Below are 72,089 nucleotides of genomic sequence, written 5' to 3' on the forward strand. Positions count from 1 at the left end.
CTTCAAGAGGCAATGTCCCAAGCTTGGTGGAGGACATCGCCAAGCGCCTTTCCAAGGAACAGGTTGCGGTCAAGGAACCGCTATCCGAGGAAGAGGAAGAACCGCCTGCATTGCCAATAGGCAAAGAGGTAAAGAAGAAGAAGAAGAAGATCCGACCATGGAAGCAAAATTCGAAAGAGCAACAGTCCATGCCGCTTTACACAAAAAAGGGCCGAATCACCAATTCTCGGTGATTCAGACACCGTCGAACTATCAAGGTAAAGGTTTCAAGACCTTGATTGATTTTGGTAGTACACATTTCTTTATCTCACCAACATGTGCAAAAAGACTAGGAATAGCCACCATAGAAGCACCTACCCTGCTTGTGGAATTGGCAAATGGTCGTGAGGTAACTTGAACCAGGCAAACTGCTAAGGTGGAATTCTTTCTGGGAGGAAAGAAGACTTCAGTGAAATTCAAAGTCATGAATTTAGGTATCCATGAGTGTCTACTCGGAATGGATTGGCTTAAGCCCAACGACGCCCACATTCACTGTGGAAAGGGTCAAGTTTCCTTTCAAAACTCTGAAAGGTAATTAGTCACAACTCAAGGTGAGGCAGGAGTGCCAAGAATCCAATTGGCCAAAGTATCTCGGATCATAAAGGGAGTCAGAAAAGGATATCCCATTTACTTGATCAAACTCAACAAGTTAGATCAAAAGCAAGAGTCTCATGAAGGACCTTCTTGGTTAAAGGAATACGCGGACGTATTCCCTGAAGAGTTGACCGGACTTCTGCCTCAAAGAGAAGTAGATCATGAGATTAGGTTAGTACCTGGAGCTACGCCAATTGCGAAGAGACATTATAGAATGTCCATACCAGAAGCAATTAGTTGAAGGAACAACTCAAGAAACTATTAGATCATGGCTACATACAGCCTAGCAATTCACCGTGGGGAGCTCCAGTACTATTCCAGATAAAGAAAGATGGGACACTTCAACTATGTATTGATTACCGAGGGCTGAATCAATCAACAGTCACAAGAACAAGTATCCTATTCCTAGAATAGATGAACTTCTTGATCGTCTTCAGGGTGCAAAGATCTTCTCCAAGATTGATCTCAGATCAGGTTACTATCAGATAAGGATCAAGGAAGAAAATATCCCAAAGACGGCCTTTAATACAAGATATGGGCACTTTGAGTTCTTGGTTATGTCATTCAGGCTTACGAATGCACCTGCCACCTTCAATAGGTTAATGCACAACATCTTTAGGCCATATCTTGATGATTTCGTGCTTGTCTTCTTCGATGAAACTTTAGTCTTTTCTAAACAGGAAGATGATCATGAACCTCAACTTCGGATTGTCCTGGAGACAATGAGGTTATATAAGTTGTATGCTAAAATGAAGAAGTGTGTATTCTTCAAGCGTCAGATTGAATATCTGGGATTCATAGTATCATTAGAAGGAATATCAGTGGACCCAACCAAGGTCAGAGATCTGCTTGAATGGCCAACACCAGTATCTGTCAAAGAAATACACAGCTTTCTTGGATTGACAGGATGGTATAGGGTTTTCATAAAAAACTATGCTTTGATTGCAACACCTTTGATGGATTTACTAAAGAAGCAGACTTCCATTACATGGTCAACCCCTGAAAAAAATAGCTTCGATAGATTGAAGCAAAGTTTGGTATCAAAACCTATTCTAAAACTTCCAGACCTCAATAAGGAGTTCGAGGTAGTAAACTGATGCTAGCATTCTTGCCTTGGGGTGTGTACTTATGCAGGAAGGTCATCCAGTAGCATACTCTTCAAGGAAATTGAAGAGTCATGAAAAGAATTATGCTATGCATGATCTAGAATTACTAGCTGTCATCCATGCTCTAAAGCTTTGGAGACACTACTTGTTGAGTAACAAGTTTACTCTAGTAACCGACCATAAGAGCCTCAAATGGATCTTTACCCAGAACGAGCTCAACATGAGGCAACATCGGTGGATTGAAGTGTTGGAGGAATATGACTTTGAAATCAAGTACCGACCAGGGAAAGAGAATGTAGTTGCCGATGCACTTAGTCGCAAGGCATTCCTAAATTCCCTAATCTTGCAGAATCCATCAACGGCCAGATCTCTAGCTACAAAAGTATCTATGCCAAACAATCCTATACTTGAGTTAGCTAGAGAGGAAGCATGCCATGATTTGGCCTACCAAAGAATGCTAAATGAGATCTCTACCAAGGAGCAGAATCAAAAGTTGCAAGCTAAGTATCAGGAATTTTCCATTGATAATGGACTTGTCTACTACAGAACAAGGCTGTGTATACTAGCAAGCCAGTCACTTAAGCAGAAGATAATGTGGGAAGCTCATGATTCCCCTTTCACAGGACATCCTGGCTATGCTAAGAGTCTTAATGCAGTTAGGAAGAGCTACCATTGGGAGAGGTTCAAAGGTGACGTTCTCAAATATGTCACTGAGTGTTTGTCGTGCCAACGTATCAAAGCCGAACATGTCATGATGCCAGGGAAACTAAAACCGCTTGACATCCCCCAAATGAGATGGGAATTCATCAGTATGGATTTTTTTGTAGGCTTACCCCAAGTCCAGGGAGGATACAACTCCATCATGGTTGTGGTTGACATGCTTACCAAGGTTGCACACCTTATTCCAGTAAAGACAAACTATAAAGCCTCCGACATTGCAAGGTTGTTTATCAAAGAGATATTCAAGCTACATGGTTTACCCAGAAGAATCATTAGTGATTGAGATTCTCTCTTCACATCACACTTCTGGAGAGCTATCTTTGAAGCTATTGGGACTCAAATCTATTTTAGCACCACCTACCATCCCCAAACGGATGGCCAAACAGAGCGAGTAAATCAAGTCATCGAGGATATGCTTAGGGCATACTGCTGTCGAGAGCCGAAGAGGTGGATTCAATACTTGCCATTGGTTGAATTTACCTACAATGCTTCGTACTAACAAAGCATTTAGATGACCCCTTTCCAAGCATTGTATGGTCATGATTGTCGAAGTCCCCTAAATTTTTCCGATCCAACCTTAAGGATTGAAGCTTCAAGACAGATGTTGGAAGAGATGAATGATCAAATAAAGACAATAGGACAAGACATACAAGTGGCCAAGGATAGACAAAAGGCATACGCGGATTTGAAGCGTCAAGAAAGAGTCTTCGAAGAAGGAGACATGGTCTTCATTCACGTACGCCCTAAAAAGAGTTCTCTATCCTTAGGAGATTGCAAGAAGCTAAGTCCAAGGTATTCTGGGCCGTACAAAATCCTCAAATGCCTAGGACCCAATGCTTATAGATTGCAACTCCCTAAGAACCTAAAGGTTCACAATGTATTCCATATCAGCCTATTGAAAAGGAAGACTGTGACGACGACCGTGGGAGAACCATTGTGTGGAGGAAGGGAGAGAGTGAACAGTGCTGCTGCGCCGTCTGGAGGGAAGGAGAAGAGAGCTGCATTGCAACAACTACTGCCGTGTGGAGGACAATTTGCCGTGCTTTGCTGACTGTAACGTGTGTGGAGGAAGGAGGGGGGAGTGATGGGACGCCGTGCTGCACCGTGGAGGGAAGGGAGACATTGGTTTAGAGTGCCGCCACCTACTGTCAGGGAGTTTTGAGACGCCATCACGCCTCCAAGTCACCGTCTCCATGCCGCCACGTGCTACCTAGAAGCTTCTAAGGGGGCTCTTTAGGCCCCTTTTCCCCCCTAGCATCCCCCAAAAGCCACCTTAGCCCACTCCCCTTGGCCTCAAAAACCATTAATCCCCCGTGCCTAAATCTATAAGTCCCTTCTTGTGTTTGAGACCCCGTGTTTCACCCCCCCTCATATTCTTTTTTTTAACACACCCCCCTAAGCCCCTTTTTAAACTCACATATCCCCTTTTTTCGTACACACCCTTTTCCTTCCCCGTGCTATAAGCCTTCACCCTTCACCCTTCACCTTTCCCCTTCACCCCGGGTTAAAATCCCTAAAGCCTTTACTACTCTGTGTCCCAAAACCTCTCCAAAAATCCCCCTTCCTATACCTTTTACCCCCAAGCCCAAAGATCTCCCAAGGCCCTTCATATGTTTTTTTAAACCACACTCACACACACCATTTTCACCGCATATGAATCCATATAGGGCCTTTTTCTTTTAGGCTTTATAAACATTTCCCTCTCCGAAGAAGCTAAGACCTTAAAGGTCTTATTACCCCTTTCTCGTGGTCAATTATTTAAATGGCTCCTTGCCTCGAAAGAGAGAAGAAGAGTATTGAAGCGACGGTGAATTCTGAAAAGGAGTGTAAAGCTACTTTCACTTTCGAAGGATTACAACTGTCATGCCGCCTAAGAAAGTCCAAGGAGTAGCTGCGGGAGGGTCATCTTCCGGTATCCATGTGGATATCTCACCCCAAAACCAGGTTTTCCTCCTTGGTTTTATATCGGTTTTAATTCAATCATGCAAGATGAATTGTTAGGGATAATATATATTTTGTCCTAGTTATTTACGATGAAGGAATTTAGTTTAGTTGAACATGCAAAATGGATAAACTATAAAACATAGTTTACCTTCAAATAGCATTACGCATTAAAAATGAATTACGAGCAAGATTATCTACCCACTATAGTAGTATATTTTCGTTAAATCGTGAAGGTATAAAAACTGCATCTTGCACCATTAACCCCTATCTTTTTGCAACGAATCATCATAGAAGGTGAAATTCATGAAAGGTTTCTTACGTTGCTTAAACTCTAGGAAGCTATCATTGCTAACTGCATATCTTAGCAAGGAAAAGATTGTTTATTTGACATGAGTTTTGTTCGCAAGGAAAAAGGAAGATTAATTGAATTTACCTAACCTCAAAGCAATAAAGTTTAGGACTGAAAAATCAATTGTCACATAGATAACAAATCGTGCCGAGGTGATCTCGATATTACCTTCTAAAAGTTAACCAAATTAATATAAACTTAGAAATACCTATACTGTGAAATATGCATTGGGAATGATTTAAAATCGAAGAAACGTTTATACCTTAAATACTTGCCCACCTTCCCTGAGTATAGGGTCAATAAATCGTAAATGTAAAAGAACTAGGGTTTGTCCCTGAAGTTCTTAAAGAAAATAATAAAAGGAGACCCTAGGTGTGACAAACGTTAGCTTAAAGAAACTGAAACGGATTGCTTCATCGTATAGTACGATGCAGGACTTGCGCAGCAAGTACGAAGTCATATGGTCTTGTGATTAATTCACAAGAAGAAAAGTGAAATACCCTCAACAAGGATGGCGGATCCTTACACAAGTTATCTTGCAAAAGGATGTATTCTTTGATATCCTTCTAAGTAAGAAAGGTTAAAAACCGGAAACTAAAGTATCCAATAAACTTTAGGGTTGACCAAGTTGGGTTAGTAGGCTACGCCCTAAGCCAGAATATAAGGGATCTTGCCAAGTTGCAAGACACCCTAGATCGAGTGCTAATGCATTCAAAAGGAAATATTCCTTCCTTAACAGTTTGCCAACAACAAGATCGATTAAATGTTTGTGCTTGCTAGAAATTTTAGAACACTATTTGATTTATGAATTACAAATTAAATGAATATCTATACTTCAGGTTGAAGGCCTGAAGGGAGAGGCAGCTTTAGTTACCCCCGACTGCCCGCCTGACCCTAACCAAGGGGGTTGTTGACCGCGCCGGGAACATGGCCGGAACCCGCCGCGAGAGGTCTCTCCATTGAGCTCTACTTGGAGCAAGAGGACGCTTGGGTGCCAGGGGGGGCTGTGGCCATAAATCCCTCGCCTTCCGAGTCCTGCACAAGAGGCTAACGTGACTCAGGATTGGATCTCCAGGCTTGCATACTAGTCTACGGGCGAAAGCTTGGAATAGTGATCCCTGTGGATTACTGGATAGCCTTCGGGCAGATTATGGACAAGCCTACGAGCGGAACTCCTTGTATTTCAAAGATAAATATGATGATATGTTAATAAAGAACTTGTTTGATATTTTTTTTCTATGTCACGTGATAAGATTACGTGAAGGAACCAGTGCTTAAAGGATTAATTAAAGAAGCTGATTGTTACATGTCCAATTAATGTGTTAGATAATTACCTAACTAAAACAAACTGAGGAAAGTGCGGAGGATGGGCCATGGGTTTGTCCTACGGTTGGTTGGTCCCGGTTGGCCGGGAACTTTTCTCAAATCTCGAAGAACAGCGGGATGATCGTCAAAGGACAGGAACAACGAAAGCGATGATCTAGAGTTATGTTTTACCCGATTTACGTTGTTTTAGGGGAACAGAATGGGACTATGCCTTAATGGTAGAGAGATTGAGCTTTGCATCCCTCTCGTTTCCCATTCTCCTTGAACCAAGTGCAGCTAAATCCGCTTCGGACCTGGCGTTTCTGCATAAAGTAGTTCGCTTGGGTCCGACGCTAGTTGCTGTTAGGAAATGACCAAACAGGAAAACCCAAATTCCGGTCAATCCTAAGTGGGGACGGCCAGAATAATTCCGCTAAGTGGTAGACGCGGAAAACCCTAGATCGCAAACCCGGTCACATTCCATGGGAGTGCCGGGCGGAGCTTTCTAGACATCCTTTCTGATGGACTGCTAAGACATGTCCTGGATGATACTAGTGGACACGTCACAAAAATTCATGTCCAAATGTTTGAAAATTGGCAATGAAAGGTTTCTTACCAATGAACACTTGCAAATTATTATTTTTATACAGACACATTCTCTCTCTCTCTCTCTCAGTTTTATCACAAATAGACTAGAAATCTAGGTTTCATGAGCATGTATGTGAAAAAAACAAACCTACATCGAAGCAATGGAGTTTTTCAATGAGATATACCATAAGGGATATTGGGAATATTAAAAGAAATTAAGACAAAAAGTGCATGTGACTTTTAAAATATATTAAGTTCCATTTAAACTCATGTTGGTATAAGCTTTTGTGTCAATATGTTGCTATGAGTACCAAAATAAGGCATGGGAAAAGCATTGAAAATGATTTTCCATCAACAAAAAAATATTTTATCTTAATATTTCGCTCCTACCGTGTTTTCTTTCTAAGTTTTGGTATGAGGAGTTATCTAACAAGTTCTTCTCTATCTCACATTAGGTAATGAATTCCAACCACATTGAAGATGACTTCCTTTCACCCAAAATTACTCCTCAGTCACACGTAGACCTACAAAAATGTAATTTAATGGAGAACACATGTGTTCTACAAGAACATGAGCAAAAATGGGCTCAAGTCTCCCAAGATGAAGATAATCACATCACAAGCATGCGTCATGGTGTTCTTGATGCATAGTAAGCACAAAAGAAGAAAACAATTAGCCATAAATCTATTTAATTTACAAAATTTGATTGTCACAAAGATGATAAAGCAAATTATCATTGTTTAGTTAGATTGATGATTATTTTGATGAGGAATCCTTCAATGAAAAAGATAAATTAAGTGTGTTTCAAATTACCTATCTAATAAATTCTTTCTTCTCGACAGCTTTGTAGTAGAAATACGCATTTCGCATGAATACCCTCTTAGTAGGGATAATATTTTTCTTTTAAATTAGGTATTTTTTAAAAATTATTCCCTCCTTCCCCGAGCCGATTGTCATGCTGGGGGAGAGGGAGGGAATGATGGATGACTAAGCATCCTTGTTGGATGCTTTGGAGGGAGGAGGACCATGCGCACTGACACGATGGAGAGGGAGGATCCCCCTCCCCTCCCCTATTTAAACAGAGGGGGATGCTGCTGTGAGGCAAGGGGGAAAAAAAAAAGACAAAGGAAGAAGAGATGCCCGCCATAGCGACACTGCTCGCTATGCTGTGCCTCCCTCTATTCTCTCTCTCACAAAGATAAGGCCGCCTCAATGCCGTACTGAGCAGTCGGGGTGAAGTTTTCGTGAGTTTCCATGCCAGTAGCCGCCACCGTACAGCCTCCAATCCGCCTGATTCTGCCGCCTGCACTTGTGCGAGCTGGCCACGAAGCTGCCACGAAGCCATCAACCTTGCCTATTTCACCCCCCCCTCCCCATGTAACCTTCTAGAAGCATAAAAGCTTCCAAAGGGGGGGGCCTTCTTAGCCCCCATTCCCTTGGCCTCTAAAACCACCATCTCCCCCCCCCCGCCCCGTGATTTAACCTTTAAGCCCTTTCTTATGGGCTTCAAAAAAACCTTATTATCACCTTCCCCCCCAGTTTTTAACCCCTATAAGCCCCATTTTTGTGCCTCTTGAATTCCCCTCCCCTGAGGTTTTAAAGTTCTCTTAGGCCCTTTGCCTTGTGCTAAAAAACCACCCTCATTCCCCCCCCCCCCCCCCCCCCGTGTGTGAACCCTCATAAGTCCCTTTCCTCCTAATTTGCCTAAGGGTCCTAGAGCCTTACCTATAACCTTTAAGGTTCTATTTCCCTTGGAGTTTCTCCCTTAGGGTTTCCCCCCTGTAAAAGGGTTTTGCCCTTTAAGGTCATATCTCCTTGGTTTTCCTTTAAATCCTCCTTAAGGCCCTTCCCTTGAGGCATCTTGAAACCCCCTATTAGAAAAACCCCCTTAAGCCCTTCCTTTGTGCTCTTGAAACCGAGGCAAAATACCCTTGGAGCTTTGTTCTTTTCCCCCACTTGAAAAAGAGAAGAGAGTATTGAGGGCTTTTTAACACCTTCCTTTCCCGCTCAAAAGCCTCGAGGGAGCCTTCTAAAAACTACTTTCGACGGACGGGGCAAAGGAGTGACGGTGGAATTCCAAGGAGGGGTTGTAAAGCTGCTTCCACGTCCGAACAACTACAATTGCGATGCCTCCTAAGAAAGTCCAAGGCGCAGCTGCGGGAGGGTCGTATCCCGGTATCCATGTGGATATCTCACCCCAAACCCAGGTTTTTTTCTTCTTAATTTTATATCGTTGTAATTCAATCATACAAGATGAATTGTTAGGGATAGGATATATTTTGTCCTAGTTGTTCACGACGAAGGAATTTAGTTTAATGGAACATGCAAAATAGATAAAGCATAAGCGTAATTTTTTTTCAAATATCTTTATGCATGGAAAATACAAATCATGAAAGGACTCTTACGATGCATAAACTCTATGAAATTATCATTGTTAACTGCATAACTTAGCAAGGAAAAGGTTGCTTATTTAGCATGAGTTTGTTCGCAAAGAAAAGGGAAGATTAGTTGATTTAACCTAACCTCAAATCGATGAAGTATAAGATTGAAAAGTCAATTGACATGTAGATAACAAATCATACAGAAGTAATCTCGAAATTACCTTTTAGAGTTAACCAAATTAAAATGCTGCGAAATATTTGTGGGAATGAGTTAAAATTCCAAGAAACGTCTATACCTTAAATACTTGTCCACATTCCTTGAAGTAGGGTCAGTAAATTGTAATCGAAAAAGGAACTAGGGTTTCTCCCTGAGATTCTTACAAGAATGAAGCTAGGAAACCCTAGGTCTAACAATGCCAGCTTAAAGAACCCGAAACAGATTGATTCGAATTCCATTATTGCATAGTATGATGCGGCACTTGTACAGCAAGTACGAAGTCATATGGTCTTGTGATTGGATTACAAGAAGGAAGGCCAAATTCTCGCAACGAGGATGGCGGATCCTTATGCAAAGTTATCTTGCAAGAGGATGTGTACTTTGATATCCTCCTTGGGTAAGGAAGATTAATTGGAGATTAAACCAGAAACTGAGGTACCCAATGAACTTTAAGGTTTGACCAAGTTGGGCTAATAGCGTACGCCTTAACCCAGAATATAAGGGATCTTGCCAAGTTGCAAGACACCCCGGATCGAGTGCTGGATGCATTCGAAAGGAAGGATTCCTTCCTTAGCACTTTGCCAACAACAAAATCGATCAATGGAAACGTTTGTGCTTCCTAGAGATTTTAGAGCACTGTTTGACTTGTTGACCAATGAATTACAAAATAAATAAATGACCAATCAAGAAAACCCTAATTCAGGTCGATCCTAAGTGGGAACAACCAGAATACTTCCGCTACATGGCAGACGCGGAAAGCCCTAGATTGCAAATCCCGTAACATTCCATGGAAGTGCCAGGCGGAGCTTTCTAGACATCCTTTTCGATGGACTGCTAAGACGTGCTCTGGATGATACTAGTGGACACGTTACATCTTCGCTATAATATTATGTGCCATAGCATCGATAAGCCTCGTATATGGAATGACTTTGAGTCCAAGGTAAAGGAGTCATTTTTGTCTCCACAAATTCACTTATAACCTAGATTCGCCTTGGTGAATCTCTCATGGAAAGACAAAGATACGATAGCCATATGGACTATGAGATTTTTGCAGCACCTTCTTTTGTGCACGTTGAAAGACATTGCCAGAAACACACTATCACATAAAATATAAAGATAGTTTGCAGCAAGAAATTCACACAAAGTTCAACACCCTTCAATCTTAATTGCTTTAGAAAGGTATATCCTATACACGTGATGTAGAGAATGAACTTAAGAATATAGCTCATATTGTTCTCACAACAACCAAGGAAAGAATCATTAGGATGTAACTAATAATAATTATTTCAAAAGCTCTTTCAATTTTACTTTTGATGGCATAAACACCCAATCGACAACTTAAAAATGGAACTGAAACTATGCTCTCTAAAGTTAAAGATAAGCCCCAAAGCACTAATTTAAATGCTCAATGAAAGCTATTATGCATTTTTTACTATCTATGCTACTTATAATCTAAAGATGTCTCCTGAGAAGATTGCTATAGAGAAGAGCTTCAAAACACTGAAGAAATTCAAAACTACAATGCTAATTGGATGATGAATTCTCATCAATACTAATGGATCTAGCATTGGTATAATACTTATGCAAAATGACCATCCTATTGCCGACAAGATCCACAAAAGTTTGCAAAATAAAATTATAGTACACATGATAGAGTTTCTAACTATCTTACATGATTTTGAAATATAGAAAGCATTACCTTATGGGATGAGAAGTACTTGTTAGGATAGACTAATAGATATCACACTCTACAAGCCTAACGTCATGACCATCGAATATGCTCTTATTGTTTCAAGAGGCTCATCACACGATGCACACATTAAATTTCACCTATGTACTTACATAGCGAACACGACAAGGCAAAAAAGCAATAGCAATGCCGATTAGCGACGCAGAATAGCGGTGTCGCTATTTGCATCGCAAATGCGATGCTAATATGTCAAGAATTGCGTGGTGGGGGGACTTGTTCAAGATGTTGCACCGAACATACACAAAATGCACAAGGAGAAGCTCACTCAAGAGACAAGAAGAGAGATGGAGGCCAAAACGTTTTCTTGCTGGTTTCTTCTTCTTGTTCCACACTCTTTACAATGTACACAAAGTATAGATAAGATACAACATAAAAGAAAGTGGCCTACTAAGTCAAAAAATGCATAACCGACTACACTAGTCGACTAGTGCTATAACTATGCAGCTGTAAATAGATATAACAACCTAAATATAATAAGTAATGAGTTGGTGGCCATGTGAGAGTCATAATGACCACCGACATGCTAAGTGTAGATGTGTGGACCCATCTAACCAAGTGGTCCATCATCAATGTCTGCATGTGTTGAGCTTGTCATCTCAACACTCCCCCTCAAGCTCAACTGCATCTCTACAACTCCAAGTAAGCTTCGAAACTTTTGAAGCTTCTCTGTACCCAATGCCTTCGTGAAGATGTCAACTATCTGATCCTGTGTGCTAACATACACCAAGTCAATCTCACCTGCTAGTACCTTCTCTCTCACAAAGTGGTAGTGTACCTCAATATGTTTTGTCCTAGCATGGAACACAGGGTTCTTAGCCAACTGTATACTGCTCATGTTGTCACAATAAATGACAAATGGACCTTCCACCTGCACATCTAAATCAGCCAATAACTTTTGTAGCTATACTATCTCACATGCTGCTACAACAGCACCTCTATGCTCAGGCTTTGTACTTGACAAAGCAACTGTAGATTACTTTTTGCTGCTCCAAGTAACTGCTGCACTACCAAGAGAGAATATGTATCCGCTGGTAGATCTTCTATCAGACATACTACCAGGCTAATCTGCATCTCTGTATCCAAACACCTATACATTTGTACTTGCCTCATAGAAGAATCCATAATGTAATGTGGACTTCACATATCTCAATATGCGTCTGACTGCATCAAAATGTGGCTTTCTAGGTACTTGCATAAACTGACTCATAAGACCAACAGTGTAGCTCAAGTCTGGCCTTGTAATGGTCATGTAGATCAAACTCCCCACTATTCTCATGAACATAGTAGGGTCTTCTATCTCATCCCCAACATCAGCACTCAACTTTACATTCTGCTCCAATGGGACTGAAAGTGGTTTGCATATTGTCATACCATACTTGGACAATATATCCAAGCCATACTGTCTTTGGGACAGCCATATACCATCATCACATTTGATCACCTCAATGCCAAGAAAGTACCTTAGCTCACCTAAATCCTTCATCTCAAACTTCTTCTTCAAAAAGTCCTTGACTTCAACAATCCCACTATCACTATCACTTGTAATAATCAAGTCATCCACATAGATGACTATGATGACCAAACCTACATCTCCCTTTCTCACATAAATTGAGTGATCAGCATCAGAAACATAAAAGCCAATATTGACAAGATACTCTCTGATCTTGTCAAACCATGCTCTAGGTGCTTGCTTGAGCCCATAGAGTACCTTCTTCAACCTGCACACATACGTGGAATGCTCTAAATCTTCATAACCTGCTGGCTGATCTATATACACTTCTTCCTGCAAATCACAATCCAAGAAGGCATTCTTCACATCCATTTGCTGCAACCTCCAACCTTTGGCTACTGTCAAAGCAATCACACATCTGACAGTTGCCATCCTAGCAACTGGACTGAAGGTTTCATCATAATCTATGCCATATGTCTGGCATAGCCTTTTGCAGCCAACCTAGCTTTGTACCTACTAATAGAACCATCTGCATTGTGCTTAATATTATAAACCCACTTACATTCAATAGCTTTCTTGCCCTTCGGCAATGATACTAGATCCCAATCTTATTGGCCTCTAATGCAGCCATCTCCTCATCCATTGTTGTATCCCAATGAGTATGACCAACAGTATCCTCAAAAGAAGTGGGCTCAACATCCTCAACTAGTATCACCATATAAGCATAATGGTGAGCTACATAACCTTCAAAACCAAATCTTTTTACAGGGTATCTGACCCTGCTAGATCTGTGTACCACCGGATCACTCAATGGAGCCTTTACATTACTATGAGCTCTCTGTACACCTGGTGTCCTGACAGAAGGAATGCCAAGCTCATCATCCAAGCTCTTTGAGCCACTGGAGTCTCCATCAAGAACTGCATCAATGCCATCTGACACTTTATTCTTTCCTTTGTCTTTACCTGTAGTGCTACTAGATGCACCTGAAGATTTAGAGCTACTCCTTAGTCTCCCAGACCAAGGACTAGCAAATGATGTCTTTGGTCCACTAAGAGTCCATGATTCTTGCTTTTCAGCCTGCACATGAGTGTCATGATCATCATCATCATCCAATGCATCACCACTAGATGCATACCAACTGCTCATTTTATCAAAGATGACATCCCTGCTCACTATGAACTTACATGTGACAGGGTTAAAATAGCGATACCCTTTTGCTCTAAAGAGTATCCAATAAATACACATTTTTCTGCCTTTGGATCAAGCTTCTTCCGTAGATCATCTAGCACATGAATGTATACAACACAACCAAATACCTTCAAGTGCGATACATGAGAATTCTTACCAGTAAAGCATTCTTCAAGAATCATACCATGAACTCCAGCTGTGGGAGTTCTGTTCATAATATAGACAGCAGTATGAACAGTCTCAGACCAAAAATGCTTAGGCATATTCTTTTTAGCCATCAAGGCGCGTGCAACTTCTGCAATATGCATGTTTTTCCTTTCTGCAACCCCATTTTGCTGTGGGGTATACTTGCATGTAAACTGTCTCTTTATCCCATGAGACCTCAAAAAATCATTGAACTCACTCGAGAGGTACTCTCCCCCTCCATCTGACCTCAAGCACTTTGCTTTCAAGCATGTTTCTCTTTCAACTATAGCCTTGAAAGTTCTAAAGTGCTCAAACGCTTCACTCTTTTCCTTCATAAAATATACCCACAGCTTTCTAGAACAATCATCAATGAATGTGACAAAGTAAGAACTGCCTCCAAGAGATACATTTTGTGTAGGCCCCCAAATATCTGTATGCACAACCTCAAGGATATTTCTGCTTACATCTCTGTCATGTGAAAAGGGTTGTCTTACTTGCTTACCAAACTGATATGCTTCTCATACCTTATGAAATTCTGCAACTCTAAATGTAGGCAAACCTGTAACTAACCCTTTGGACTGCATTAATTTCAATCTTTGTACATTTACATATCCAATGCGTTTGTGCCAAATTTCAATATCTGCAACAACACCTTTTCCTTTAGTATACATAGCAGCATTCATAGTAGGAATTCCAACATCCAAAGTAAACATATGTCCAACTCTACTTCCCTTTGCAACCAACCTGCACTTGTCATTGAAGTCTTCTACAAAGCAGCGCTTTGCATTAAATCTAACTTGTAGCCCTTGCTCTACCATTTGATTGACTGACATCAAGTTCTTTGTAATAGATGGCACATGTAATACATCTGAAAGACTCTGTCTTACCATCATGCAAGGACAAGAGAACTTTTCCAATGTGTGAAATTGGGTGGCATGAATCATCACTGGTCTGTACATAACCTGCATTTTGCAAATCTTGCATCTTTCCAAACCATTCTGCATGGCTGGTCATATGATTGGATGCACCTGAATCAATATACCAAACATCATCATGTGTTTCCTTTTCTGTAATAACATTCAGCACATATTGCATAACAAACAGACGTTCATTTTTGTCTTCATTCTGTTGTGAAGATGATGCATAGTTTCCTTGCTGCAACTTACGACTGTGAATATAATCTTTCTTAGCACAACATTGGGCTGCAATATGACCTGTTTTGCCATAGTAGTGACATATAATACCAGAGTTGTTAGAACCTCTGTTCTGCCATCCACCTCTTCCTCTAAAGCTCCCCCTGCCTCTAAAGTTACCACGACCTCCTGAAACCTGCATATCGCCAAATTGCTTATTCAATCTATTTTGCTGGTTTTCATTACCATATCTTATACCACAGCCTCTTGAAGAGAACCTGCCACGTCCCCTTCCTGAACTAGAGTAGAAAGCTTGGACCTGTTCACCACTACTTTCAGATGTCTTACTCTGCATGTTGATCTCTTCAGTGATTATAAGGGAAACCAACTCATCAAAATCTGGAAATGGCTTTCTGACATATACAGAAGTTACAAAAGACTTCCAAGCCTTTTCATTGTTAAGTCCACCCAAGGTAGACGACACCAAATCATCATCATTGGGCATTGCATCAATCGCTACCAAGGCATCTGCAATGCTCCTTACCTTCAGTGCATACTCATTGATAGACATCTTCCCTTTCTTCAATGTATTCAACTCTTGCTTGAGTTAAATCTTTCATGCCTTTCATGAATTCTCTACATTTCTAATATGTCCCAGCATATTATTGTCAATTACTGCAGATAGCCAATACATAACCTTTTTGTCTTTTGCATCCCATTCCTTCCGTGCCTTTGTCTCTTCTACAGTTGTTTGGAGGATCACTTACCTCTAGCTCCTTTTCTTCACCTGAAACAAACTCGTAGAGGCCTTTTCCAATAAGGAAGTTCGTGACACGAAACTTCCTTGAAGGGTAGTTGTTCTTGTTGAGCTTCTCAATGACGAGGCTTCCATTGTTCTCTGCCATTATCACAAAACTAATACCAAACAGTAAGCAAATCTCTTGCAACCCTCGACCTGTAGTGCACAGCAATACACCAGATAGCCTTTTTCACTATCTGCTCAACAATACATGCAATCTGCAACTAGTTTGCAGATAAACCTTGTGCTTATTTGCTAGTAAACACCTTTGAACTTACAGATCTGAAATTTGTAACCTGTGCACCCACTTTCGGTCAATACAATCGAAGTCATAGTGTATCCTGAACCTACTGTCCGCAACCTTGCGGCTCTATAACGGGGCCTAAAAAGGCCTCAGATGCCCAAAATTAATCATTGCAATCTCATTTAGCACACCAAATCTCATTGCAATCTGAGATTTTTACTCTGCTCTACTTTCGGTGCCTCCACAAGCACTATCCAAGAGAGAGAGTGGAAGAATGGGAGAGCTTCTTACCCATTGCTTGCTTGCTTGAACCTTGCTTATTCTCCTTCACTTCAACCTTCGAAATCAGCCTCTCTCAGTAGCGTGGCTCTGATACCATGTCAAGAATCGCATGGTGGGGGGACTTGTTCAAGATGCTGCGCTGAATGCACATAGAATGCATAAGGAGAAGCTCACTCAAGAGACAAGAAGAGAGATGGAGGCCAAAACGTTTTCTTGCTGGTTTCTTCTTCTTCTTCCACGCTCTTTATAATGTACACAAAGTATAGATAAGATAAAACATAAAGGAAAGTGGCCTACTAAGTCAAACAATGCATAACCGACTACACTAGTCGACTGGCGCTATAACTATGCAAGCTGTAAATACATGTAACAACCTGAATATAATAAGTAATGAGTCAATGGCCATGTGAGAGTCATAATGACCACCGACGTGCTAAGTGTAGACGTATGGACCCATCTAACCAGGCGGTCCATCATCAATGTCTGCATGTGTTGAGCTTGTGATCTCAACATAATAGTGATACAAATAGCGATGCCCCACAGAGAAAAAAAAGTGGAAGAGAGCGACCGTTTTGCATAGAGGGTGAGAGAGGGAGGGGAAGAAGGCTTGTCACCGCCGTCGCTACTGCCGCCGCCATTCGTGAAGGAGAGGAGGAGCCACCATCGCGAAGAGGAGCCGCCAAACCCTCCTGCAAATCTTTAGGGTGAGTCCATTCTCTCTCTCTTTTACTTGTTTAGGGTTTAATTTGTGAATATTGAGAGAGGGAGAGAAAATGAGAGAGAAAGAGAGGGAGAGGGAGATGGAGACGGAGGGGAGGAAAGTGAGAGGGAGAGGGAGAGGGAGGGAGAGAAAGAGAAAGAAAGGGAGAGGGAGGGGGAGGAAATGAGAGAGGGAGAGGGAGAGGGAGGTAGAGTGCATTCTCTCTCTCTTTTACTTTTTTTAATATAATTTGTGTATATTGAGAGAGGGAGAGGAAATGAGAGAGAAAGAGAGGGAGAGGGAGGAGATGAGAGAGGGAGAGGGAGGGAGAGAGAGAGAAAGAGAGGGAGAGGGAGGAAATGGAAGAGGGAGGGGGATGAACTGAGAAAACGAGAGGGAGGGAGAGTGTATTCTCTCTCTTCTTTTTTTGTATAATTTGTGTATATTGAGAGAGGGAGAGGAAATGAGAGAGAAAGAGAGGGAGAGGAGAGGGAGAGGGAGGAAATGAGAGAGAGAGAGAGGAAGGGAGAGAGAGAGAAAGAGAGGGAAAGAGAGGGAGAGGGAGGAAATGGGAGAGGGTGAGAGGGAGGAAATGGGAGAGGAAGAGGGAGAGAGAGAGAAAGAGAGGGGGAGGGAGAGCGAGAGGGAGGGAGAGGAAATGAGAGAGGGAGAGGGTGACATTAAACATAATAGGGAAATGACAAAGGGAGAGGGAGAGAGAGAGGGAGGGAGACATTAAACATTATAGGAAAATAAGAGAGGGAGAGGAAATGAGAGAGGGAGAGGGAGAGGGGGGGAAACGAAAACATAATAGGGAAATGAGACAGGGAGAGGGAGGGAGGGAGGGAGAAGAAATGAGAGAAGGAGAGGAAGGGAGCAAAAGAAAATGAGAGAGGAAGAGGAGAGAGAAAAAATTGAGAGAATGAGAGAAGAGAGAAAAAGAGAGAAGATGTTAAACATAATAGAAAAAGACAGAAAGAGAGGGTGTGGGTGAGGGTGAGGGTGAGGGAGGGATAGGAAATGAGAGACGGAGAGGAATAGAGAAAAGGAAATGAGAGAGGGAGAGGAGAGAGAAAAAGAAATGAGAGAGAGAGAGGAGAGAGAAAAAGAGAGAAAAATCATTAAACCTAATGGGGAAAGAGAGAAAGAGAGGGTTAGGGTGATGGAGGGAGAGGAAATGAGAGAGGGAGAGAAAGAGAGAAAAGGAAATGAGGGAGGGAGAGGAGACATAAAAAAATGAGAGAGGGAGAGGAGAGAGAAAAAGAGAAAAAAATCATTAAACCTAAGAGAGAAAGAGAGGGTGAGGGTGAGACAGGGAGAGGAAATGAGAGAGGAAGAGGAGAGAGAAAAAGAAATGAGAGAGAGGAGAGAGAAAAAGAGAGAAAAATCATTAAACCTAATAGGGAAAGAGAGAAAGAGAGGGTAAGGGTGAGGGAGGGAGAGGAAATGAGAGAGGAAAAGAAAGAAAAGGAAATGAGAGAGGGAGAGGAGAGAGAAGAAAATGAGAGAGGGAGAGGAGAGAGAAAAAGAGATAAAATCATCAAACCTAATAGATAAAGAGAGAAAGAGAGGGTGAGGGTGAGAGAAGGAGAGAAAATGAGAGAAAGAGAGAAAGGGAAATGAGAGATGGAGAGGAGAGAGAAAAATCAATAAGAGAGGGAGAGGAGAGAGAAAAAGAGAGAAAAATCATTAAACCTAATAGGGAAAGAGAGAAAGAGAGGGTAAGGGTGAGGGAGGGAGAGGAAATGAGAGAGGGAAAGAAAGAGAGAAAAGTAAATAGGACCTTACAATAAGCTCATCCTAGGCTAATAGGAGTTAGGCCGATCCTCAACAAACCTAAGGGATATATGGCTAGAGAGCCCTAGCATACTTGTGCCTCCTAGCATAATGTTCTTCTTGCAAAGAGACCTCTCGTACATGGGGCTTGTCCTAGCCTCCACTACGCAAATAGACAACGAAGGAAATCAGCGTATCGATATGAAAAACATTCATTTTTCATAATGTAATCCCAAAAATAACTTTAGATATTCCATAAAAATCAATCTCTTCTTAAAAAGACAAATACAGAAAACTAAAACAACATCATTCATATGCTTCGCAAAACTAAAACAACATCACCACAAGATCTCTTAGGAAACTCATATTCAACTATCAATTTTAATTAATCAATATAATATAAAAACACTTGCAAGGAAGGACACGCTTTTATCATTAATCCTCTTTCTTCCTTAGAATAGTCTTAGGAACAAATTTTTGCTCTAACAAGCATATATTTGAGCATAATAACTATTTTAAGGTTTATTCCATGAGTAGTAGTAGTATATATGCAACTATCAAGCTAGAGATCATGCTTTGGTATCTGTGCAGATCCCAATCTCATGCCCTCATGGAGATTGTAGTGTGCAATAGTGTGGAGAGAAGATGGGTGAGTTGTAAATGGTAAAGGAGAATTCTATTGATGATGGAGAGAAGATGAGGTGAATCGCCAATCCTATTCTTAGTGAGTGCAACCTACCCATAGTCATGGTCGTCGTGGTCATGGTCATGGTCGTGGTCCTAGTAGTCGTAGTCGTAGTCGTAGTCATAGTTGTGGTCGTGGTCGTGGTCATAGTGGTAGTCGTATTTGTAGTCATGGTCGTGGTGGTCATGGTCGTGGTCATGGTCATGGTCATGGTCGTAGTCGTGATCATGGTCAGCGTAAATGTGGTCATGATCATGGGTCATGGTTGTAGTCATAGTCATGGTCGTGGTCGTGGCCGTGGTCATCGTCGTAGTCATAGTCATGGTCGTAGTCAATAGTCGTACTCGTGGTGGTGGTGGTGGTGATCCTGGTCATGGTCATAGTCATAGCCGTGGTCGTGGTCGTGGTCGTGGTCGTAGTCATCGTGGTCATGGTCGTGGTAGTGGTCATAGTCGTAGTTGTGGTTGTGGTCGTGGTCGTGGTCATGGTCGTGGTTGTGGTCGTGGTCGTAGTCGTAACGTAGAAAAAGAGAGAGAGATGGAAGGAGATGATAAAAATTTAAGAAAGAAAAAAAAGAGAGATGGAAGGAGAGGATAAGAATTTAAGAAAAAAAAGAATGATAACAAAAACAAATTGTTTGTTGTAACATAGACAAAATGGAAAACGATGAAGGTCATGTCGTTCAAGATCGCGCGGTGTATCTTAATTAGCATGTCCCATGTCCTTACTCTCAATTCAAGATGGCAATTAGACGAAAACATCGATTGTCTACAGAACAGTACAACGATTTGGGGAGTTTCAATCTGAGATAATTGATCAAGAGATTTCGGATTTTCAACAAACGATAAGAAAAATTAATATCAATCATGCATTGTACTTGCAAGCTAAAATACCATATACAATAAGATTGGGTCTAGATGGCAAATTGTCTATCCAGGGAGGTGATGTCTCATCCCAAGGAGGAGTGCACCCTTTACAGTCAATTAGAAGAGTTCGTGGGCGTGCGATGGATGGAGTGCATGAGCCAATCCACCACTTGCAAGGCCAATCTATACCATCAATGCTAGAGGAGAGCAGTCTTCCAGACCTACAATCTTGAGATCGAGGCAATGATCGATGCATTGATTTCCATGGATATCGAGACTTTTGATCCGCTTAGATAGGAAGCATCTATACCACTATATGATGGGTGCCGAGTATCTCGCTTGAAGACACTACTTGCACTCTTAAGTGTGCAAGGAAAATACGGGTGGAGCGATGCGAGTGTGATTGAGTTGTTCAGGTACCTTGTACATATACTTTGTTGATTTTTTTTTGGCACTATTATTAAAAACATTTGTGCTTTTTCAAGGTGTTTATGATATTTTTGAGGTTATTAAAATATCATATATTACCACCTGCAAATACCATGCCTGAGTCTCGTCATGATGCATGATATGTTTTACGAAAGCTTGGCATGGACTACAACAACCTCCATGCATGTATCAATGATTGCATACTGTTTCAAGGAGAATATGAGACTATGGAGACATGTCCAAAGTGTGGTGCTCACAGGTATCGACATGACTTGCAAGGGCAAACCATTCCTCAAAAAGTTCTCAGACACTTTCCACTTATCCCCCGTATAAACCACATGTTTTGTACGTCTGGCATGGCAAGCTTGACAACGTGGCATGCGCAAAATAGGTCCATAGATGGAGTTCAACAAATATCAGCAGATTCACGCGCATGGAGCCACATTGACTCTACCTTCCCAGGCTTTGCCCAAGAGCCAAGGAATCTTCGGCTCGGTCTTGCAATGGATGGCGTGAACCCATTCGGTCTGCGCTCAACTTCTTACATTGTGTGGCCTATAGTCCTTGCCAACTATAATATCCCTCCATGGCTTTCTACAAAGAAAGCACATCTCATCCTTAGCTTACTCGTCCCTGGCCACTACAAAGTCAAAAATATGGATGTGTATCTTCGTCCATTAGTCGATGAGCTTAATATTTTTTGGGAGGAGGGGGTCACCGTGCAAGATATGGGCAAGCGCGATGGTCGGCGGTGTGCCAATATTTGAGCCATTCTCATGTGGACGATGCATGACTTTCCGAGATTCTGAGAATGCTCAGGTGAACAGGCCTCCGTTATCATTGGTAATATCTATATTTTATCTCATTCAAGCTTGTATTCACTGGGTCGTGGTGTTGGAACAGGTATGGCTACCTCAGGTTATCATGCATGTCCATTGTGCGGGCCAGAGTTAGACTCCCGAAGGTCATGAACCATGAAGACGATGGTATATCAAGGACATGCCGCTTTCTTGCCAGAGGATCATGAAATCAGGGAAGGTTTTCTTGGATGACCTCCAAAACGTATGAATGCCGCAAGCTGGTACGAGCTTAAAATGGTCCACGCAGAGTCACATCCAAATGAAATGTGACGGTTCTCAGTTTTCTACGAGTTGCCATATTGGACCCACTTACAGGTCAACCACTTTTTGGATCCTGTGTATATTTTCAAGAATGTGGGCAGCTTGGGACCACATCACAGGAAAGAGAGACACTATAGGGGCACGAATGGATTTGAAGGAGGTAGGTAAGATGGAGGCGCTTTGGCCGCAGTCAAGTGCTGATGGTTGTGTGCAGCTACCTCACGCTCCTTGGGTTTTGTCCACTAAAGAAGAGCACATTGTGAAGTAAGTAGTCAAGTCTATCTACACTCCGACGGGTATGATGCATTCTCTCATGTTTGCATTTTCTAAAGACGACCAATTATCAGGGCTAAAATCCCATGACTGGCATAAGATATGTCAGGTTTGTACTACGAATGGATTGTAATTGGCGTGCCTATTTTGCTATTTGGAGTGTAGTCAGTATTCATAATGCTTTCTCATTTGTGGCAGTTGGTACTACCGATCGCGATCGCAGGATGTCTTACTCCAAAAATACGTGGGGCCATTTACAGGTTGTTGACTTTGGTGTAATGGATCTCACAGAAGGATATTAAGATGTCCTCTATTGAATCCACCAGACATGGAGCAGTGGAGACAGTCTATCTCTTTGAGAAATACTTGCCCATCAGCATGCTCACGATACAGATCTACCTTCTTGTGCATCTTGTAGATGAAGTGGAGATTGCTAGACCTGTCCATACGCGATGGATGTTCTTCTTGGAGCGCTTCATAAAAACCTTGAAAGGCTTTGTGCGACAATGAGCTCGGCCAAAAGGTAGCATGGCTGAACGTTGGTTGGTGCCTGAGGCGTAGCTAGTGCATATTTCACAATGGCTACCAACGGTGGATCTAGACAACGAAATGCTATGGTCGTTGAAGGACGATGATAGACTGACTGGAGATGTGGTGTTTGGAAATGGGGTAGAAAAAAGAATGGATGCCTCAATGGAGGAGAAGGTGAATCGCTTTTATATATTGCACCATGCCTCTATGGAGACATGGCTCGCCAAGTACTAGATCGCTAGGCAAGATCGAGAGGAAGCGCGATCTGAATTCTGGCGTAGTATGCATCATCGACCGATTCAATATCCCGAGGGCATGGAGGAGATGCCGTAGTTCATGTCAATGAGATGGTTGCATGGAGCTTTGACCACAGCGTCTCGCGAAGGGACAGAGGTCTCTATGGAGGAGTGGGAATTCTCAAGGGGATGTAGTCCAAAGGTGATGAGGTGTTTAGGATTTGTCATATCTATATTTTATATGCGACATCTAATTTGAGTGTTTCAATGTACAGTACAAAATATATAGTGCAGCGTGGTCGCAGGGACGGCATTTTCGCGTGGAGCATTGTCGAAGGGTTTTCAAAAGCAAAGTCGAGACCACAGAGGTCCTTGAGAAATTCCAAGATAGAGAATTAATCAAACGAATAAGCAAGATGAGAAAATGATGTCAAGTCTCTGCTTTTATTTCTGCCAATAAGTAAAGACGAATAGAAAGCCAAATTAGCTTGCAGTCGCAACCTCCATAACACGTTCTCCACTACCAGTCTCATGATTTCTGCTGATTTGGACTGATCCTGCATCAGAATTTTCCCCAAAAGAATTGCGAAGCCTTGAATTCTTTGAAGGGGAGCTGTTCTTACTTATAACTGATTTCTCTTTCTTTTTGCAAATTGGTTCATGCTTACATTCCAACAACTCTTCAGAAGACTGATGAGACAAACAGCTTTCTAGCTTAGCAACTCTCTCTTTTACATCAGAAGAGCTGAACTCTGTTGTGACAACATGATCTTAGCTTTCTAGCTTAGCAACTCCCTCTTTTACATCAAAAGAGATGAACTCTGTTATGAAAACATGATCTTTTGATTTAGATAGGTAATTATTGTCTATGTTCAAATACACAACCATATCCTTAACAAAAGACTCCTCAAAAGGTTGGTCTCTAGAAGACCCTTCTTTTTCCACATCAAGAATGCCCCAGCCTGGTTCCACAGCCTCTTTGAAGATGCTTGATTGTAACCATGATGAGCTCACTCTCTTTCCCACACAAACAAAACGATGATCAGCTTGAATGGTTTCTCCACTGGATGTTGTGTACGACTTTGACAAGCTCGAGACAGTATCAATGTTCACTTTTGTATTGAGATAAACATTGACCTTCTTCTTGACAAGCCATCTGAGGGTTTTCTTGGAGGCTTTGGGTTCCATGAATTCAATGAGCTTGTTATCACTGTGCACAAGGGAACTTTCTTCTCAGGACAATCAACGACAATCTCCCCAGCTAATTCCACACCAACAGGCCCTCCTCCAATGATCAAGACACTGTTTTCCTCATTCAACTTTTTCTGCTCGGATTGAAAATGTTGAATGCATTTTGTTTTCTTGGCAGGTCCGGTATGGACAGAACGTGTAGAGATGACAAGGAAATCAAAAGGCAATATTTTGCCAGTGCTAATCACAACCTCAGTGATGGAGGCATTCTCTGCAACCTTCCACGTGCCTGCCTTTCTGTAGGTATTCCGAATGAAGAACAAGACACTTTTCGGTAAAATCAGGCTGAACAATGGATCTTAGTCAGCCATACGAGATCTCAAGGTGATCCTTCAGGTTGATAAGAACAACATCACTGTGATGTTGGAGAAGCCTCGTAGTGAAGACGCCACTGATGCCCCCTGTGATGATTATATCATCTGTATCTGATTGGATTGCACAGACTGGTTCTCTGTCTTCTCAATTTTCATACGCATTAGCTTCTGGCAATGTGTCCTCATGAGACTCTGCTTCATCACTGCCAGCAACCTCCATTCATATGCATCTATTTGTGTCTGTAATGTTTTGCAAAGGTTGATGGATAGTTGGTACCTTGCAAAATATAAGGACTGCCAAGACACAAAGAAAAAACTGCTCCTTGATTGCTCTCTTCAACAGGAATCAAAAGAAGGTTGAAAGCCTTCTCTCGAAATAGCCATGCGTCCCCTTTCTTTCTGCTTTTTTCGAAGTGCCTTCCAAGAATCCATGAATCGTTTCTAGAAGTCTGCAAATAGAGGGCGATCAACTGCCTTGATGTGGAGATGGTCAAATGTACCTCCAAGTACAACAACACCATATAGATCAGTCAAAATTGATGGATTGAATTGCAGAGGGCCATCTCTCACCTCCTCCTCGTGAGCCATAAAACTATCTACTACCACCTCCTCACAAGTTACACTTGCTGTAGCCATGGCTTCTCAGTATCATTTACCCTTATCACAAAATTGGAAACCGAGCTCCTTGGCAATTGCACACCCAAACAAAACAAGAGCCAAATAATGGCTATGTTCCTGTGAAATCTCTTTCTTTGCAAGCATTGGTCCTGTGCTCACTCCCACCACTACATGCTCTTTTGCCACATCAGTTGTAGCCTACTCCACTAACACACAATCCTTGGTTCAATATGGTTTCTAATTCTCAAGATTTCTCATGCCTATCTCTGCATTCCCTTCAATATCTGAGATCAAATAAAGACAAAAGCAAGCTTGCCTTGGCATTTCATTTTCCCCCTCATCCCCTATCTCTAGATTTTTATGCTTTAATGCTCCTAAGTTCCTTGAGGTTTCGAAATTAGAAACTTTACTGAAAATTCCCTGGTCTTCTTGAACTCCCTTATTGATACCATTTGTATCTTCAGCATAAGCAAACAACTTGAGAAGCTTGGGAAAACCCTACTACAGACCTAGAGCCCATTCTCCTTCTAAATTGTTTGTAACAAATACCAGATTCACTCCCCAACAACACTTGTCTCTTCTGTGAAATTAAACATGAACCAACTAAAGGCAAAACGTTTAGGTAGAGCAAAACACAATGTCTAAGTATGCACAAAGTAACAAATGTCACACACACAATTTTTTGGTGGATTCCACACCTTGGATACGCAACAATATGACATCCACCCCCTCTGATCCTGCGCATCCTCCGGATGGGCCATGTAACGTGTCCACTAGTCTCATCCAAGACACATCTTAGCAGTCAATCGGAAAGGATGTCTAGAAAGCTCCGCCCGGCACTCCCATGGAATGTTACGGGATTTTGCAATCTAGGTCTTCCCGCGTCTGCCACGTAGCGGAAGTATCCTGGCCGTTCCCACTTAGGATCGACCGAAATTAGGGTTTTTCTGATTGGTCATTAACTAACAGCAACTAGCGTTAGACCCGAGCAAACTACTTTACCCAAAAACGCCAGGTCCAAAGCGGGTTCACGCTGCACTTGGTTCAAGGAGAATGGGAAACGAGAGGGATGCAAAGCTCAACCTCTCTACCATAAGGCATAGTCCCATTCTGTTCGCCTAAAACAGCGTAAATCGGTTAAGACATAACTCTAGGTCATCGCTTTCATTATTTGTTTTCTTTGACGATCATCCCGCTATTCCTTGAGAAAAGTTCCCGGCTAACTGAGACCACCCAACCGCAGGACGGACCTATGGCCCATCCTCCGCACTTTCCTCGGTTTGTTTTAGTTATGTAATTATCTAACACATTAGTTTGACATGTAACAACCAGCTTCTTTAATTAATCCGTTAAACACTGGTTCCTTCACGTAATCTTATCACATGACATAGAAAAAAAACAATATCAAACAAGTTCTTTATTAACATATCATCATTTTTATCTTTGAAATACAATGAGTTCCGCCTGTAGGTTTGTCCATAATCTGCCCGAAGGCTATCCAGTAATCCATAGTGATCACTATTCCAAGATTCTGCCCATAGACTAGTATGCAGGCCTCGAGATCCAATCCCGAGTCACGCTTGGCACCCAAGCGTCCTCCTGCTCCAAGTAGAGCTCAACGAAGAGACCTCTCGCGGCGGGTTTGGTCCACGTTCCTGGCACGGTGAACAACCCCCTTGGTTAGGATTAGGCAGGTAGTCGGGGGTAACTGGAACTGCCTCTTCCTTCAGGCCTTTAACCTGAAGTATAGGTACTTATTTAATTTGTAATTCATAATTCAAACAGAGCCCTAAAATCTCTAGCAAGTACAAGCATTTCCATTAATCAACCGTGTTGTTTGGCAAACTGCTAAGGAAGTGTTCTTTCCTTTTGAGTGTATCAGCATTCGTTCCCAAGGTGTCTTGTAAATTGGCAAGATCCTTTACATTCCGGTGTAGGGTGTACCTTATTAACCCAACTTGGTCAACCCTAAAGTTCCTTAGATATGCTAGTTTCCGGTTTACAACTTTCCTTATTTAGAAGGATATCCAAAAATACGTCCTTTTGCAAGATAACTTGCATAGGGATCTACCATCCTTGTTGAGCATTTTTACCCTTCTCCTTGTGAATCAATCACAAGACTAAATGATTTCATACTTGCTGCGCAAGTCCTGCACTGGAATAATCCGTTTTAGATCCTTCAAGCTGACGTATGTTGGACCTAGGGTTTCTTTTTAAGGATCTCGGGGACAGCCCTAGTTCTTTATCTTTACGAATTTTTTTGACCCTACAATAAGGAAAGTAGTCAAGTGCTTAGGGTATGAATATTTCTATGTTTAGATTGGTTTGGTTATCTTTTGGAAGGTAATATTAATCGTCTTGTCACGGTTTTACTATCCTTGTGACAATTTACTTTTCAGTCAATACAGTTCAATTTAAACTTCATTTTTCCTCGTAGATGAACTCATGCCAAATAACAAACATTTCCCTTACTAAGATGTGCAATTAGCAATGATAACTTCCTAGTAATTTGAGCAACCAAAGAAACCTTTCATGAATTTAATCATTTACAATGATTCGTTCGGAAAAGGAATAAGACTAATGGTGCAAGATATAATTTCTATACCTTTAGGATTTAACTAAAATATACTACTATAGTAAATGGATAATTTTGCTCGTAATTTATAATGCTTGATGCAATTCGAGGGAAACTAAGTTCTATACATTATCACTTATTCAAATAAGCTAAAATCCTTCATTATAAATAACTCGGACAAATATATCCTATCCCTAACAATTTCCCTTTGCATGATTGACTTAGAACTGAATTAAAGCCAAGAAGAAAAACCTGGTTTTGGGGTGAGATATCCACATGGATACCACAAGATGCACCTCCCGCAGCTACTCCTTGGTCTTTCTTAGGAGGCATCACAGTTGTAGTCCTTCGAACGTGGAAGCAGCTTGACACTCTTTTTTTCAGAATTCCACCGTCGCTTCCTTGCATCGTCCGTCGAAAGTAGTTTTTGGAAGGCTCCCTCCTTGAAGTCAGGGAATTCGATAGGGTGTTTCAGAATCTTTTATGACTAAGACCCATTGAAGCCATGGGGAAGGCGTAATGGCCTTTTAATGACTCGTTCAAACGAGGAATGAAAAGGGATGGAAAAGACACAAGGTGCGGGAGAGAACTCTAAGGGAATATAGTGACCATAAAGGTTATAAGTAAGATCGAAGGACCCTTAGGTCAACTTGGAGGAAAGGGTTCTCAATACGCCACAAGGGAAGGGTTAGAGAAGGTTTAATCACGGGGGGGGGAGAAAAAAAAGGGTGATTCCAATATCCACGCAAAAAGGGGGTCTAAGGGATTATAGAACACGAAGGGGGATGGGTTCCAAGGCTCAAGAGGAAGGGGGCTTATAGGAGTTACCACCAGGGAGAAGAAATAAGGGTTTTTAAGGCCTACAGGAAAGGCTTCATGGGTAAAACATAGGGGTTCTAACACCCATCGAAAAGGGGGATTTAGACACACGGGGGGAAAAGGTTTCAAAGCCCATAACAAAGGGCTTAAAGGTTAAATCATGGGGGGGTATGGAAGGGTTTTTGGAAAGGCACGAGAAGGGGGATGAAAGGGCCTTAGGAGGATTAAAACTGGGGGGGGGGGGGGGGGTTTTATAAAAAGGTATAGGAAGGGGGGTTAAGGAGGCCCCCCCCTTTGGAAGCTTCCAAGCTTCCAGAAGCTTGGGGGGGGTGATTAAGACCGTCAGTCTCGACGGTGCAATGGAGGCGGCTCCTCCCTCCCTCGACGGCGTCGCGTCCCTCTGCCTAGGTGGCCAGCACAGCGAGTCCGTCCCCTTCTCCGTCCTTCAAGTGGCACAGGCAGCACTACCCTCACATATATCAGCCCTCCCCTCCTTCACTCACAGACGATTTGGGCAACGTCACCAATTGATATTGTCGTCCTCCTTTTCCCCCTAGCGGCAGCAATGCAGGGTTTGAATAGGGGAGGGGAGGGGGATCCTCCCTCTCCTTTGTGTCAGCACGCATGGCACTACTCCCTGCGAGCTTCCACCGAGGAGCTTCTGGCTTCTTTCTATTCCCCTCCCCTTCCAGCACAACAGTTGGCTGGGGAGGGGAATAAATAATTTTTTTTTGCATTTATCCATTTGATATTTTGCATTCTCTCCCCCTTAGAAGAACCGAGATGTCCTCATCTCGAGATAAACTGGGGATACTGATGGTTGAGAGTGCCTTCATCTACCTAGGTGGCATCCTCTTCGGAATAATCTTTCCATTGGACGAGGCATTCTCTTAAGGTTCTAGATCTTAACGGTCTCTCCCTAACATCTAAGATCCTATCCGGCCTTAGTTCAAGGACTCCTTGACTAGGCATTACAATTTGTTGGTCATCAAGTACATGATTAGGGTTGGGTACATATTTTTTCAATAGGCTGATATGGAATACATTGTGAACCTTTAGGTTCTCAGGGAGTTGCAATCTATAAGCATTGGATCCTAGGCATTTGAGGATTTTGTATGGCCCACAATACCTTGGACTTAGCTTCTTGCATTCTCCTAGGGATAGAGAACTCTTTTTAGGGCGTACACGAATGAAGACCATGTCTCCTTCTTCGAAGACTCTTTCTTGACGTTTCAAATCTGCGTATGCCTTTTGTCTATCCTTGGCCGCTTGTATGTCTTGTCTTATTGACTTTATTTGATCATCCATGTCTTCCAACATCTGTCTTGACACTTCAACTCTTAGGGTTGGATCAGAAAAGTTTAGGGGACTTCGGCAATCATGACCATACAATGCTTGGAAAGGAGTCATCAGAATGCTTTGCTGGTAAGAAGCATTGTAGGCAAATTCAACTAATGGCAAGTATTAAATCCACCTCTTCGGCTCTTGACAGCAGTATGCCCTAAGCATATCTTTGATGATTTGATTTACTTGCTCTGTTTGGCCATCCGTTTGGGGATGGTAAGTGGTTCTAAAATAGAGTTGAGTCCCAATAGCTTCAAAGATAGCTCTCCAGAAGTGTGATGTGAAGAGAGAATCTCGATCACTAATGATTCTTCTAGGTAACCCATGTAGCTTGAATATCTCCTTGATAAACAATCTTGCGATGTCGGAGGCTTTATAGTTTGTCTTTACTGGTATCAGGTGTGCAACCTTGGTAAGCATGTCAACCACAACCATAATGGAATTGTATCCTCCTTGGACTTGGGGTAAGCCCACAACAAAATCCATACTGATGAATTCCCATTTCATTTGGGGAATGTCAAGGGGTTGCAGTTTCCCTGGCATCATGACATGTTCGGCTTTGATACGTTGGCAAGATAAACACTCAGTGACATATTTGAAAATGTCACCTTTAAGCCTCTCCCAATGGTAGCTTTTTCTAACTGCATTAAGAGTCTTAGCATAGCCAGGATGTCCTGTGAAAGGGGAATCATGAGCTTCCCATAATAACTTTTGCTTAAGTGACTGGCTTGTTGGTATACACAGCCTTGTTCTGTAGTAGACAAGTCCATTATCAATGGAAAATTCCTGATACTTAGCTTGCCACTTCCGATTCTGCTCCTTGGTAGATATTTCCTTTATCATTGTTTGGTAGGCCAAATCATGGCATGCTTCCTCTCTAGCTAGTTCAAGTATAGGGTTGTTTGGCATAGATACTTTTGTAGCCAGAGATCTGGCCGTTGATGGATTCTGCAAGATTAGGGAATTTAGGAATGCCTTGCGACTGAGTGCATCGGCAACTACATTCTCCTTCCCTGGTCGCTACTTGATTTCAAAATCATATTCCTCCAATACTTCAATCCACCGATGTTGCCTCATGTTGAGCTCATTCTGGGTAAAAATCCATCTGAGACTCTTATGATCGGTTACTAGAGTAAACTTGTTACCCAACAGGTAGTGCCTCCAAAGCTTTAGAGCATGGATGACGGCTAGTAATTCCAGATCATGCGTAGCATAATTCTTTTCATGACTCTTCAATTTCCTTGAAGAGTATGCTACTGGATGACCTTCCTGCATAAGTACACACCCCAAGGCAAGAATGCTAGCATCAGTTACTACCTCAAACTCCTTATTGAGGTCAGGAAGTTTTAGAATAGGTGTTGATACCAAACTTTGCTTCAATTTGTCGAAGCTATTTTGTTCGGAAGTTGACCATGTAATGGAAGTCTGCTTCTTTAGTAAGTCTATAAGAGGTGCTGCAATCAAAGCATAGTTTTTGATGAAGACCCTATACCATCCTATCAATCCAAGAAAGCTACGTATCTCTTTGACGGATACTGGTATTGGCCATTCAAGCACATCTCTGACCTTGGCTGGGTCTACTGATATTCCTTCTGATGATACTATGAATCCCAGATATTCAATCTGACACTTGAAGAATGCACACTTCTTCATTTTTGCAAACAGCTTATGAGACCTCATTGTCTCAAGGACAATCCGAAGTTGAGGTTCATGATCTTCTTCCTGTTTAGAATAGACTAAAGTGTCATCGAAGAAGACAAGCACGAAATCATCAAGATATGGTCTAAAGATATCTTGCATTAATCTATTGAAGATGGCAGGTGCATTTGTAAGCCCGAATGACATAACCGGGAATTCAAAGTGCCCATATCTTGTATTGAAGGCCGTCTTTGGAATATCTTCTTCCTTGATCCTTGTCTGATAGTAACCTGACCTGAGATCAATCTTGGAGAAGATCTTTGCACCTTGAAGACGATCAAGAAGTTCGTCTATTCTAGGAATAGGATACTTGTTCTTGACTATTGATTGATTCAACCCCCGGTAATCAATACATAGTCGAAGTGTCCCATCTTTATTTTTCTGGAATAGTACTGGAGCTCCCCACGGTGAATTGCTAGGCCGGATTAACCCTGATCTAACAGTTGCTTGAGTTGTTCCTTCAACTCAATTGCTTCTGGTATGGACATTCTATAAGGTCTCTTTGCAATTGGTGCAGCTCCAGGTACTAGCCTAATCTCATGATCTACTTCTCTTTGAGGCAGAAGTTCAGTCAATTCCTCAGGGAATACGTCAGCGTATTCCTTTAGCCAAGAAGGTCCCTCATGAGACTCTTGCTTTTGATCTAACTTGTTGAGTTTGATCAGGTAAACGGGTAATCCTTTTCTGACTCCTTTTATGATCTGAGATACTTTGACCAATTGGATTCTTGGCACTCCTGCCTCACCTTGAGTTGTGAAAAATTCCCTTTCAGAGTTTCGAAAGGAAACTTGACCCTTTCCACAGTGAATGTGGGCGTCGTTGGGCTTAAGCCAATCCATTCCGAGTAGACACTCATGGATACCTAAATTCATGACTCTGAAATTGACTGAAGTCTCCTTTCCTCCCAAAAAGAATTCCACCTTAGCAGTTTGCCTGGTACAAGTTACCTCACGACCGTTTGCCAATTCCACAAGCAGGGTAGGTGCTTCTACTGTGGTTATTCCTAATCTTTTTGCACATGCTAGTGAGATAAAGGAATGTGTACTGCCACAATCAATCAAGGTTTTGAAACCTTTACCTTGATAGTCCGACGGTGTCTGAATCACTTAGAATTGGTGATTCAGCCCTTTCTTGTGTAAAGCGGCATGGACTGTCGCTCTTTCAAATTCTGCTTCCATAGTCGGATCTTCCTCTTCTTCTTCTTTGCATCTTTTCCTATTGGCAATGCAGGCAGTTCTTCCTCTTCCACGGGTGGCGGCTCCTTGGTGACCGCAGCCTGCTCCTTGGAAAGGTGTTTGGCGATGTCCTCCGTTGAGCTTGGGACATTGCCTCTTGAAGTGACCGGGTTCGTTATAGTGGAAACAACGGAGGTTTCGGCCATTACTTTGAGTAGGAACAAAGTTGTTGACGTTATTTATCCTTGCTTTCTTTCTTTATCCTTGATTATGACCTTGAACTCTCTTCATTTGAGGTCTGAATGCTCCTCTGTTCGGGTCACTATAAGACCAAGTTTTGTTACCCCTTGGTCTAGCTTGCACCTCCTGAATTATAGGTGCCGCTCGAATGAGTGCATCCTGAAGATCTGATGGATGCATAGATTCGAGATGGGTATTTACTGGTGGATTTAAGCCCGCACAAAATTTGGACACCTGCTGCATCATGTCCATCTGTGGCGCATACTTTAAAAGTGAGACGAATTTAGAGTAGTATGCGTCAAGAGTGAGTTCTATCTGTTTTAGTTCGTAGAACTTATTCAGTTTTTGCGTACGATATGTAGGTGGTAAGTATCTTCCCTACACGGATTTCTTCAGCTTCTCCTAGGTAACGGACCCCTCTGAAATCCCTTGATCCCTGCACCATTGCCTCCACCAAATTCTAGCTTCGCGAGGGAGCTTTAACTTGGCGAGCATGGCCTGATTGGTAGGTGCAGTACCAGCCACTTCAAAGTAATCCTCCATGGATTCAATCCAAATTTCAGCATCAGCCTGGACGAATTTGCCTCTCCCATCAAACTCGGGTGGCTTTATCTGCTTGAGGAGGAACTTCTTTTCCTGGGTCATAGCAGTACTTGATGTAGGAGGAAAATTTGGAACCTGTACCTAGGGTTGTGCCTGGATAAAGGTTTTCTTAGCGTTATTATATGATAATCGACGTTAGCTTATCTTTCATTTTTAGTTCAGCTATCTCGTAAACAATATAGCTACATAACTTCTTAACAACTCTTATGCACAGCCATATATTGATAAAAAGAAGTCTTTATTTGTATTTACATGGGCATAGCCTTTTTGAATACAACATTTCATGTAATGATAAGCCAATCGTTACATTCAGTTTGGGGAGAACAACGTTGTATTGTATTTGTCTACAGGAACTCTGTAATAGTAGGGTTTTGGGTCATGGATCTTTAGGAATCGATAATTCATTGGAAGTTCAGGATACCCTTTCCGTTGGAATCCATACTTCTCATGGCGGCCCAACACTTTAATCCTGTCGGCTGGGATTACACGAGTTACTTCCTCATATACATATGAGTTCATCTCAACCCTCCGACCTTGAATATGTAAAGTTGAATTTACGTGAGCTTCCACAAAAATGAACAGCTTCACGACTTTCAAGTTTTCCAACCACTTGATCCTCTTTAGGTTGGTCTATAGATAAGCAAACCGGTGGGCGGCTATATAGTAGATTCCTGAAGACCCCGTCCATCTTCGTTCTATGTAAAGAGGTGATGGATTATAAATCTGTTCTAGGATGTTCATCATCCCAATTCTTTGTCTATAAAGCGGAGAATGCATTGCAGTCATAAACATGACCCGAAATACCAAAAATTTATTCCACGCTTCATAATTCTGCAAGACAGCATTGAAGGTGAGAAAATGTTTGGACAGCAACAATTTCTTTACTTCATTTTATTGAGATCTTATAAAAACAATTCCGTTGTTGGTTGGCTCTGATACCAACTGTAACGTGTCCACTAGTATCATCCAAGACACGTCTTAGCAATCCATCGGAAAGGATGTCTAGAAAGCTCCGCCCGGCACTCCCATGGAATGTTACAGGATTTGCGATCTAGGTCTTCCCACGTCTGCCACGTAGCGAAAGTATCCTGGCCGTTCCCACTTTGGATCGACCAAAATTAGGGTTTTTCTGATTGGTCATTAACTAACAGCAACTAGCGTCAGACCCGAGCGAACTACTTTACGTAGAAACGCCAGGTCCAAAGCGGGTTCATGCTGCACTTCGTTCAAGGAGAATGGGAAACGAGAGGGATGCAAAGCTCAACCTCTCTGCCATAAGGCATAGTCCCATTCCGTTCCCCTAAAACAGCGTAAATCGGTTAAGACATAACTCTAGGTCATCCCTTTCGTTATTCATTTTCTTTGATGATCATCTCGCTATTCCTTGAGAAAAGTTCGCGGCTAACCGGGACCACCCAACCGCAGGACGGACCTATGGCCCATCCTCCGCACTTTCCTCGGTTTGTTTTAGTTATGTAATTATCTAACACATTAGTTTGACATGTAACAACCAGCTTCTTTAACTAATCCGTTAAACACTGGTTCCTTCACATAATCTTATCACATGACATAGAAAAAAAACAATATCAAACAAGTTCTTTAATAACATATCATCATTTTTTTCTTTGAAATACAAGGAGTTCCGCCCGTAGGCTTGTCCATAATCTGCCCGAAGGCTATCCAGTAATCCATAGTGATCACTATTCCAAGCTTCTCCCCGTAGACTAGTATGCGGGCCTCGAGATCCAATCCCGAGTCACGTTAGCCTCTTGTGCAGGACCCGAAAGGCGAGGGATTTACGGCCAGAGCCCCCCCTAGCACCCAAGCGTCCTCCTACTCCAAGTAGAGCTCAACGGAGAGACCTCTTGCGGCGGGTTCGGTCCACGTTCCCGGCGCGGTGAACAACCCCCTTGGTTAGGGTTAGGGAGGTAGTCGAGGGTAACTGGAACTGCCTCTTCCTTCAGGCCTGTAACGTGAAGTATAGGTACTTATTTAATTTGTAATTCATAATTCAAACAGAGCCCTAAAATCTCTAGCAAGCACAAACATTTCCATTAATCAACCGTGTTGTTTGGCAAACTGCTAAGGAAGTGTTCTTTCCTTTTGAGTGTATCAGCACTCGTTCCCAAGGTGTCTTGTAAATTGGCAAGATCCTTTACATTCTGGTGTAGGGCGTACCTTATTAACCCAACTTGGTCAACCCTAAAGTTCCTTAGATATGCTAGTTTCCGGTTTACAACTTTCCTTATTTAGAAGGATATCCAAAAATACGTCCTTTTGCAAGATAACTTGCGTAGGGATCTACCATCCTTGCTGAGGGTTTTTACCCTTTCTCCTTGTGAATCAATCACAAGACTAAATGATTTCGTACTTGCTGCGCAAGTCCTGTGATGGAATAATCCGTTTTAGATCCTTTAAGCTGATGTATGTCGGACCTAGGGTTTCTTTTTAAGGATCTCGGGGACAGCCCTAGTTCTTTATCTTTACGAATTTTTTTGACCCTACAATAAGGAAAGTAGTCAAGTGCTTAGGGTATGAATATTTCTATGCTTAGATTGGTTTGGTTATCTTTTGGAAGGTAATATTAATCGTCTTGTCACGGTTTTACTATCCTTGTGACAATTTACTTTTCAGTCAATACAGTTCAATTTAAACTTCATTTTTCCTTGCAGATGAACTCATGCCAAATAACAAACATTTCCCTTACTAAGATGTGCAATTAGCAATGATAACTTCCTAGTAATTTGAGCAACGAAAGAAACCTTTCATGAATTTAATCATTTACAATGATTCGTTGGGAAAAGGAATAAGACTAATGGTGCAAGATATAATTTTTATACCTTTAGGATTTAACTAAAATATACTACTATAGTAAATGGATAATCTTGCTCGTAATTTATAATGCTTGATTCAATTCAAGGGAAACTAAGTTCTATACATTATCATTTATTCAAATAAGCTAAAATCCTTCATTACAAATAACTCGGACAAATATATCCTATGTTGAGATATCGAGCTCCACTCGTGATATGCCAGGGTGACCGTTGTGTATTTATGTCACCGACTTGTCAGTTGCAGACGCGGTTCGTACACCGCCCCTGAATAATAGCTACATGATAGCTAACCTTATCTACTCTAGTTCGTGGCTCAGTTAGTATGTCACCTTAGTTAGTTGAGTTTGGTTTGAGACTCATATCTAGGGTTCTTCTATTTCTTTGTACTTGAGTTCTTTTGGCTTACACAACTAAGAAGAGAAAAACTGTTTTCAGCCTTTACCCTTGTGTGTCTTCCCCCATTGTGCAAGCAAGAAAGCTTCAAGTGAGACTCCTTCCTTCTCTCCCACAATCTTGACATGGTATCAGAGCCTTGTTCGTGGTAAGGAGCTCAAGAAAGCAAGCCAAGCTCGCGGTGTTCTGGTTGAGACGCCCTTCGCAGTGAAGCAAGAGGGCAGTATATGCTGCGGGAGAGAGCTTTAGCTCTTGGCGACCCTCTTTTTTGGATTTGAGGCCATTTCAGGGGCCTGTTTTGGAGGCGGAAGTTTTCTGCACGCACTCAGGAAAAGGCTCAGTTTTATGCTGTTTAGCCACTGTTCTACAGGTCGGTGAAAAGTTACTGTAGAAATTGCATCGTATGCTTGTGCGCAGAGACATTGGGAGTTTTAGAATCATCCTTGGTTCCTGTTTATGCAAAATCGTCACTAGGAAGTGAGTGTGTGGTCAAATACCACTTTCGCCAGTTTTGCAGATTTGCCCTTGTGAGGGTGAAGCTGAGTTTTTGCAGTGACAGAATTATTCGCAGTGTTCTGTAATGGCGTCTGATTCTCTTTCACAGATTGTAACTGAAAAGCTTGACAAGAACAACTTCCAAGCATGGAAGTTTAGAATGACGAATTTCCTTATGGGAAAAGGATATTGGGAATTTGTTGCAGGAAATGAAGAAGAACCAGTTCTTCCTAATGTTCCCAATCAACAGCAAATGCAGGCATTCAAAGCATGGCATGAGAGAGCCAGGAAAGTTATGTACTGGCTGTCTATCAGTATTTCAGACTCTATGATTGTGCATATTCAGGATGCAAGTACGCCAAAGGAGGCATGGGATACTCTGTTAAAAATGTATAGCACAAATACGCAAGCCAGGAAAATGCAGCTCAAGCAAGAGTTGCATAACGTGCAAAGAGAAAGTATGAGCATCAATGACTACCACATGAAGGTGAAGAAGATTGCAGATGCACTTGCTTCCATTGGGTCGCCAGTGGAAGATGATGATTTAGTTTCTCTGACCTTGAATGGTCTAGGAAAGGATATCTGGTTTCCTACCAGTATACCTCTCCTCTGGAGTCATTCCATGTATTGCTGCAGTGGGAGTCCTGTTCATTATGTAGACTGCTGTAGCAACTGCTTCAGCCCAATAAAAATCTGGCAGGTCTTTTTCATTAAGTATGGCACGAGATACCTCTCCAATATGCCTGTTTTTTCTTTCTGCAATTCCATTTTGCTGTGGGGTATGACTGCATGAATATTGCTGCTTTATGCCATGCTCCTGTAGGAACCTTGCAAACTCATTTGAGAGGTACTCTCCCCCTCCATCTGACCTTAGGCATTTTACTTGCAGGCCTGTTTCTTTTTCAACCATAGCTTTAAGAGTTTTGAAATGCCCAAAAACTTCACTTTTCTTTTTCATAAAATACACCCAAACTTTTCTGTTGTAGTCATCAATAAAACTGATAAAATAATGACAGCCTCCAAGAGATGCAGCTTTAGTAGTCCACACATCAGAGTGGATTAATTCCAATGGCTTCTTACTCTCTTGAACATGTCTAGGAAATGGTTTCCTTGCTTGTTTTCCAAACTGACAGGCTTCACATACCTTATGCATTTCTGCAACCTTGAATTTAGGCAATCCTGCAACAATGTTTTGGGCCTGCATTGATTTAAGTCGCTATACATTAACATGACCAATGCGTTTATGCCAGATATCAATATCTGCAACTACACCGGTCCCATGTGCAAACATTGCTGCACTCAATTCAGGCATGTCTGCATCCAATGTAAACATTCTGCCCTTCTTCTTTCCTTTTGCTATCAAGCGACCTTTATTTTTCATATCCTCAACAAAGCATCCATGAGGATTAAATCTGACCTGCAAGCCCTGTTCAACCATTTGACCAACAGAAACCAGATTCTTGGTGATATTGGGGACATGAAATACATCGGACAGGTATTTCTTTTTCCCATCCTGCATAGACAAAGGAATTTTTCCAATCTGCACAATCGGCGCATTGCCTATGTACATGTGCCAGATGAGTTGAGATCCAAGTTGGATCCAAAAGCTGAGAAGTGCATCTTTATTGGTTACTCTCTGCAGCAAAAAGGGTATAGATGCTATAACCCTTCTACTCGTAAGTTTACAGTGAGCAGTGTAATATTCCCACCCGTGAATATTGACGTCCCGCACACGACGTAAACCTTGTGCAAAGGTTATCTCTTGCATTGAAATTATTGGCAGTGTAATGTGTGACCCGCACGCGAGAAATGGGGTCCTCTGCATTGGTAAATCAAAACCGAAAGTTCAAAACCGCAAGTCTCACAAAAACACCCTCTTGAGAGGGGCAATTTGAATAATTCAAGGCAATTTTTTTTTATTTTTACCCCTTTTTCCCTAGCCGATGCACGACTGGAGAAAAGGGAGTGTGGGAGAGATGGACTTGGGGGAGTCGTGGACTCCATGGAGAAGGGGGAACCCATGCAAGGGCCACGTGGGGGAGCCCTTCTCTCCCCCCCCCCCCCCCCCCCCCTTGCCTATATATACCCCTCTGAAGGGAGGAGATGGGGGGATTCTGCTGGCCACGCCATTGTTGGAGAAGGGAGGAAGACGAGGCCGCTTCCGTCGCCATAAGCCTGTGGCTACGTGGGAAGAGGAGGGGGGAGTCGCTGTCTTGCTGGGGAGCCACCGTGAGGACGCCCAATCTGACGCCGCTGCTGACAGGATCCGCCGCCACCTCGACCAGCCGTCAAACGGCCGCCATCTCGTCAACAACTCCTTCCCCCGTTCCGACACTGATCTTTTCCTCCCTCTCAACCTCTACCTTTATTCCACGTGGGCTCGTGTGGAGCATCAACTTCCCAGAAGCTTTTGGAAGCTTCTAAGGTACAAGGCCTAAGGCCTTGTGCACACGGGTTCCACCGCAAGGGTGGGGAAATTAAAAAAGGCCTCCCTTAGAGCCTTTTTCCGCAACTTCTCAGGAATTTCCTGCGTACGAGGGAGGAGGCACATCTCAAGGCTGTTCGGAGAAAGCGTGGAAGCGAGGGTAACCGCAAAGTTGTGACCACGCCTACAATGGCTCCCAAGAAGACGCAAGGCGCACTTGGAGGAGGTTCTTCCCCGGACTTACACGTGGATATCACCGCGGATCCACAAATCCAGGTTCCATAAATATATTTCCACATGAAGAGATGTTTTAAATACGCTTAACTCCATAGGGAAATTCATACTACGTTATCATTAATTCATGGGTAGTGTTAATAGTACATTCGATAAAATATAGATAAAGGGACCGTGCATATCATGCATCCATAAAGTTATGAAATGAAAGCACCTATGCATGTTCAAATTTACCAAGCCGAATTAAAAGGAAATTGAGGAAAATTTGTCTATTTGATCGATTACTAGAATTATCTCATGACATGAAATGGAGTTATTAGCATTTTCAATAGGATGATCGTAAGTTGTCTATCCGTCTTACGACCTTAGTATTATGTTGCCTTATCATGCACTTCAAATTAGCAAGCCTAGAACACCCACCGCTTATCATTCTATGGTTGAAGTTATTAAGTGTAATTTTGATTAGTCATGGAAAGAATAAGCATATGTCGCAATTTAGGAAAAATCTTTATTGTAATGGTTCATGGGGAAAAGTTGTTAACACCGTAGGAGGTTATCCTAAAAGTAATGGTGGTGTATCAAAAATCGAATCTAGGGATTGGCATGTGGCATGTGCTCGCAAGAAAGAATATACCAACACTAACTCTACAATAACCTCATTCAACTACGTTGTAGTTATGAAAGGGTTGCCTGTTGCACTTTCATCGTGCATAAAATTGATTCATCAAGTGTTGCATTTGGGAAAGGTTGTAGAATTTAAACAAAGCATGAGATTCTAAAGTGTAGATAACAAGGTAGTAGTCATAATTATTTGAAGTGAGTCCTAGTAGGTCCTAAGAAAGTTGATATCCAGCTTATCATGTATTTTTACTTTACCAATAAAAGATAGAGTGAGTTGCATGTTTACATGTATGGTGGTAGTCGAAACCATCTTTCTTCTTTAGATCTAGTTTATTATCTCTAGGAAGGATTCATCCTTGTCGCGAGACAAGCATAGTGAATTACCCAAATCACCTAGCCGCAAAGGATTCGTATGGGCAAGGTTCAGTCAATACGATAGATACCCCAAACCCTAACTAGGTATTAGCACGTTAAGGATTCGGCCAAGTTTTCCAATTGTCGTTAAGTCGAAACCTTCAAGCCCAATAGTCCTAACCACATTCCCAAAATGTTGAGTTAATTGGATGCTCATGTAAACAATAATCTAGGATTCCTACCTTAAGGACCAAGCATTCAAAATGATGAAACTCGAATTGAGTTGGAACCCTAGGACTAATCGTTGTCGATTTAGTAAAATTAGGGATGGGTTGGGTAAAAAGACACCCTAAACCCTGCTTCTCGTCTGAAGTTAATTCCGTGACCAGAATACGCCATTCATTAGGTGAAACGATCTCTTGGAATGGAGGCGACGCTTGCGCAATAAGTTGCAACGTCGCATAGCCTTGCGGGTTGATCGTAAGAAGTTTTGCCATTCCTTGGAATAAGGTTGGCAAGTTCTTGCGCAAGTTTAACTTGCAAGGGGAAAGGGTAGTCATCCTCTTGCTCTATCCTCATTAGGGAAAATTTGCCAAGTTAAGGGGAAGCTAGGTATTTGCTTGGACGCAAATGATTAGTCAATAAACTAAAGCGACATGGTCGCCGGAATCTACCATTAACAAAACCTAAAAGTATTGACAGGGTATGACCCTAACCTAAAGACGATAGGAATCTTGCCATGTTGCAATTGATTCCGGATCGAATGCGGGATGCATTCGGAGAGAAGGAGTCACTCCTTAACTGTTTGCCAACTAAACGTCCACGAGAATTGATTGTGCTTGTAACAGTTTAGAAAGCACTGTTTGCATTGTTTGTTCAAGGAATTAAAGGATGAAAGATATATAAATGCTTCAGGTTGAAGGCCTGAAGGGAGAGGCAGCTTCAGTTACCCCCGACTGCCTGCCTGACCCTAACCAAGGGGGTTGTTGACCGCGCCGGGAATGTGGACCGAACCCGCCGCGAGAGGTCTTTCCGTTGAGCTCTACTTGGAGCAGGAGGACGCTTGGGTGCCAGGGGGGGCTCTGGCCGTAAATCCCTCGCCTTCCGGGTCCTGCACAAGAGGCTAACGTGACTCGGGATTGGATCTCGAGGCCCGCATACTAGTCTACGGGCAGAAGCTTGGAATAGTGATCCCTAGCGGATTACTGGATAGCCTTCGGGCGGAATATAGACAAGCCTACGGGCGGAACTCCTTGTATTTCAAAGATAAAAGGATAAAATGATAATAAAGAAGTTGTTTGACATTGTTTTCTTTATGTCCTGTGATAAGATTACGTGAAGGAACCAGTGCTTAACAGGTCTAATCAAAGAAGTTGTTTGTTATATGTCAAATTAATGTGGTAGGTAATTACATAACTAAAACAAACCGAGGAAAGTGCGGAGGATGGACCATGGGTCCGTCCTATGGATGGGTGGTCCCGGTTAGCCGGGAACTTTTCTCAAAATCTTCGGTGAACAGAGGGATGATCATCATCGCCAAAACAAATAACGAGAACGATGACTTAGAATTACCTATTACCCGATTCACGCTGTTTTAGGGGAACGGAATGGGACTATGCCTTATGGCAGAGAGGTCGAGCCTTGCATCCCTCTCGTTTCCCATTCTCCTTGAACCAAGTGCAGCATGAATCTGCTTCGGACCTGGCGTTTCTGCGTAAAGTAGTTCGCTCGGGTCTGACGCTAGTTGCTGCTAGTTAACGACCAAACAGGAAAAACCTTAATTCCGGTCGATCCTAGGTGGGAAATGGCCAGGACACTTCCGCTACGTGGCAGACGCGGGGAGACCTAGATTGCAAAACCCGTAACATTCCATGGGAGTGCCGGGTGGAGTTCTCTAGACAGCCTTTCCGATGGACTGCCAAGACGTTGTTGCTGGAAGGGGAGGGGAATAGAAAGAAGCCAGAAGCTCCTCGGTCCATCGGAAAGGAGTGCTGACACAAAGGAGAGGGAGGATCCCCCTCCCCTCCCCTATTTAAACCCTCCGTTGCTGCCGCTAGTGGGAAAAGGAGGACGGAAATATCAATTGGTGACATTGCCCAAATCGTCCGTGAGTGAAGAAGGGGAGGGCTGATATACGTGAGGGTAGTGCTGCATGTGCCGCTTGAAGGACGGAGAAGGGGAAGGACTCGCTGTGCTGGCCGCCTGGGAAAAGGGACGCGACGCCGTCGAGGGAGGGAGGAGCCGCTTCCATTGCGCTGTTGAGACTGACGGTCTTAATCACCCCCCCCCCCCCAAGCTTCTGGAAGCTTGAAAGCTTCCAAAGGGGGGGGCCTCCTTAACCCCCCTTCCTATACCTTTTTATTACCCCCCCCCCCCCCCCCGGTGGTTTTAATCCTCCTAAGGCCCTTTCATCCCCCTGCTCGTGCCTTTCCAAAAACCCTTCCATACCCCCCCATGATTTAACCTTTAAGCCCTTTGTTATGGGCTTTGAAACCTTTTCCCCCCGTGTGTCTAAATCCCCCTTTTCGATGGGTGTTAGAACCCCTATGTTTTACCCATGAAGCCTTTCCCGTAGGCCTTAAAAACCCTTTTTTCTTCTCCCTGGTGGTAACCCCTATAAGCCCCCTTCCTCTTGAGACTTGGAACCCATCCCCCTTCGTGTTCTATAATCCCTTAGACCCCCTTTTTGCGTGGATATTGGAATCACCCTTTTTCTTCTCCCCCCCCGTGATTAAACCTTCTCTAACCCTTCCCTTGTGGCGTATTGAGAACCCTTTCCTCCAAGTTGACCTAAGGGTCCTTCGACCTTACTTATAACCTTTATGGTTACTATATTCCCTTAGAGTTCTCTCCCGCACCTTGTGTCTTTTCCATCCCTTTTCATTCCTCGTTTGAACGAGTCATTAAAAGGCCATTAAGCCTTCCCCATAGCTTCACTGGGTCTTAGTCATAAAAGATTCTGAAAAACCCTTTCGAATTCCCTAACTTCAAGGAGGGAGCCTTCCAAAAACTACTTTCGACGGACCGTGCAAGGAAGCGACGGTGGAATTATGAAAAAAATAGTGTCAAGCTGCTTCCATGTTCGAAGGACTACAACTATGATGCCTCCTAAGAAAGACCAAGGAGTAGCTGCGGGAGGTGCATCTCGTGGTATCCATGTGGATATCTCACTCCAAAACCAGGTTTTTCTTATTGGCTTTAATTCAGTTTTAAGTCAATCATGCAAAGGGAAATTGTTAGGGATAGGATGTCAAGATTGTGGGAGAGAAGGAAGGAGTCTCGCTTGAAGCTTTCTTGCTTGCACAATGGGGGAAGACACACAAGGGTGGAGGCTGAAAACAGTTTTTCTCTTCTTAGTTGTGTAAGCCAAAAGAACTCAAGTACAAAGAAATAGAAGAACCCTAGATATGGGTCTCAAACCAAACTCAACTAACTAAGGTGGCATACTAACTGAGCCACGAACTAGAGTAGATAAGGATAGCTATCATGTAGCTATTATTCAGGGGCGGTGTACCAACCGCGTCTGCAACTGACAAGTCGATGACATAAATACACAACGGTCACCCTGGCGTATCACGAGTGGAGCTCGATATCTCAACACTCCCCCTCGAGCTCAATCCCAATTCCTACACACCAAGCAGGTCTCTGAACTTGCACAGCTTCTCTGCGCCCAATGCCTTCGTGAATATGTCAGCTACCTGATCCTCTGTGCTGACATAAACTAGATCAATAAGACCTAGTAAGACCCTCTCTCGCACATAGTGATAATGCACCTCAATGTGCTTTGTTCTAGCATGATAGACTGGGTTATTTGCCAAGTGTATACTACTCATATTGTCACAATAAATGACAACTAGCCCATCTGTAGACTGATGCATATCATAAAGTAGCTTATGCAACCAAGCTACCTCACATGTAGCCATTGCTGCACCCCTGTACTCAGCCTCTGTGCTCGACAAGGCAACTGTAGGCTGTTTCTTGCTGCTCCAAGTGACTGCAGCACTCCCAAAAGAGAACACATATCCACTGGTAGATCGTCTATCAAAAATACTACCAGCCCAATCAGCATCAGTGTATCCATGCAACTGTATCTGAACCCGAGTCTCATAAAATAGTCCATACTGCAATGTGGACTTCACATACCTAAGTATGCGTCTAGCCGCATCCAAATGCGGTTTCCTTGGAGCCTGCATAAACTGACTTACCAATCCAACAGCATAGCTCAAATCTGGCCTGGTAATAGTCATATAAATCAAGCTTCCTACTATGCGTCTGTACATAGTAGGGTCTTCCAGAAGCTCACCTGCATCTGTGCTCAGCTTCACATTCTGCTCCAAAGGAACTGAAATAGGCTTACAGCCTGTCATCCCATATTTGGACAGCATGTCCAATCCATACTGCCTCTGCAAGAGCTGTATCCCACTTGGTGATCTAATCACCTCAATGCCCAAGAAATAACGCAGCTCTCCCAAATCCTTCATCTCAAACTTCTGCTTCAATAGCATTTTCACATGAAGGATATCTTCATCACTGTCACCTGTCATAATCAAATCATCAACATAAATGACAAGTAGCATAATACCTTTCTCTGTTTTTCTCACATAAAGTGAGAAATCTGCCTTGGAAATCTGAAAGCCAATAGTGACAAGATACTGTCCTATCTTGTCAGACCATGCTCTAGGTGCTTGCTTCAAGCCATACAAGGATTTCTTCAACCTGCAAACAAACTCAAGATGAACAACATGCACATAACCTGGTGGCTGCTCCATATAGACCTCTTCTTGCAAATCACCATGCAAGAAGGCATTCTTTACATCCATCTGATGTAAAGACCATCCCTTTGATGCAGCCATAGCAATGACTGATCTTACGGTTGCCATCCTTGCAACCGGACTGAATGTTTCTTCATAGTCAATGCCATATGTTTGTGCATACCCCTTGACTACTAATCTTGCCTTGTATCTGTTCATAGAACCATCTGCATTGTGCTTCACCTTATAAACCCACTTACAGCCAATTACATTCTTACCTTTAGGCAAAGGTACCAATTCCCATGTAGCATTTGCTTCCAAGGCATCCATTTCTTCATCCATGGCTTTCTCCAATTTTTCTTTTCCCATGGCTTGCTCAAAAGAAGTGGGTTCTGGTTCTTGTATCACCTTGACCATATATGCATAATGAATGGCTGTAAATCCATCATATTTCAGCCTATCCACAGGATACATAACTCTGGTAGACCTACGCAAAGTGGGTTCACTCCCAGGTGCTCTCAAAACATCCCTGGTCTTCCTTACTCCAGGTGTAACAATAGAAGGAATACCCAACTCATCATCAATGCTCTGTTCTGAGCCACTGGATTCACCATCCACATAAGAGTGACCTGCATTCACATCAAACATGGGCTGATCTACCTTCTCTTTTCCTTTTCGTGATACCTGCATACCACTATTTGCGCTGCCTTCAGAAGATTCTCCTGATCTCAATCTGCCTGTCCATGGCAAAGAATGTGAACTACTTCTAAAGGACGATCCAGGTCCACTAATATTTTGTGACTGCTGCTGTGAATTCTGTGCAGCATTACCATTTTGTGCATCTACATCATCAATCACATTTACTGGTTTATACCAGCTACTCATCTCATCAAAAACAACATCTCTGCTTGTAACGTGTCCACTAGAATCCTCTAGGACACGTCTTGGCAGTCCATCGGAAAGGCTGTCTAGAGAACTCCACCCGGCACTCCCATGGAATGTTACGGGTTTTGCAATCTAGGTCTCCCCGCGTCTGCCACGTAGCGAAAGTGTCCTGGCCGTTTCCCACCTAGGATCGACCGGAATTAAGGTTTTTCCTGTTTGGTCGTTAACTAGCAGCAACTAGCGTCAGACCCGAGCGAACTACTTTATGCAGAAATGCCAGGTCCGAAGCGGATTCATGCTGCACTTGGTTCAAGGAGAATGGGAAACGAGAGGGATGCAAGGGGAAAGTGCGGATTGGACATGCATCCCTCTCGTTTCCCATTCTCCTTGAACCAAGTGCAGTATGAATCCGCTTCGGACCTGGCGTTTCTGCGTAAAGTAGTTCGCTCGGGTCTGACGCTAGTTGCTGCTAGTTAACGACCAAACAGGAAAAACCTTAATTCCGGTCGATCCTAGGTGGGAAACGGCCAGGACATTTCCGCTACGTGGCAGACGCGGGGAGACCTAGATTGCAAAACCCGTAACATTCCATGGGAGTGCCGAGTGGAGTTCTCTAGACAGCCTTTCCGATGGACTGCCAAGACGTGTCCTAGAGGATTCTAGTGGACACGTTACAAGCAGAGATGTTGTTTTTGATGAGATGAGTAGCTGGTATAAACCAGTAAATGTGATTGATGATGTAGATGCACAAAATGGTAATGCTGCACAGAATTCACAGCAGCAGTCACAAAATATTAGTGGACCTGGATCGTCCTCTAGAAGTGGTTCACATTCTTTGCCATGGACAGGCAGATTGAGATCAGGAGAATCTTCTGAAGGCAGCGCAAATAGTGGTATGCAGGTATCACGAAAAGGAAAAGAGAAGGTAGATCAGCCCATGTTTGATGTGAATGCAGGTCACTCTTATGTGGATGGTGAATCCAGTGGCTCAGAACAGAGCATTGATGATGAGTTGGGTATTCCTTCTATTGTTACACCTGGAGTAAGGAAGACCAGGGATGTTTTGAGAGCACCTGGGAGTGAACCCACTTTGCGTAGGTCTACCAGAGTTACGTATCCTGTGGATAGGCTGAAATATGATGGATTTACAGCCATTCATTTTGCATATATGGTCAAGGTGATACAAGAACCAGAACCCACTTCTTTTGAGCAAGCCATGGGAAAAGAAAAATGGGAGAAAGCCATGGATGAAGAAATGGATGCCTTGGAAGCAAATGCTACATGGGAATTGGTACCTTTGCCTAAAGGTAAGAATGTAATTGGCTGTAAGTGGGTTTATAAGGTGAAGCACAATGCAGATGGTTCTGTGAACAGATACAAGGCAAGATTAGTAGTCAAGGGGTATGCACAAACGTATGGCATTGACTATGAAGAAACATTCAGTCCGGTTGCAAGGATGGCAACCGTAAGAGCAGTCATTGCTATGGCTGCATCAAAGGGATGGTCTTTACATCAGATGGATGTAAAGAATGCCTTCTTGCATGGTGATTTGCAAGAAGAGGTCTATATGGAGCAGCCACCAGGTTATGTGCATGCTGTTCATCTTGAGTTTGTTTGCAGGTTGAAGAAATCCTTGTATGGCTTGAAGCAAGCACCTAGAGCATGGTCTGACAAGATAGGACAGTATCTTGTCACTATTGGCTTTCAGATTTCCAAGGCAGATTTCTCACTTTATGTGAGAAAAACAGAGAAAGGTATTATGCTACTTGTCATTTATGTTGATGATTTGATTATGACAGGTGACAGTGATGAAGATATCCTTCATGTGAAAATGCTATTGAAGCAGAAGTTTGAGATGAAGAATTTAGGAGAGCTGCGTTATTTCTTGGGCATTGAGGTGATTAGATCACTAAGTGGGATACAGCTCTTGCAGAGGCAGTATGGATTGGACATGCTGTCCAAATATGGGATGACAGGCTGTAAGCCTATTTCAGTTCCTTTGGAGCAGAATGTGAAGCTGAGCACAGATGTAGGTGAGCTTCTGGAAGACCCTACTATGTACAGACGCATAGTAGGAAGCTTGATTTATATGACTATTACCAGGCCAGATTTGAGCTATGCTGTTGGATTGGTAAGTCAGTTTATGCAGGCTCCAAGGAAACCGCATTTGGATGCGGCTAGACGCATACTTAGGTATGTGAAGTCCACATTGCAGTATGGACTATTTTATGAGACTGGGGTTCAGATACAGTTGCATGGATACACTGATGCTAATTGGGCTGGTAGTATTTTTGATAGACGATCTACCAGTGGATATGTGTTCTCTTTTGGGAGTGCTGCAGTCACTTGGAGCAGCAAGAAACAGCCTACAGTTGCCTTGTCGAGCACAAAGGCTGAGTACAGGGGTGCAGCAATGGCTGCATGTGAGGTAGCTTGGTTGCATAAGCTACTTTATGATATGCATCAGTCTACAGATGGGCCAGTTGTCATTTATTGTGACAATATGAGTAGTATACACTTGGCAAATAACCCAGTCTATCATGCTAGAACAAAGCACATTGAGGTGCATTATCACTATGTGCGAGAGAGGGTCTTACTAGGTCTTATTGATCTAGTTTATCTCAGCACAGAGGATCAGGTAGCTGACATATTCACGAAGGCATTGGGCGCAGAGAAGCTGCGCAAGTTCAGAGACCTGCTTGGTGTGTAGGAATTGGGATTGAGCTCGAGGGGGAGTGTTGAGATATCGAGCTCCACTCGTGATACGCCAGGGTGACCGTTGTGTATTTATGTCATCGACTTGTCAGTTGCAGACGCGGTTGGTACACCGCCCCTGAATAATAGCTACATGATAGCTATCCTTATCTACTCTAGTTCGTGGCTCAGTTAGTATGCCACCTTAGTTAGTTGAGTTTGGTTTGAGACCCATATCTAGGGTTCTTCTATTTCTTTGTACTTGAGTTCTTTTGGCTTACACAACTAAGAAGAGAAAAACTGTTTTCAGCCTCCACCCTTGTGTGTCTTCCCCCATTGTGCAAGCAAGAAAGCTTCAAGCGAGACTCCTTCCTTCTCTCCCACAATCTTGACATCCTATCCCTAACAATTTCCCTTTGCATGATTGACTTAAAACTGAATTAAAACCAAGAAGAAAAACCTGGTTTTGGAGTGAGATATCCACATGGATACCACGAGATGCACCTCCCGCAGCTACTCCTTGGTCTTTCTTAGGAGGCATCACAATTGTAGTCCTTCGAACATGGAAGCAGCTTGACACTATTTTTTTCATAATTCCACCGTCGCTTCCTTGCACCGTCCGTCGAAAGTAGTTTTTGGAAGGCTCCCTCCTTGAAGTTAGGGAATTCGAAAGGGTTTTTTAGAATCTTTTATGACTAAGACCCATTGAAGCTATGGGGAAGGCTTAATGGCCTTTTAATGACTCGTTCAAACGAGGAATGAAAAGGGATGGAAAAGACACAAGGTGCGGGAGAGAACTCTAAGGGAATATAGTAACCATAAAGGTTATAAGTAAGGTCGAAGGACCCTTAGGTCAACTTGGAGGAAAGGGTTCTCAATACGCCACAAGGGAAGGGTTAGAGAAGGTTTAATCACGGGGGGGGAGAAGAAAAAGGGTGATTCCAATATCCACGCAAAAAGGGGGTCTAAGGGATTATAGAACACGAAGGGGGATGGGTTCCAAGTCTCAAGAGGAAGGGGGCTTATAGGGGTTACCACCAGGGAGAAGAAAAAAGGGTTTTTAAGGCCTACGGGAAAGGCTTCATGGGTAAAACATAGGGGTTCTAACACCCATCGAAAAGGGGGATTTAGACACACGGGGGGAAAAGGTTTCAAAGCCCATAACAAAGGGCTTAAAGGTTAAATCATGGGGGGGTATGGAAGGGTTTTTGGAAAGGCACGAGCAGGGGGATGAAAGGGCCTTAGGAGGATTAAAACCACCGGGGGGGGGGGGGGGGGGGTTAATAAAAAGGTATAGGAAGGGGGGTTAAGGAGCCCCCCCCCTTTGGAAGCTTCCAAGCTTCCAGAAGCTTGGGGAGGGGGGGGTGATTAAGACCGTCAGTCTCGACGGCGCAATGAAAGCGGCTCCTCCCTCCCTCGACGGCGTCGCGTCCCTTTTCCCAGGCGGCCAGCACAGCGAGTCCTTCCCCTTCTCCGTCCTTCAAGCGGCACATGCAGCACTACCCTCACGTATATCAGCCCTCCCCTTCTTCACTCACGGACGATTTGGGCAATGTCACCAATTGATATTTCCGTCCTCCTTTTCCCCCTAGCGGCAACAACGGAGGGTTTAAATAGGGGAGGGGAGGGGGATCCTCCCTCTCCTTTGTGTCAGCACTCCTTTCCGATGGACCGAGGAGCTTCTGGCTTCTTTCTATTCCCCTCCCCTTCCAGCAACAATAGTCACCTGGGGAGGGGAATAAATAATTTTTTTTTGCATTAATCCATTTGATATTTTACAGGCCAACTACCCATGATCATTGTCGTCAAGATCCACGAATAGATCAATCTCTTCGTTGACTATTTACGGTATATCAGCAAGATTATCTATCATATCATTTGTCTCTTCTATTGGAGTTTCTTCTCGTTGCTCTTCTCTTGCAAATTCTTCCAATGCATAATCCTTATCATCTTCTTTCTTGAAAATCTTGATTCTTTTTCCTGTAATGGGCACTCTAAGCACTGTCCCATCCAATTCTGTCAGCTCATATGTTGCATTATGAAAGACATGTCTGACTATGTATGGCCTAAACTAGCTTTTCACCATCTTCCGAAGTGCAGTATGCTGATTTTCAAGGCTGCTATTAAAGACTAATACCCAGTCTCCCTCTTCTATTGCTCTAGGCCGCAAGCGATGCCTGCTGTCAAACCTGTCCTTATTTCTAAGTCTAGCAACCTTCAACCTGTCAATAGCTAGCTGAATATCCTCTGGTCTTCTCTCCAACTCCCGGATCCGAAGAACTAAGAGCTCCTGTCTCATCAAATCCTCCTGCCAAGGTAAAACTGACCAAGTCAAAGCACAAGTCTCAATCGACATAACTCGTTTCTTACCATACATCAACTCTGCGGGTATATATCCTGTGGTAACACTGTGAGTCGTACGATCAGCCCACAAAGCAAATGGTAGAAGTCTCGGACATTCTCCAATCCGTCTTCGAGATGAGCTATAACACACTATAACAAGTTTAGGAAAGAAAATTTTGTAGTTGGATTTCTGAGTCTAAACTATCCAATCCTGCATCCTGTCTAGACCTGTAAGTGCCCTATTTTGACCCTGTAGTGCAAGATAGTAACCCCAAATGGTTACCAAACCCTATAAAAGGGTGTATAGGACGTGTGGATACCCTGTAGTACCTGCATCTATACTTCAGTAATGAAGGATGTACCTGTAACCACCTGTAAGTACCCTGTAAGTGCCCTGTAAATTCCCTGTTTTATTCTGTTTTGAACCTATAGGTACTTGAGCCTTTGGAAAGTCTTCAATCTTCAATTCTCCACTCTTTGTACTTGTGTGAGGGATAAAATGGCATGAAAGGCTCCCTACACGGGCTTCAAATCACTGAGAGGTGGGAAAAGTTCCCCCTGGGTCGGTTGGTTGCACCCCTTCGGGATCTTTGATAGTGAGGGAGGGTCACCTCTCTTTTGTCCCACTATCTCCCCCGGCATCGACCTTTTTCCTCAGTGGGTATATCAACATGGTAGAGGCTAGTATTCTAATCAATCAACATGAGATGCGTTTCTAAAATATTAATTCAGCCTTTCATGAGATGCAATTGAACGAAATTTTGAAAGTTTTGATAGGAGAAGGGTCTTACCAATGCAATTCAGTGACTCACTGATTGCTAGTACTTACCCTTTTAAAATATTTCAGCTTGGGTTAGAGTAAACAAGTTCATCAATCAATAGATTCAATCGATAGGATTCAATTGTTATGCTTAAATTTCAGATTGAAGCCTCTAATTCACTGATTGGAACTAGTATGCATAAAGCAAGCATTGCATTCATGAATGGATTGATTCAAGCAAAGGTTGGCTGAAAATTTGATGGATATTATTCAATTCTTTAATCTCTCAATCAAACCTGCAGGAAACTCTAGGAAAGGGGAAAGAGAACTCCCTCTTTTCAAAGCAACCACAGTTTGTTCCCAAACTAAGCCTAGTTAACTCTTCTTTACCCTAATTACCTCCAATTTTGCATGAAATTTGATGACGTCCTGTCATTTAAGATATTCTCGGCCATATCTGACCTTGGATATCTCCATATGTAGTCTCTTACTAACTATGGATGATCTGCAGCACTCCACTAGTCACTATCTTGTACAATTTTTGTCTGAAATTGATTTTGATAGAGGGAAATAATACTGAAAATAGAAGAAAAGAATGGATCAAAGACCAATGCTCTGATACCACTTGTCAGAGAGAGAACTAGGAAGAGAGAAAGAGGAGAGAGAAGACGGTAGAAGAAAGAGAAAGACTACAGGAAGAGAGAGAAGAAGAGTGACGAGGAGAGAGAAAGACTAGATTTAGAGAGAGAAAGACAGGAAAGAAGGGGAAGCCATAGAAGCTGTGAGCAAGATGGAAAAGAAAGATTGTAATTGTATTAATGTGTCAAAAAGATGTGAAAAATTACATCTCCTCTTCTTTTATACCAATGTCAGTGTGACATGGCATAATATCAATGTTATTTACACTAATTTGTTATTCCGAGCTTCTTATAGACCCTAACCAAGGGGATTGTTAGCCATGCTGGGAATGTGGACCGAACCCTAACCAAGGCCTCTCCATTATTGGGAGCTACTTGGAGCAGGAGGACGCTTGGGTGCCAGGGGGGGCTCTGGCCGCCGTAAATCCCTTGCCTTCTTGGTCCTACACAAGAGGGCGACGTGACTCAGGATTGGATCTCGAGGCTCGCATACTAGTCTACGAGCGAAAACTTGGATTACTAATCACTGTGGATTACTGGATTGCCTTCGGGCGGATTATGGATTGCCTTTGGGCAGATTATGGATTAGCCTATGGGCTGGATTATATAATGTATTCCAAAGATAAATAAGATCAATTGTTGTAAAGGAACTTGTTTGACATTGTTTTTCTATTTCAGTGCTAAGATTACGCGAAGGATCCGATGACTAATTGGATAATTAAGGAAGTTGTTTTATGCATGTCCAACTAAATGTGGTAGGTAATTGGATAACTAAAGCAACCCTGAGGAAAGTGTGGTGGATGTGGGCATGGGTCCGTCCTACGGATGGGTGGTCTCGGTTGGCCGGGAACTTCTCTCAAACAAAATCGACAGTAGGGAACTTTTCTCAAAGCAAATGAATAGCAAGGAACATTGACCTAGAATCTAGGATACTAGATTCTCGATTTATGTTGTTTTAGGGGAACAGAATGGGACTATGCCTTATGGGCAGAGAGGTCATTTTGTATATGAATGCCCTCTTAGGTTTGGATAATGGTAAATTTTTTAAAAAATAATCCCTCTCTCCTCCAGCCGACTATCGTGTTGGAGAAGAAGGGTTTAGCAAGGCCACTAAGCTCCTTGCTGGAGCTTCCAGTGGGGGAGAAGGCATGCGAGATGCCACGCAGGCGAGGGAGGATCCCCCTCCCCTCACCTATTTATATCAAGGGTCGTGAGAGCAGAGGGGGTGGTGGTCGCTGCCATAAGGGTAAGAGGAAGGAAGAGTCTGAGTGCCGACGTGCCATGAAGGAGGGCTGCTGTTCAGCAAGAGAAGGCACTGCCGCTGCCGTGAGAGGGAGAGGAGGAATGGAGACGCTAGGCAGTCGTGAAGGATGGAGAGACAGTTGATGCCACCGTGGGAATCATGCCATTGCCGCCCAGAAATCAGTTTCTTTTCCTCTCCTCCACGTAAGCTCTCCATGTGTAGAAGCTCTCTAGCGCTTTTGGAAGCTTCCAAGGGGGCTTCCTAAGCCCCCTTTCATACCCTTTCTTTTTCCCCTCTAGCCTTGGTTCATGTGGGCTTGTTAAAACACCCCCCTTCCCCCAGGAATCAAAAGCCTTTCATGTGTTCTTGCATATAACACCCCCATACACGAGATTTCCTCCTAAGGGCTCTATAAGCCCCTTTTCCCCCCCCCTTAAATTTTCCTTGAAGCACCTTTATGTGGCATCCTTAAGCCCTTTTTCCACCCCCATGCAAAAATTTCCTCCTTAGGGCTCTTTAAGGCCTTTCTGCTTCTCACACAAAATAACCCTCTTGTTTTCCCCCCTTTTTCCTTTCTACCAAGAGCTATTTTCTCCCCCCCCCCTCGGGATTCAAAGCCCCTTCTCATGCCCATTCGTAATACCTTTCAAGTGGGTTGAAAGCCTAGTTACTCCATGATTTAACCCTTCACTAGCAGGTTATACATTCTCCTTCCTTCCTTTTCCGATCCACTAAGACCATTTAAAACCCTCCCGAGGTTTAAGCATCCCCTTTTTCATGAAATCCTCACTTCCAGGTTTCAAACCCTTTTTTCCATCGACCCTACAAAGCGGGTTTTCTTTAAAAATCGGAGTTTAAGACTTGGAATTTCCACAACGTGATTCTTGACGGTTATAAGGTCCTAATCGTGAAATCCCTACTTCAAGGCAGAAGCCTTCTAAAATCGTTTCCGAAAGACCGTGCAAGTTGTCACAAAGGGAGCTACACGTGCAAAAAGGAGACGGCCAAGGTCATAAATCTGCATCCAAGACGGAAAGGTCGCATCCCCAATGGCTCCTAAGAAAGCCGAAGGCGCAACCGCAGGAGGATCATCTCCTAGCATCCACGTGGACATCTCACCACAAGTCCAGATTTTCCTTCCTAATTTTTATTTTTTGTTGTTATAATTCAATCGAGCGTAGATAATTTTTGGAGATAAAATGCATTTTTTTCTTAAATACTTTGGTTAATTTTGAAAGAATTAGCTCATGCCAGAAGAGTTCGGCCATTAGTATTTTCAATAAAACGAACAAAATAAAGTGAGCAGAAAATTGATATGCATTTCTAGTAAGTAGTTTTTGAGCTTTTCAATGAACTGAACTTAGATTAATGTCCATATTTACAAAACGGAATTAAGATAGTGCACTCCGATTAGGCATGGGAGTATAAATTGCTTGTCTCATTATTAAGACATATCTTCTTTGCAATAAGTCATTATGGAAAGTGCTAAGAATCCATAGGAAAGTGCAAGGCATGAAATGATTCTTAAGTTGAATAACTCTAGTCAATTGGTATAAATATCTTTTTTCAACTGCATAATTATTAGAAAAGGCTGCATGTTTTAGCATGAATCTTGTTTGTAAGTTATAGGATGATTAATTAGAATTAGGCTACAACCTAACCTATGCTTGATCTTAAACCAAAAAGTTAGGGTTGAAAATCAACTTACGCGTAGGCAATGAGTCATGTGTTTATGGAAATGATAGTGTAATTATCTTCAAGAATGAAACAAGTTGGCTTAAACCTAAACACCTAAAAACCGCAAAGGGACTCTTTTAGGAAGAGTTAATTCAATTCCAAAGAATAACTAGGATTTAACACGTGACCTAGTCGCTCGTATGGTCAAGGCTGAAACTCCTATACCCTAAAGACTTGCCCACATCCACGGAATGTAGGGACATTGGAACATACTTGAGAAGTGATCTAGGGTTTTTCCCTAAGAATCCCTTGCTAAAAAAAAGATGGAACTTGGAACCCTAGGACTGACAACGTCAGCCTAATGTAATCATGAATAGATTGTTTCATGACTCCATTTGAAGGGTAAATAGTCCCATAGCTTGATGCGACACCTGTGCAACAAGTGGTAGAGTCGCACGATCTTGTGAATTGATTGCAAGGAAATGGCCTAATTCCTCGGAATGAGGTTGGCAGATTCTTACGCAAGCAATCTTGCAAGAAGATGAATAATCGTCCTAATATAGTATATTTCTGGGGTAAAGATAATTGCTTGAAAGCAAGAGACCAACCAATAAATTGAAATAACATATGAACTTAAGGTATTGACCAAGTCGGGTTAATAGGGTACGACCCTAACCCAGGATATAGGGGATCTTGCCAAGTCGGAAGTTCCCGAATCGAGTGCTGGATGCATTCGGAAAGAAGGATTCACTCCTTAGCAGTTAGCCAATAGTAACGAACAATGGAAATGATTGTGCTTGTTACAGATTTAAGAGCACTGTTTTGCTTTGTTTGATCAAAGAATTAAAGGATAAATGGATATCTAATACTTCAGGTTGAAGGCGTGAAGGGAGAGGCAGCTTTAGTTATCCCCGACTGCCTGCCTCACCCTAACCAAGGGGGTTGTTAACCGCGCCAGGAAAGTGGACCAAACCCGCTGCGAGAGGTCTCTCCGTTGAGCGCTACCTGGAGCAGGAGGAGGCTTGGGTGCCAGGGGGGACTCTGGCCGTAAGTCCCTCCCCTTCCGAGTCCTGCACAAGAGGCTAACGTGACTCGGGATTGGATCTCGAGGCCCGCATACTAGTCTACAGGCGGAATCTTGGATTAGTGATCCCTATGGATTGCTAGATAGCCTTCGGGCAGATTGTGGATTAGTCCTAAGTGGGAACGGCCGGAATACTTCCACTATGTGGTAGACGTGGAAAGTCCTAGATCGCAAACCTTGTAACATTCCATGGGAGTGCCAGGTGGAGCTTTCTAGACATCCTTTCCGATGGATTGCTAAGACGTGTCCTGAAGATACAAGTGGACACATTACAAGGAACACCGCTTGTAAAAAATTGTATAATCCAAACTCGTAACAGAAATGGAAATAATGAATCACATTTTTTGGAGCGTGCGCCAAACCTCTCCCAATTGGTCACCAAGCGTAGCCAAGGGGGTTCTAAATAGCCATGATGGGAACATGGACCAAACGTGCCATGAGAGGTCTCTCTGCAGGTTGGTTTGAACGTAGGAGGATGCTTGGATGCCAGCGGGGCTCTGGCTAGAAATTCCCTACCTCCAAGTCCTACTCAAATGATCAGCGTGACTCGAGAAATATTCTCCAGGGCCCTTGTTAGTATTGCAAGCTGGAGCCTTGGAAGAAATAAACTGCATCCTCACAGATTACAGATATTATTCCTTTTGAACAAGACTTGTATCTCTCATAAAGTGCTTATATTAAGTTCATTTCCAAGGAACCTATGTGAATTTATTTTCGTGTCAGTGCCATAAGATTACGTGAACGAACCATGTCCTTTAAGAGGCTAATTAAGGAAGTTGCTTTTACATGTCACACTTAAAAGTGATAGGGCTAATTACATAACTAAAGTACGCCTATTGAGGGAAGCGGATGGGCAGAATCCCCGATGGGTGTTTCCTATGGTAGGGTGGTTCCCAAGAACAAAAGAACTCTACTTTTAGCACAAAACTCAAGGTAGAAAGCATGCACGACATGAACAAGAGACCAATTGGGTGCAATCTCCCCCCCATGCCTTGTGTGAGCACTCCACAAAGCATGTATTTTATGTATTAATTATCTTCAAGCTCAAATAATAGCCCAAATTACAAAATAGCACGCTTTTGGCTTTTGAGTTTGCTTTAGTGCCAAATAGAAATAAAGCTAATGGGCGGGCGCCCAAGAAGTCAAGCATACCCAATACAATTTCCAAATACAATTATCATAATCGTGTACCCATGCACATACAAAAATAATAAATAAATATCCAACGCCTTAATAATAGCCGCGACAAAATATAGGCGCCATGCCTAAGGTATGCGCCCATCAAAATATAAGTAATAACTCGAATACACGCTATCCTCCAATGCTTTCCTCCGCCACTACTGCTATCTCTGCACATCAACTGAAGCATTCACAATCGTTAGTAAAATAATACAATTAAACTAACAAAAGTGAATACTTAGCAATCTTCAGCTACATAAATAAATGAATTGGTTAGAAATCAACCCTAACCTTAATTTATCACGAGTGCGCACTCTAAACTCATAAACGTTTATTAATTTAATATGTATATTGTAGAATTACCCGCTGTGGAATCACCCATGTACACACTAAATTAACGAAACGCCCAAAAAGGATAGGCGCCCCTATCCACTTCTCGCACAAAGAATCCACTTTGTGTATGAGCCCCGATAAACAAAAGTTTACAGAATCCACCGTGGCACGGAATCCATCCTGAAATATGCCTCCTGGCATTATACCCCTGGGGTGGGATAGCAATTTTCCTCAATTGCTATTAGCTCAATGTGGAGCTAATAGAGTGGGGAAAGCATTTAAGTCTCTAGCGTGCATCCATTGGGCCTCTTCAACACGATGGTTTTTAAACTTGACCAAATATCTAGAATATCTACGGCCAGTTCTATGGTCATAAAGTCAGTATCTATGATAGCTTCAGACTCAAGGATTTCAGTCTCTTCATCTAACAAAAGTAGGTTTTCATAAACAGGGTGTACAGGTAATTGGCCTCTAAAGGGTCATAATAAACTAATGTGAAAGATGTTGTGAATTTTCCAATGTGGTGGTAGTTCTAACTTAAATGCATTGTCATTGATTTTATGAATGATCTTAAATGGTCCATAGAATCTAGGTGCTAATTTCACAACTGGGTGTTTATCTACACTTTGTAATCTACGTTTTTCTATTCTTAACCAAACATAGTCATCAACTTTGAAATTCATGGCCTATCTTTTCTTATTGGCTTGTTTTGTATATGATTGCTGGGCTTTGGCAATCATGTCTTTAACCTCATAAAAAATAGTAGTGTGCATGTTAGCAATATCATCAGCACTCTTAAATCTATTTGATAAAGATGCAACAGGTGTAGACAATCTATAACCATAAAATATGTCAAACGGTGCTTTCTTTGTAGTTGTGTGTGGAGCATTGTTATATGCAAACTGAAGTAAATGCAAATGTGTATCCCATGTCTGTGGTTTAGAAATAGTATAAGCATGTAAAAGATGTAAGATAGTACTGTTAGTAACTTCTGTTTGTCCATTTGTTTCAGGATGAAATGCAGATGAAAAATCAATCTTTGTTCCTAGATTAGCAAACAAAGTAATCCAAAAATTATTACAAAATCTAGAATCAGTTAAAAAATAATAACTTTTGGTAAACCATGATTAGTAAAAATAGTTTTCAAAAACAACTGAGCTGCTTGAGATGCTGTTAAAGTTTTCTTGCATGGAATGAAATATGCTTGTATACTAAACCTGTCTACAACAGTCCAAATCATATCATGGTTAGCTTTAGTGTTAGGTAAACCAGTAATAAAATCCATAGAAATCTGTTCCCATGGTCTTGATGGAATAGATAAAGGCATAAATAAACCATACTGTTTACGATGATGTCTCTTAACTCTTTAACAAATTAAACATTCACAAACAAAGTTAGATACATCAGTGTCCATATGTGGCCAATAAAAATCTTCAGTCAATGTACGTAAAGTAGATATAAAACCTCTATGACCTTGATATGGAGGACAATGAATCTCATTCAAAACAAAAGATATAAATGGAATTGTAACACATAATCTCTTTTCATAAAACATGAATCCATCATTGTAAGACAATGAATCAATAGGAATCTAGTTATTTCCAACTAATTTATTCCAATTAGCTTGAAAAGTAATGTCTTGATGATAAGTATCTTTCATAGGGGTTAGAGAATCAAATGATATGACAGAGATATTATGAGTGGTCGGTCTTCTACTTAAAGCATCAGCTACTACATTTTCTTTACTTGTTTGATATTGAATAAGGGGATGAAAACTCTGAATGAAAGCTTCCCATTTGATATGTCGGTCAGAGATTTGGGGTTGACTAAGGAGATATCTAATGCTTTGTTGGTCAGTCTTAATCAGAAACTCAGAACCCATTAAGTAATGTTTCCATTGTCTCAAAGCTTGTACAATAGCTAACAATTCTTTATCATATGTAGAATATTTAAGTTCGGATGGTTTCAGTTTACAACTACATTAGGCTATGGGATGATTATCTTGCATAAGTACAGCTCCTATTCCACATCCACTAGTATCAGTAACTACTAAAAAGAATGGTCTATTGAAATCAGGTAGTTGTAATACAGGAGCATGGGTTGATGCATGTTTTAATAAATCAAAAGTTTTTTGTTGATTATCAAACCAATGATAAGCAATACCTTTCTTTAAAAGTTTAGCCAAAGGTAAAGCAAGTAATAAAAAATTTCGCACAAACTTCCTAGCAAGACCTAGAAAAGAACATAACTCATGCACATTTTTAGGTATGGGCCAGTTTAATATTGCTTCTATCTTCTTAGGGTCAACCTTAATACCTTCTGATGACACAATATGACCTAGATATTCAATTTCTTTTTGAAAGAATTCACTCTTTTTGGGATTAGCATACAATTGATTATCTTTCAATAACTTGAAAACCAAAGACAGATGTTCATAATGCTCTTTCTCATTTTTACTGAATACCAAGATATCATCAAAGAATACTATAACACAATGCTGATATTTCAAAAATATGCAATTCATCATTCTACTAAATGTAGCAAGTGCATTAGTCAATCCAAAAGGCATCACTAGAAATTCATAATATTCAAATTGTGTTCTAAATGTAGTTTTGAATATATCAAATTTATCTAATCTCACTTGATGATAACTAGATTTAAGATCTATTTTATTGAATATGGCAGAACCTTGTAGTTTATCCATAAGATCATCTACCCTAGGAATCGGATATCTATTCTTAATAGTAATCTTATTCAGGGCACTTTAATAAATGCACATGTGATAAGTATTATTATTCTTCTTTACCAATAAAACAGGTGCGCCAAATGGAGAACTACTAGGTCTAATTAATTCGCTGTTTAATAATTCCTCAACTTGATTTTGAATTTCTTTATGTTCAATCTGGTTATGCCTATATGGTGCTTTACATGGTGGTTGTGTACCAGGAATTAAATCTATTTTGTGATCTTCAGGACGTGAAGGAGGTAGCCCATGTGGTAAATTTTCAGCAAAACAATCTTTAAATTGAGCAAGGAATTATTTATGCCTAGGGTGCATATGTTTTTCTTTAGCTTGAAGTTCATTCACCCAAATTAAATAAGATCTGCTACTTTTACGTAATGCACGTTTAGCTTGAGTATGAGTAAGTAGTGGAAAATTATTAGATGTGTGCATACCATACAATGTAATTTGTTTTCCTTGAAAATGAATTTTAATTGAATGCGTGGAATAATCTATGTCAAGATTATGCTGATCACACCAAGGCAAACCTAGGATAATATCACTTGACTATAAAGGTACAACTATGAAATTTCTACATTCAGTGTATTCACTAATTTGAATTTCTAAATCAGGCACCTCTTGTGTTCCATTATATCTTGTGCCTACGAATGCTGCTTTAATGCGATAATATGTAGAAACAGATTTTAATTTCAATTCTTTCACTAACTTTGTAGAAATAAAATCATGTGTACTACCATCATCATGTAAAATAATCTTTTCTTTTCCATGCACTAATCATTTCATTGTCAACAAAGAATGTGGAGTTGGCATACCTGGTAAAATATCTGAAGGAGTAGCAATGTCATCTTCATCTTCCGTAAAGTCAGGCATTTTCTCATGTTTTTCATCTTCCATTGCTCCAAGATAATTGATATGGACAGGTGGTTTCTTCAATTGGCAATTTTCTGCTAGATGTCCAGGTTGATGGCATTTGTAACACACTATAGGTTTGGCTTTAGATACATTGTTTACAATGGCAGGAAACCTAGGAATATTAGGATTTGGCTGTGAGGATGGCTTAGGGTTTTGATTGGTATTTGATGGCAAAGCAGGTGGTTTTGTCCAAGACTTACGGAAAGATGATGAAGGAAAACGACTTTGATTGAATCTTCTAAAATTTGAATTGAATTGCTTGGAACCATAGTTACCATTAGCTTGAAATTGTTGTGGACGCTTGTCTCTTCCTCGAATCTTGTCTTCAGTGTCATGAGCCAAAGAAATTGCATCTTCAAGGGTTGTTGGCTTGAACATATTGACTTCAGCGTAGTAATGCCCAAGTAATCCAGACATAAACATGCTCTTGTGAGTCGCTTCAGGTACGTCTTCAAGCATTCTGAGTTGCAGTAGGGCATTCCAAAAACGTTCGGTGTACTAGGAAATAGGCTCACGATATCTTTCCTGAAGAAGATCCCATTGCTTTATGGCTTTTTCATGGAATTGAGGAGGAAGGAAATTCTGCATAAACTTCTTTTTGAAACTCTCCTAGGTAGTTGGACAATCTATGCTCTTACGAACCACGGTCCACCAAAGAGATGCTTGATCGACTAAATGATTAGTGACACGTTTAATTTTATCTTTTTCAGCATATGTCTCTTCATGAAAGTAATCATCAAACTGACTAATGAATACAAGGACAATCTTTCCATCTCAAGTTTCATTGAAAGTACGGAATTTGAAATTTCTTTTACTTATCTTTGTTTCTTTGCGGATGGATTGAGCTTTGAGTGTCGCATCAATGATACATCGGATAAGATCTTCAGGTTGTGGTCCATCTTTGTCACTGGTAGATCGTTGTAAATTGGCCAATTCAACTTGCAAAGCTTGTCGGGCTCTTCGTTCTTCATCCAACTGCATCCTGTAAAAATCCAAAAGACCTCACACCCTCAAAATCGAATTAGCAGGATGAGCGTAGCTCAAAGTCGAGTATACAAGGCTTATAGATTTTTGTTTGGCTTTTCCGGTCTTCGTCTTTTGCGGTTGCGAAATTTGTAGCCTTCTTAAGATCTGCGTATGACCTTCTGCGTGTGTTGAAACTGGTTCAGCAAGTTTGCATATGCAAACAGAGTCTTCCAGGGAACAACTTTGCAGTTCTGTGCTTCTGCGTAGGAACAGTCCTTATGGGAGTTTTTGGAATAAGTCAGTTTTGATCTCTACTGACTTGCAGGACTTGTAGAGTAGGTAAATTTGAACTTGCAAGATTTAAGTGATTAAGCTTGTTTAAAGCTTAAGTAACTTAAGCTTATAAGTTTCAGTGAAACTGACGACGAATTTTAGGGGGGGCGATTTTTCCGCTGCCGAATCCGTTTTGAAGGTGGCGCGGCCACATACGTCGAAATTTATGGGCTTAAGCTCTTAAATAAGCTTTTTAAGATTACTTAAGCTTTTGAATTAAGCTTAAATTTTTGAAGTTATGGAAGCTTATTTGTTATTGTCTGTGGAAAAATGACTTGGAAAGGGAGATGTTGATGTGGTCCTCCGCTTCCTCAGGCCGGTCCTTCGCGACCAGAGGTTGTAGACAGAGGTTCTTGACCGCCAGGAATCCACCCGTATCGACCATTCGCAATGAAACTGACTGTAGAGTTCGATTGTTCTAGGAGCTCTGCCTTCAAACAAGATGGGTAGCAATTGGAAGCTCTCGATCTCAGCTTCGCTTTGATACCACTGGTGCACAGATCGGATTCCGTAAGCGTACGTAGTGCGAGCTAGAAGGTCCCCAAGAATCAAAGAACTCTACTTTTCGCCAAAACTCAAGGTAGAAAGCATGCATGACATGAACAAGAGACCAATTGGGTGCAATATCCTCCCCATGACTTGTGTGAGCGCTCCACAAAGCATATATTTTATGTATTAATCATCTTCAAGCTCAAATAATAGCCCAGATTACAAAATAGCATGCTTTTGGCTTTTGAGTTTGCTTTAGTACCAAATAGAAATAAAGCTAATGGGCGGTTTCCCAAGAAGTCAGGCATACCCAATACAATGTCCAAATACAATTATCATAATCGTGCGCCCATGTGCATACAAAAAAAAATAATCCAATGCCTTAATAAATAGGCACGACAAAATATAGGCTCCATGCCTAAGGTATGCGCCCATCAAAATATAAGTAATAACTCGAATACACGCTATCCTCCGCCACTGCTGCCATCTCTACATATCAACTGAAGCATTCAGAATTGTTAGTAAAATAATATAATTAAACCGACAAAAGTGAATATCTAGCAGTCTTCAGCTACATAAATAAATCAATTGGTTAGAAATCAATCCTAACCTTAATGTATCATGAGTGCGCACTCTAAACTCATAAATGTTTATTAATTTAATATGTATTTTGTGGAATCACCCATGTACACACTAAATTAACGAAACGCCCAAAAAGGATAGGCGTCCCCATCGACTTCTCGCACAAAGAATCCACTTTGTGTATGAGCCCCGGTAAACAAAAGTTTACAGAATCCATGGTAAAACCTCACGGAATCCACTGTGGCACGCAATCCACCGTGAAATATGCCTCCTGGCATCAGTGGAAAGGCATTGGACTTGGAGCGTGGGATACTACTACATAGATGCCAATTGACTCGCCTATCTTCAAAACAATCGAAAGAGGTTAAAGTGGTTGGAAGACTTGAAGATTATCAAATTATTCATCTTCTATGAGGCACAACCCCAAGCGCAGATCTAGAATCTTGTTTCTGCACTAAGCCCAATAGAGGCACAAGAGAAGAAGTTTCTTCTCAAACAAATTAAACCACCAGAATTTAACGGAAAAGAGAAGACAGTTAACGTTGATGCCAAAACATGGATTGAGTCTATGGAGGACTATTTCAGTGCAACTGGAACAACACCTGTGAACCAAGCCATGATTGCTAAGCTCAAGCTCACTAACAAAGCTAGGCTATGGTGGAAACAATGGTGTGAAGGCCAAGAAGTCACACCGAAAGAACAATAACTTGGGAAAAACTAAAGGAAGCAATGCAGGGAAGGTACGTGTCCCTTGCATATAGAACTCTTAGGATGAATGAGTTCTTCAAGTTGAAACAGTTGGGCCTATCTCTAGAGGTGTACTTCGAAATTTGTTTCCTTGCTAAAATACGCCATGACAATGAGTATCCACCAAAAAGTCTCAAAGTTTTATGATGGGCTGAATACACCAATAAACACTTGATTGGAATCAATGCCTCCTTCGAGCTTGCAAGATGCATTGATAAAAGCAGGACCTATTGCCCATGAAGTCCAGCCAAAGTCCAAACCTTGGGCCTACAGAGACCAAAATTCGGGGATTTCAAGAGCTCAAATTAAAAGGGCGCAAGGACAAGGTCAAGGCCAACGAAAGAAGCCAAGAGCAAATGCAATCAATGACTTTGTCCCCACTCAAAGAAGTGATCAAAGCTTGTGTTGTTTCCACTACAATGAACCTGGGCACTTCAAAAGGGAATGTCCCAAATTTGGCGATGATCGCCATCAAGGGAAATTCAGGGTCCAAGCCACGGATACTCATGGCCGCGATCGTGTAGCATTGGGAAGGGCAAAAAATTCCAATATTACCATTAAAGGATTAGATGAAGAAGAAGATCCATGCATGGAAGCCGAGATTGAGAGGGCAACCGTTCATGCCACTCTCCATAAGAATGGGCCAAACCACCGATTCTCAGTGATTCAAACATCATCAGACTACCAAGGTAAGGAATTTGAAACCTTGATTGACTGTGGTAGCACTCATTCTTTCATTTCACCAACGTGTGCAAGAAGGTTAGGGATAACCACTCTACTTGTCGAACTAGCAAATGGGCGAGAAATCACTTGCACTAGACAAACTGCTAAGGTGGAATTCCTACTCGGAAACGAGTCTACAAGTGTTAGGTTTAGGGTAATGGATCTAGGTGTCCATGAATGTCTACTTGGGATGGATTGGCTAATCCCCAATGATGCTCACATTCATTATGAAAAGGATCAAGTCTTCTTTCAAAATCCTAAGGGTGAGCTAGTTACAACACAATGTGAAGCAGGTAAACCAAAGATCTAGCTAGCTAAGGCAACACGAATAGTTCAAGGAATAAGGACGGGATTACCCGTCTACCTAATCAAGCTAAACAAACCAGATCAGGCAGAGGACACCAACGAAGAACCATCATGGCTAAAGGAATATGTGGATGTGTATCCATAAGAATTAACTGAATTACCACCACCTAGGGAAGTGGATTATGAGATTAAGCTAACCCTAGGAGCTGATCTAGTTGCAAAAAGGCCCTATAAGATGTCCATTCTTGAAGCCATTGAGTTAAAGGAACAACTCAAACAACTTGGAGTGCAGATCAGATGCTATATGCTCGCGTAGTGAATGCCGGAAGGTCCCCAAGAACAATGAACTCTACTTTTTGCACAAGTTACAAGGTAAAAAGCATGAACGACAAGAGCAAGAGACCAATTGGGTGCAATCTCCCCCCATGCCTTGTGTGAGCGCTTCACAAAGCCTATGGTTGTGACCTGAAAAATCTAAGGAGCTATGAGGAGGGAAAAGAGCAAGGCTTAAGGGGGAAATTTAAACCCGGGGGTAGGACTTTTAGGGGATTAAAAATCAGGAGGGGAAAAGAACAAGGCTTAGGAGGGAATTTTACCGGGAGGAGGGAAACAAGGCCTTACGGGGGTTTAAAACTCCGGGAGGGGGGAGAAAATAAGGGCCTTAGGGGGGATTTAAAACACCGGGAGGGGGGAGAACAAGGGACTTAGGGGGAATTTAGAATCCCGGGAGGGGGGGAGAACAAGGGGCTTAGGGAGCCCACCTTGGAACCTTCCAAGGTGCTTCTGGAAGGCCACGTGGGGGAGAAAAAAAAAAACGACTAATTTGGCCAAACGGCGGACTGGACGGCAGGATTCGATGGTGGTGTGATGGAGGGCGGACGGTCGGCGTGGCAGTGGCGAATCGTCCTTCTTCTAGCTCGAAGCTATGGTGGCGTTTGGATCTTCTCACGGCTCCCCCCCAGCATTTTCCGTCCTTTCTCCATCCTCAGGCCCCTCCCCTCCCCTCATTTAAATAGTGGAGGGAGGAAGAATCTTCTCCTCCTGCGTGTCAACACACATGCCCTCCCTCCCTCCACAAGCTCCACCAAGGAGCTTCAGAACTCCTTCTATTCCCCTCCCCCTCCAGCTCGTCAGTCGGCTGGAGGGATAAGGGGGGAAATAATTTATTTATTTATTTATTTTTTTCAAAAAGCCCGATCCATTAATTCCCAGGCGGACTTTTACACTAAAACATCGCTAAAAATAGCAATATGTTTGCTTGTCGTAAGCAACATCAGTAACGAAGTCGAGCGATTAACAAACTGTAATTGGGGATTAACGAACTGTAATTAGAATTACAGTTTTGAATACAGAATCACAGATTCGAGCAGAATTGTTGTCTTCAATCCTGAATTATCATAACCTTTGATCCAGAACTCTGATTGACAACTGGTTTTGAAAGCATTCGAGAGCACGATGAGAGCTATGCACCGAGACCTAGTTTTGTTTTTAAAGACAAAATTAACTAGTACTTCTAATTGGAACAAGTTCATGTATCAAATCATCACTTGTGCAAAGAATTCACTCAAGTATAAACAATGAAACAACTTATCTTCCTTGTTGTTGCTACGCATCCATAGCTCTGATGCCATGTTGAGAGAGAGAGAGAGACATGCTCCCAAAGAATGATTCATATTGATGTAGAGTTAGTATATATAGGTGAGACCCAAGTCAAGTGAGAGATGATAATTCGTCACCTTCAAGAATTAGCATCATCTTTGCTTTCCACCCAGGAAAGCCTTGTCCTTGGAAGAAGAGAACGGAATGCTGGTGAGACGGATATCCATTAACAATTACACAAGTGGCCATGCCTGTATCTCGAGAGAAAACAAATGAGATGAGATCTCAGAATATGCAAACCATAAACGAGACGAGCGTAGTTGTGGTGCGTGACAATCAAAATAGGGAGATGCACGTAAGAACGACAAAAAGTATTGAGTGACTAAAAAGAAAGTCCGAAATAGAGAGACGTAACGTGCAAGACAAGATGACGCCTATAAGAAAAGTGCTATTTCCACTACAACAAAAAGGCCTCATACACGCACATTTAGACACAATTTTTGAATACAGAGAAAAACTTACGGGCGCATCTATCCACCCGTCTATTTGAGCATCTATCATTCCGCATCTATAATCGCATGTATCGACGAATTTACACGCACAAATAGACGCGCAATAGACGCACATATACATGCGCATATAGAACGCTTCTAGACGCGCTTTTACAAGCACTGATAGACGCGAACGGAAAACAAAAAATGTAATTTTAAAAAAATAATTTTCTTTTTTTAATTTGAATTATGCAGCATGTGTATAAGCGCATGTAGTCTGAATTATAGACGTGCGAATAAACGCGAATTACCTGCAATTTAGACGCGCTGATAGACGCGTAAAACAGAACTGGAAAAAAAACACCAAGAGCATGCTCTCTAGTTTTTTTTTCCTCCTCCCATACATCACATTGTGTATTTGGGAAAAAGACAATGTATCTTACGGGCACGAGAATTGAAAGTAAAAGTCCATGTATTCATTATATATCAAAGCATTTACAAGGGAAGTTTTGAGTGCTTGCGACCTAAAGCATGGCCGCAAGCACTAGGCTCAAAGAGATATCATACATATACAAGAAAAGAAGGCCTCATGAGGAGGTATGGTGCTCCTCTACGAATCTGAAGAGGAAACATCCTCACTGGTACCACCATGGCTACTAGCGTCGCTATCCCCCTCCTCGCTGTGCTCCACATCCGGGTGTGCCTACACACACAAAATATCAGGGTTGTTTACATAGACAAGGTGGAGAAAAAGTTATAATTAGTTATACTTTTAATAGGAAAGTAAGAAAAACATACCTGCTCTGGCTATCGAATCCTCATGGCCCGGTTGTATTGGTCCTCAGTGATGAGACCCTCCTCATAAAAGTGAAGCCATGTGTCTGCGCGGTTATGGCCTCGATGATAACATACCTCTCTAGGGGTAGGTGTCCTACCAATGATGGTAGTGTGCAAAACATTTAGAGATATACAAACAATTCCTCACTCATAGTATCTACATCACCAGCATCGGCTTACATAGAATCAAGGGTCCATTTAAAGCAAGCTATCCATAGTCAGAACACGAAACTGCAACCTAGCATTCTCAAATAGAGCAGCTAAAAAATATCCCATAGGAGACTTGTGAAACACCTTCTTTGTTTTTGGAACTTTAATCTTAGTCATGAGCCTATCATGCATAGCACTCGCCCAATTAGGTATACCCATATTTTTTGCATAGTATATGAGACCATATGTCTCTCGAGCAATGTAATTAGTTTTTTTAAAATAAATATCATGAAGTATTCCATGAACCATTTGAGCTACATCTTCCTAACTATATCAATCCTCTTCAAAACATTGATATCACATGGACCTGTAGAATCCCCAAAAGCTTGAAACATTTGATCTTCAGAACAATGCCATAATGTGGCATTTATATTCATCGATAATGCAAATATAGCGCTTATTACTATTGTTGTACTAAGCTCAATTCAGCCTACTATTCTGCCTTGAGATTTCCTCAAAATGTCCAAGTGAACCAAGGCATGCACATTGGCTACCCACTTAGTCCAGCCAGGCAAGCATGCAAAATCATATATAGCAATCTTCTCTAGCCATTCTTTATTGGTAGTATACTCAACATCAAGCACCGATGTTGAATCAACAAACAATGTTTGCATAATGCTAGGGCTATTTACCTAAGGTGGAACCTTTTGATGCCTTATTCCACGGTGGATTCCGTGAGTTTTTTGCTAGATTCTGTAAAGCTATATTTATTTGCCGAGGCTCATACATAATGTGGATTCCTTGTGCAAGAAGTTGACAAGGATGCCTGTCCTTTTCAGGTGTCAAATTAATTTAATGTGCACGTGTGGAGCCCCAAGAGGAACACTAAGGAAAAGGGGATTCTACTGCAAGAAAATCTATCTTGTAACATCAACAAGCTTTTATTTCATTCTTTTGATGACCAAAACAAAGAAAACAACAAAGCTTCATGCATCATCATAGTAGATATCTCCCACGGATTTGATAGAATCAACCATAATCTTCAACTTCTTCATAAAATCCTTCAATAGAACAAAGAACATAAAAGAATACACCATCTTTGAATGGGAATCAATCACATAGTTTTCATCTTCCATGTCTTCATAATCTTCTCCTCAATCTCTCATATACAGTTACACTGTTTTGATAGAATTCACTATCTCTGGCTCTCTCTCTCTCTCTCTCTCTCTCTCTCAATAGTACATCATCTCCTCACTACAATACTCTCATAATGACTCTCAATAATCCTTATTAGGTCTTGGATACACCTCCCAAGAGGTATGTCTATTGTGAAAAGGCAACAGAGCCACTATAGTATCTCTTCATAGCTCACTACTGTCACTGTCACTCCAGTCTTCTCTTTAATCCAGCTGCTTCTTCCATTTGTTTTAGCTCTTTTGAACTTAGATTCATCCTTTCCAAAAGTTAGAAAAATTTTCCAAAGTCACACATATTTTCTACACAACACTTACAGAAGATCTACAGAACAGTACAGTACACGACCAGATCAGATACAGAGCAGAGACAGAGGCTCTATAGAACGTTTATAGAGGGTCACACAAGGTCATCAGAACCTCATAACTCATATTAAAACCATTCCAAACTATAAAAAACTATTCAATAGGCTTTCAAAAGATTTCAATCTTCATCAATCATCAATCCATGCTTCATACAGAAGAAAATCGGAACAAAACAGAAGCTATATCGAATGTATATAAAACCAATAAGAACCTCAACAGAACCTATCACAACATTATAGAGCTTCATATCTCTACTAAAAATAATCATGAGCTTCCAAAACATAATCAATATCATCCAAAATACTTTCAAACATAACCATTATCAATCATACATTACTCTAAATCCATAAAAAATCAATCATTTAGACCTCAAAAATAACAAAAATCAGTTAAAAATTCAGTCTTTTTCCACTCTCAACATATCCCCACACTTAGAAAGGAAGCGTCCTCGCGATCTAAGGAAAAGAAGAATACAAGTTCACTAAAGGGCTCAATTTTATCTTCTGTAGGATCTTCAACAATCTCTCCAAACCACGACCCCAACTTATCACCTGTATCTGATAGAAAAAACTACTAAAGAAAAAATTTGTTATTCGTTAACACATATAATAAACATTTAAAAGTCATAACAAATTTGTAAATGATATAAGAGGTTCTTCTTTAACTTTCCACCATAGGCTTTCCATCCACCATCACCATCAATAGTTGGAAAGAGCTCTCGAATAAATTATTCAACTAGCACGAACTCATCACATACAATTATTACAATACACACAAACACTAATACAACATTCTGAATGACATCTCCAAAAAGAGGTATATATATCATTAAGAATCATCCAAAATACATTGCAAAGGCATTAATGAAGGTGATCCCTTTTGAAGGCTTGGTGGTTTCGAAAACAATCCATGGAGAAGGACTCATCCACAAATGTCTTGGGAGGATTTTGAAACAACTGAATGCAGCACATCCTTTCTAGCAAAATAAGGTATCTGCTAGGGAGACATAGGGCATATTGAAAATAGAGGACATCCAACTATTGGGAATCAATGTTCACATTGACATTCATACAAAGCTTTGGAACAGCCTTTTGATCGTTATGGGAATGCCTATGCATGTATGCTAGATACCAAGAAAAATGAGCTGTCAATCTCACTAAAGGATCTAGAGATTGTGAA

The 72,089-nt window shown here is 41.9% G+C and overlaps 1 pseudogene; it reads right to left on the reverse strand.

The window, feature by feature from the left end:
- Window positions 1-23,376: 23,376 nt before the first annotated feature.
- On the reverse strand, window positions 23,377-25,094 carry LOC148011169 (uncharacterized; annotated as a pseudogene).
- Window positions 25,095-72,089: the final 46,995 nt, after the last annotated feature.

The sequence above is a fragment of the Lygodium microphyllum genome, chromosome 28 (assembly GCF_053477565.2).
Source record: "Lygodium microphyllum isolate KBCC chromosome 28, Lygodium_microphyllum_v1.1.10, whole genome shotgun sequence".
NCBI classification, from domain to species: domain Eukaryota; kingdom Viridiplantae; phylum Streptophyta; class Polypodiopsida; order Schizaeales; family Lygodiaceae; genus Lygodium; species Lygodium microphyllum.